General features: G+C 32.5%; 5 protein-coding genes across 5 annotated transcripts; all 5 read right to left on the reverse strand.

The window, feature by feature from the left end:
- Positions 1-2,212: 2,212 nt before the first annotated feature.
- LOC139886318 (probable carboxylesterase 12) lies at positions 2,213-3,258 on the reverse strand. The gene has a single exon (XM_071870085.1). It carries the CDS (start codon positions 3,256-3,258, stop codon positions 2,260-2,262), a length of 999 nt encoding a protein of 332 aa, XP_071726186.1. The 3' UTR covers positions 2,213-2,259.
- Positions 3,259-7,809: 4,551 nt separating this feature from the next.
- On the reverse strand, positions 7,810-13,197 carry LOC139886319 (uncharacterized). Its single transcript, XM_071870086.1, has 18 exons — positions 12,922-13,197; positions 12,235-12,408; positions 11,969-12,150; positions 11,748-11,853; positions 11,577-11,653; positions 11,310-11,397; positions 10,891-11,086; positions 10,669-10,795; positions 9,978-10,058; positions 9,777-9,878; positions 9,555-9,650; positions 9,388-9,462; positions 9,190-9,309; positions 8,942-9,070; positions 8,510-8,587; positions 8,309-8,395; positions 8,144-8,230; positions 7,810-8,051 (listed from the first exon to the last, which is right to left on the reverse strand). The coding sequence occupies exons 1-18, from the start codon at positions 12,977-12,979 to the stop codon at positions 8,001-8,003; spliced, it is 1,914 nt and encodes a 637-aa protein (XP_071726187.1). The 5' UTR covers positions 12,980-13,197; the 3' UTR covers positions 7,810-8,000.
- Positions 13,198-32,866: 19,669 nt separating this feature from the next.
- LOC139854922 (uncharacterized) lies at positions 32,867-33,601 on the reverse strand. The gene is made up of 2 exons (XM_071844196.1): positions 33,138-33,601; positions 32,867-32,873 (listed from the first exon to the last, which is right to left on the reverse strand). The coding sequence occupies exons 1-2, from the start codon at positions 33,599-33,601 to the stop codon at positions 32,867-32,869; spliced, it is 471 nt and encodes a 156-aa protein (XP_071700297.1).
- A 13,640-nt stretch (positions 33,602-47,241) lies between these two features.
- LOC139854931 (probable LRR receptor-like serine/threonine-protein kinase At1g67720) lies at positions 47,242-50,207 on the reverse strand. Its single transcript, XM_071844205.1, has 8 exons — positions 49,564-50,207; positions 48,914-49,377; positions 48,365-48,500; positions 47,951-48,022; positions 47,792-47,860; positions 47,619-47,690; positions 47,455-47,531; positions 47,242-47,352 (listed from the first exon to the last, which is right to left on the reverse strand). The coding sequence occupies exons 1-7, from the start codon at positions 50,205-50,207 to the stop codon at positions 47,456-47,458; spliced, it is 1,533 nt and encodes a 510-aa protein (XP_071700306.1). The 3' UTR covers positions 47,242-47,352; position 47,455.
- A 714-nt stretch (positions 50,208-50,921) lies between these two features.
- LOC139886320 (protein CYPRO4-like) lies at positions 50,922-53,534 on the reverse strand. Its single transcript, XM_071870087.1, has 2 exons — positions 51,795-53,534; positions 50,922-51,440 (listed from the first exon to the last, which is right to left on the reverse strand). Exons 1-2 carry the CDS (start codon positions 53,409-53,411, stop codon positions 51,144-51,146), a joined length of 1,914 nt encoding a protein of 637 aa, XP_071726188.1. The 5' UTR covers positions 53,412-53,534; the 3' UTR covers positions 50,922-51,143.
- Positions 53,535-72,089: the final 18,555 nt, after the last annotated feature.

The following is a 72,089-nucleotide window of genomic DNA, read 5'->3' on the forward strand; positions in this document are numbered from 1 at the left end:
GAAAATTCAAATTAAAATACGTCAAATTTGACCGATTTTACCGACTTTCTAAATTTCTCGAATTTTGAGAGTTTTTGACCTATTTTTTCCAACTTTGACCCGAATTTTGACCGTTGACTGTCATATTAGACGATTTTCTTCGAGACTGAACGGGCTAGTCACCAAACCGTTGCAACAGGCGTCGCAATGGCTCTAGACAGTGATTGGAAGAGTATAAGTTTGAGAATTGATATATCATTTTTATGCAAAATATTTGATTTGCGTAATTTCGTTTGAGAAAAAGAAACAATATGCCGATATGTATGAAGGTTGATCCGGTGATATGATTTAGTTTTAATTAGCGACATTTCCTATTTTAAATATGTATTCAATAGTTATTATATATTTTATTTATATTTATATTATGTTATATAAAAAATATATAATTATTTAATTAATTCGATTTTTCGGTTTAGAACTGTTTATTTATTTTTCAATCCAAAACCGATCCACAAACCACTCTATAATTTGGTTAGCACTAAAAATCCGAATAAAATCCAAAATAGCCAAATCCATTTCACCTACAATCTTTTGAATTGGCCAGTTTTTCGGGTTGAACTATTTAATGAACAAGCCCACTTAAAATCGTTAGGTTTTTCAATACAATTAAATGGATCTTTTTAAACTCATAGGGTATGTTTGGCAAAACTAGCTGGTAGCATTTAGCTTTTAGCTAGTAGTTTTTAGTTGATAGCCGGTAGCTTTTAAATTTATTTTAGTGTTTGACAGAATTGCTGAATCTGTTAAATAAAGAGTAAAAAACAATAAGTTATAACCTAAAAGCTAAAAACTAAATGCTATTTTTAATAGTTTTTAACTTTTTCTTTATCTAAAAGCTTTAAGCTCCTCTAATCAAACAGAGCTTTTTATTAAATAAGAGCTTTTTCATAGAAGTTAAAAGATTCATTAAGCTCTAATAAGCTCGTCATCAAACATAGCTATAATCTTAAAATTAGCTAATTACAATTTAAAATATTGATCTTAATGATATTCCGCCACGCTATATATATGAATGGATTATTATATATGAATTTCAAAATTTTGAGTCTTTTAAAAATTTTGGACTTATAATTTTGGACCCTATTCAATTGTACACTTTGCACATGACTCCGAGACATGTCTAAAGATAGTCTATGAGGTTATGATATTCACGAATTCTCAAGTTTAAAATTTATTAGTAGCTTATCTTGAAGTTATCAGAGAAAGAGTCAAAAAATAATTTTGGAACCAAACTTAAATATTAATTTTAAAATTTCTCATTTATAATTGGTTAAATTTAAGTGTACTTATAGACATTATTATCATCATCGTGTATATCTTTTATTTTTTTAGCGAAAAAACGATAACCATATATAATTAAAAGGGAAAAGTCATCAAAATGATGAAACCCCTAAAAAAAACAAAACACGTAAAAACTATCGAGCTTAACAACAAATAACCTTAAAAAGCTCACAACAATGCGCACAGCAAAACACGAAAACAAGACACACAAAACATCTTGACAATACAAACTCGACAAGGTCAAATAGAGAGCAACCAATCTAAAGACCAAACGCTAGATTAAAGATCATCTACTTCATGCATACGAATAACGAAAAGGATCAGAAGAAACACCACCTCATATATCCTTGAGAAACTCACCGAATTCGTTCATATCAATTATTTAGTCATTTCGTAGATGAATTAGTTAAGTTTCTAGTTTTTGGCGTAGGCATCGAGTCCCGTAACTAGGTGTTAAATATTTACGTTCCAAAAAACTATATATAGTGGAAAAATCTGTTTGTAACATCCACTTCAAAGCTTCACAGTATACATATCAAACTACACTTGTGTGTTATTATCTAGTAATTGTATATTGTATATCTATTATTTAATTTAATACTATATTAATTTAAAAAATTTGATTTCTTGCAGTAAAATGGAAAATTGTTTGTACGTCTACAACATTTACAGAGCAGTGCCCAAGTACGTAATTTGCAAAGCTTTATGGGTGATGATATGTACACAACCATGAAATTTTACAGTGTTGTACAGTACAATCATGAAAGTTGTGTACATAACAATTTTGAGTTGTGTACATATCACTTTCCTTTATTAAAATCTTGTCCACGTGAAATTTCAATTTCTTTTGTTAACACAAACTTATGAATGAATAGTAACTTTTGTCTCTCTTCAGTTTTTTTTCCGTAACCCGAGTTTTTCTACCAACTTTAGTTTATGTCAAGCTTTACTACGTATCGGATTTATAAAAGTACAAATTCTAGTGCGTAATATACAAGCAGTTGCACTTGAAGCATTAGACAAAAAGAAGACATGACCCTCCCTTTCACTCTCCATAACCTCTATTTTTCCTTTCCATCCACTTCTTTCCATCACTTTCTTGTAATTCAAACCCCTACTCCTCAATTTATCCTTCTCACCCACACATACAAGTATCTTACAGCACCCAAAACTCGATATCCGCGGGTCAAGCCCCGGATTAAACAACGGGTCATCTGACACAACTCCCGATGGATTCGCCAACTTCCACATCGCATCCATAAACTCTTTGTGCTGTCGATGTTTCTCATCTTGACCCTCACGTCCAATCGGGTCATTTCCTCCTAAAAATGGATGGATCAGGATCACACCCTTCAGTTTAATATCATTAACCGGGTCCATCCCGACCCGTATACCCATGTTGTGAGCTATATTAGCCCCTGCACTGTCTCCGGCAAAGAACACATTCTGAAGATCAGCGTGATCATTTAACCAAGACTCGGGACCATTTCCATTCCCATGGGTTGCCACCCACCTGATCGCTTCCCACGAGTCCTCGTATGGAATAGGGATGAGATGCTCAGGGGCTAACCTGTAGTTTACGGACACAGCAACCACGTGGCATTCTGCTGTGATTAAGCTAAGCATCCGGTGATAAACGATCGAGGCTGCGGATTCAACCAAAAAACCACCTCCATGATAGTAAATCAAAGTAGGGAGTTTGTAATTGGTGTGAACAGTATTTTTGGGAATGTAAACTCTAACAAAAACATTGGATTTAAGCGAGATAACGACGTCTTTTGATTGGACACCGGTTGATAAATCAGTTCCAGGAGGCTCGATTTGATTTCCGGTGAATCTTTCACATCGACCGTCTTTGTCTATTCGCAACCAACCATGAAAATGAACTGGAAAATCTGGGGAGGTTGACATGTATTTTGAGGGGATAACAGAAGCCATTTTTTATTTTTTTGTGCAAACTGAAGCTTACAAAACCCCATTTTTATCTTGTTTTTGTTATTGTTTTTATTAGCAGTTCTTTCTAGCCTTGCTTCCTTGACTTAACACATTCTAGCCAGCCCACAATAAATGTGATAAATAGATATTATATATATATATATATATATATATATATATATATATATATATATATATATATATATATATATATATATATATATATATATATACACTAGTGAAATGACCCGTGGAATCACGGATTTGTTTAAACGAACAGTTTAATGATATGTTTTAAGTATTAAGTGAAAGTAAATGCTAAAGTCATTTAGTTTAATAACACGTGGGACCCCAGAGTCCGACTAAGAAACTCGTCAGCTGAACATTTTAATCAAACACTTAAAATGCATATTAAACAATCTACATCCAATTATAAGAGATAATATTGGTTATCATTTTATTTTAAAATTGTAAATTAAAATATAAATTTAGAATTGGTTTCCTTCTACCTAGCTTTTATACCTTCTCGTACTCAATTCAAAATAATTAATTAAAATAATTCAAAATTATTTAAATTTAATAATTAAAATAATTATTAATAAGATTTAATAATAATAATAATTAATTAATAAGATTTAATTTTAATTTATAATTATTTAGATTAATGACATCACCCACCATGCTTAGATTTTTTCTTTTGTTTTTTGAATTTTTTTAACAAAAGAATTAGCCTAATAATGACATCATCATTGTAGGATTAAGTGAACGTAAATGCTAAAATTATTTACTTTAATGAGTCGTGAAACCACAGAGTCCGACTAAGAAACTCGTTAGCTCGTCAGCTGAACATTTTATCAAACACCTAAAATTCATATTAAACAATCCACATCCAATCATAAGAGATAATATTGGTTGTTATTTTATTTTAAAAGTGTAAATTAAAATATAATTTTAGAATTGGTTTTCTTATGACTAGCTTTTATACATTCTCGTACTCAATTCAAAATAATTGATTAAAATAATTCAAAATTATTTAATTTTAATAATTAAAATAATTATTAATAAGATTTAATAATAATAATAATTAATCAATAAGATTTAATCTTAATTCAAAATTATTTAAATTAATGACATCACCTACAATGCTTAGATTTTTTTTATTTTGTTTTTTGATTTTTTTTAATAAAAGAATTAGCCTAATAATCACATAATCATTATAGGATTTTAATAGAAACTATATATATATATATATATATATATATATATATATATATATATATATATATATATATATATATATATATATATATATATATATATGGTTAGGATACAAACTATATTAAAATACAAAGGGTAGGATATCATCTTAGCCGCATCACAATATCTCACTGATATCAATGGCATATTACCATATTACCTATTAGACAAAAGTGATGAATAGTATCAGGGGTATTTTCGTCATTTCGCCTTTTTCCTATAAACTTCCCCTTTGCCAAAAAAAACCCCCACACTTTGTTCAAACATTAAAACCGGCCCCCCAAATAGGGGGTAAAGTGCCAAATCAATATTTTTATAAAAAAATCTTAAATAACCTTCACCCAAATATTCAACAGGTCATATCTTCTCGTTCGCAACGAGTTAAATTTTTCTGGCATCATCGTTAAACTCGAAATAATTTTACGAACACAACGTCACTAACTATACGCAAAACGGATTCTTTTTTAAAAAAAGCTAAATATTTGGGGTACTTTTCATACACGTTGATTTTGCGTTAAATTTTTAAAAGTCGACAATTCCATAGCGAAACGCGGAGATGTACATATATTGTTAATTTAAAATAACATTTAAATCTATCACGGGTTATACCTTTTAGTTCGACTCGAGTTGCGCTTCAACGACATCATCGTTAGCCACGAAATACTTTTACAAACTAAACACAATAAAATGCATTGAAAACCGAATCTCCGGCGCACAGAGAGGGTTCGAAAACTAGTCTGTAATATTTGTTAATCTGGATGGCAGGGAGTTTATATTATATTCAGTAAATACATTTATTTTATTTAAATACATCCTAAATTAAAGGACAATAACCGTATTAATTTGCTCGTTCTATTCAACACCAAAGCCGGATTTTATCTTTAAATTATCCGTCTCCAACTACTTTAGCAAAATAAATTATTAAAAAGTTATTTTATTGAACAATCGATACACCATTTTTTTAATGTAAGTTATATAAGTTTTTGAAGATAAAAACAAGAAAATCCGATGAATTAAGTTTAACTCGTAGGTATTAAATTTTGTTGTTCAAACCTTCAAACAAAATTGTGCATAAATTTATTAATGGAGTACAATGCAGCATATAGGCGATTTAAAATACAATCTCTTTGTTGATACACTATAAATGTTGATACACCATCACTGATAATACAAAAATATAGTTGATACAAATAGTATTTGACTCTATTCATTATTGATACACTATAAATTAATGTTGATACACTAGCTACTGGCATATTGATACACTATGAATTTAGGAATGGCAATGGATCGGATATGGATCGGATTACTCCATATCCACATCCATATCCATTAACCAAAGTTCCATCCATATCCATATCCATATCCATATCCGTTAACCAAAGTTTCATCCATCCATATCCATATCCGATGGATTATTTGGGTTAATGGATATCCATTGGATACGTCATCTCTAATTTTTTTTTTTTTTTCAACTTAATTCTAGTTAAAGTCATCGCTTGTTATAAAATTACTTAAAAATAAGTCATACTGTATATACCTAAAAGCTCGATAACACTTAACTAACTAATATGTTATAACTTGTGTGTATATTTACATATATACGATATGATAACAATAAATAAACATCATACATATAAGAATATGATCACCTCTACTGGTACGTTGATCGAAATATCAATTAGCTTTGTAGAAAAAAATTCCAACGTTAAGACTTGGACGTATTGAAATTTAATGTAATAAAAAGTGAACGGAATATGTGTGTGTGTGTATATATATATATATATATATATATATATATATATATATAAAATGAAATATAATATATAATTGAGAGTAATTATAACGATATATCTATATTTATATATTATATGTATATAAATTTAAGCATTTAGGGTGAAATCGGGTTCATCCATGGATTACAAATTGTCATCCATATCCGATCCAAAAAACATCCATATCCATATCCATATCCAATATTCATCCATTTAGATCATCCATATCCGCTTTAAGCGGATCGGATCGAATGGATATCTATCGGATCGGATGATCATTGCCATCCCTAACTATGATTGATGATAAGTTAACATTGATACAACATACAACATTGATGATACACCAACATGATGATACACTATTGCATATGTTTTTCTTATTATTTTTTGGCAAAAAATGAAAACTTTAAAACAACATTTTTTTCTCAAAAAGATAAAAAGTAAAGGAAGATAAAAATAGAAAAACAAGATACACTATTGCGTACGTTTATATGTTGATACATTGTTATTGTGTAACATTGATACACCAATAAACACCACCAATATTAGACACGTTGGAGGACTATCAAAAACAAGCTTGATGAGAGATGAGTTTGAAGCGATTCTTGAATTCACTATTAGTTTGATAGTTTCCATCCTCTCCTCGTATGATACAATGCATTTCACGGACAGAACGATCTAGTTTGACATAGCATGGCGATCCAATTGCAATTGAAATAATTGACGATCTCGTTCGTTTTATAATTGAGTACAAACTAGAAAAATGAGCCCGCGCGATGCCGCGGGGCCTTTGGGTTGCGTATTTATAGTTAACGGAGCGTGTTATAGGTGTGTATATGTATTGAATATAGTCCGAGGTATTGAACGTTTTTTTTTTAGTGTCCGTTTCGCGTATAGTTAGTCCCGTTGTGTTCGTAGGATTTTTGTGAGTTGAACGGTGGGCTCGGAAAAATTTAACCCGCATCGAGCGAAAAGATAGGGCCCGTTAAAAATTCGGGTGGAGTTATTTTTTTTTATTTTAATAAAATTGTATATTTACACTTTTTACCCCCAAGGAAAAGTAAGTTTGAGGGGTCATTGTGTAAATTGAGGCAAAAATGAGGGACCGGATGCAGTGTGAACGCAAACGCAAAACTACATTCTAAATATATTGAAACTACAAGAACTTGGGTGGCCAAGAACTTGGGTGGCTATTAGTATATGTAGGTAATGAATTATTCTCCTACGGATATTCATATTAATATTGATATTTCAAATTCAGAAAAAATAACATTCCTATATGATAGGAAGAAGTTGAACTGATTCACTAATGGAGTACATGGACGATGATTTTAGTATACAATTTATAAATTCACATTAATTTCCTATTTACTATATTAGCCTTTATGCTAAAAATACTTCATTCATTTAAAATGGACACATGTCAAGATTTAGTGGCTTCCTACCTTAATGCATTATAAGACTCTACGTAGATGAACCAATGCCTATATATATATATATATATATATATATATATATATATATATTAATTAGATTAAATTTACTACAGTATATTTATTATATGTAAAAACTAAAATAAATATGTAGACATCGAATATGGTTTGCTGACATGTTATCCTCACCGAGATTGCTTGACATCATTTGCAAATTATTTGAAGTGTACTGGTGCACAATTGATGATGGTTCTATCTTTATTGATTACTAATACTAGGCTTAAAGCTTAGCCGACTGCTGACTGAAACTCGGGTCGATACAAACAACCACCTGACAGTAAAAATTCATCATCCTGTAAGGTTTCTAAATTTATATATGATGTGAGATGAAAGTGAAAGCCGTTTTGATTTGTTTGCATATACCTTGCCAACGCTTTTACCAGAATGGAGATATTCAACTGCATCAGCAACAGACTGAACGCCCACAAAGCTTTTAGGTTCTACAGCAACCTGATATTTTGAGAAAGAAAATTGATATATCAAGAACTATAAAAACGAACGACTACAAATTCATTACGTAAAAATTACCTTTAGCTTTCCCACTGAAAAGAGATGAACCAGATTATCGAGATGTTGTTGCCATAAATGAGCATATTGTGGGAGAAAAAATCCAGCCTGCAACAGCCACAAATTATCACGAATAACTTGAAGAAGTGTACTACTTTAGCCCAATGATAATTAATTAAAACATTTTCTTATTTGTATCACAAAGTATAAGATAAATCATACCACAGTTTGGCTTTTTGCTAGGAGTTTCTCGCATAGGCCGGTATAGTTTCGTGGTTTCCATCCATCATCTCCCTGATACTGAAATAACAAAATATAAAATTTAAGGTGACAGGAATAAATATATAAAAGCAGTTTTACTACTATTTATAACTTACAAATTCTTGTACTCTTTTTCCGAATACATATTGTGAATCTTGAAACAGATTCCAATTACTTTTTCTATAAAATGTATTAACTACATCAAATTATGTAAGTTGGACCACAAAATGAAAAGATGGTAGTGCCGTAGTGCTAAAACTTCAACGGGATCCATATCAATTTTGGATTTGATAACAACTGTAACCAGCCCCCCGCCCCCCACCCATTTCAATTTCAATGGATCATTTAAAAGATGGTGAAAAGCAGAAAGATAGTTGAACAAAGATAGCTTACCTGTGAGATCATTCCAATCACAACCATTCGTCCATAAACCGCTAACGCGTTGAAACATAAATCAAACATGTCGCCACCAACAGATTCATAAACGATATCAACGCCTTTCGGGAATTCCTTCTTAAGAACCTGCTCGTTTTGTAGTTTACAAAACATCATTGTTATGTGTATGTATGTATTAAAGATTGATTCAATCTACTAAAATAACAAGCACTTGTAAATTAAAATTTAAAAAGAGTCAAATATACATTTTTTATAGTTTCCTGTTTATAGTCGATGACTCGATCAACTCCCAAATCTCGTAGCAGCATAGCCTTATCTTTACCTCCACAAGTTGCAACCACTTTGTTTCCAGCTAATTTTGCAAGCTACCAAAAAACATACAAAGCATTTAAAATAAGATATTATTTGATTACACAAAAAAAGGTTTTAAAAACTTAAAGTACCTGAACTGCAAATTGCCCAGTTCCTCCTGCAGCAGCAGTCACAAGAACGGTCTTTCCAGATTCCATTTGTGCTGCCTAAAAGTATTTTACATAAAGAATTCACATTACGTATAAAGTTGCATAGCATATTATAATGAAGATTGACATATTTAGACGATAAAAAATACTTTTTCTAGAGAGATTGATGCTGTAAGTCCAGAAGTAAGCATGGCAACAACTTCAGGGTCTGGTCTTGCAACAGGTAGAATGTGTTTTGAGGGTACCTAAAATAAAATGTACATAACAAAGTCACTGATCATTATAATAATAAATATTATATGTAATAAATGCTAAATAAATATTAAAACTGATAAATAAGAATAAGATTAAGATGATTCCAGGTGATATACCATGACAAATTCAGCATAAGCTCCAAAGGTCATGATTGCTGCAGGAGTACCAACTTTTAGGTTTTTAACCCCATCACCAACTGCAGCAATTAATCCTACACCCTGTAATTTTTGTATAATATGTTCAAACACATGAAAAAAAAAAAAAAAAAAAAAATACAAACCAATATGATGAACGCATTATAGTGTTAACATTGATACCTCAAACCCAGCATTAAATGGCAACCGAGATCTGATTTCTTCTTTGCTTCCACTGAAATAACTACCAGAACTGAAATTTACCTGTCATGTTATCTACTCAAATTAGCAACACCGGTGTTGCAGAAATCGGCATTGCGTGTGAGTGGCATCCAATCAGATTTTAGGTAAAATCGGCCCAGAAAACCGGTCCCCAATTGGTCAACGGTGATTAATTGGTGAAGGTAGGATTAATCGGTCAACAATGGTTGGGGATTAATCGGTCAAAGACTATTTTATCGGACAAAGTAGGGATTAACGGTCAAAATCAAACTTGGTCGACATCCGATTAATCCCGAATTAGACCGATTAATCCATTCAAGCTATCAACTGATTAGGTCCCGATTAGCAACTTTTTCAACCTTGAGCAACATCACAACAATGACTGTATAATCGCGGGAGAATTAAATCCCTGTCTGTTTTAAAAACTTAACATAAATATTTTGTGGGTTCCATTATATTATTTGTAGTTAAATTTAGATTGCAACGTGATTTAGATACTTGATGCCCTAAAAAATATAGTGAATAATATAAGAAGCATGAATCCTTTGGTAGCTAAATAAATGAAAGCTTTGAAGCTACCAAATTATCAAATATATGGCATGAGCGAAATTAAAATAGTAGCAACTCAGTCAGTCATTAATAACAAGCTTACATCACTTGCATTGACACCGGCATATATGATCTTCAAGAGGACATGACCAGATTCAATCGGTAATTTTAGCGGTGCACGAATAATACTTGTAGCACTCCTAAAATCGTGGCTCAGGGTGTGAACAATTCTGCATAACGAGTATAACATAAATAAAAAAGCTACAATTAAAAAAACTAATAATACTGAATTACTGAGCATGATAACATTAATAGAGGGACTCACACTTTCTCAAAGCTCCGAGGGATCTGAACAGCAGTAGTAATAGGGACCGTTGATGAAATTCTTTTCCTCATTTTCGAAGACGGTAACAAATACTTTGCTTCTTCAGCTGGAGTCGGCCAATATTCCAAACCTCTTCGATTAGTAATCCATAAACACGCTCCCGCTTTACTCTCGTCGGTTATAAGCTCAAACGCACCTGTTTCATTGGTTAACTCCTAAGTTACAACCTCAAGCAACTATTTTTCGTAGTAGAAAAGGGATGACCTAAAATAAAGAATTTGAAACTTTCATAGATACATATTTGTTTATTTCTTTTCTTTTTGATTAAGATTAAGAAGTAGGTTCCCTAAACATGAAATTGGGCCAAAGTTGATTAGTTTTATGCGTGTATTCTCTTCCGAAATAGTAAAACAGCATACCTTGTATCAAAGTATCCATAGGAATATAACCTCCCATTATATCAATCAATCGTGGAGGTATTTTTTCACCCATATCGGTTCGAATAAACTGCATACACGTTTATAAGGACATTAGAACAAGAAGAAGGGTGTACTTTGCAGGTATTTGATAGAAACAACATCACGATATACGGTTTTAACTCATGTAATGTAACATACATAAAATAGTGTTTTCAAGATTATGTTTTCTTTATTATGAACACTAGCTCATAAGGATTTGGTTCTCACCTCAGGGCAAAGCGCGTTTACACGAATACCTTTGCGCTTGTAGGGAGTAAGCGATCTGGTAAACATAGCCACACCCCCTTTCATATGAAGTCCAAACGAAACATTAGAGAAAATACGAAAAGTAGGTCATATAGGCAGAATTGTAATAGTTACTGAAAAAAAGAAAAAAACCTTTGGAGGCAGAATAGATAGGGTCACTGATCATTGGGTATAGTCCTGCTGACGAACTCAAATTAATGATCACACCAGGTTTATTTGCAGACTCCATTATCTTGATCTACATATAATCAGTTAAAAACCAACTTAAAATTTGAAATTTGATAACATTGCAAGCATTGATCACTTTAGTTTATTCATTTAGCATGGTAAAAAGAAGTTAATTTCAAGCATACCGCCCTATGGGTGCAATCGATAACTGCAACAAGATTCACGTTAATCGCATGCCTCCACGAGCGTGAACCATCGGTTTGGTCCTTAAAGAATGGCACAGAAGTTGCAATACCGGCACAGTTGATACAAATATCCAAACCCCCGTAAACCTCCACATGCTTTTCAAATGCAGCAGCCACTTCTCCTGTTTCATTAAACAAATTTATATAAACAACTACCTGGTAAGACATATGCTTGATTATTTCATTACAGAGAAAAAAAAACTCACCTTTATTACTTGCATCACATTTTACAAAGATAGCAGATGGAACTTTTAATCCGGATTGAGACTTGATATTTTGTTTTTGTAAAAGTGCTGCAACTTCCTTTCCCCTCTCTTCAGAAAAATCAACAACCGTAACATATATACCCTTTTGCGCAAGAGCTATACAAAGAGCTTTACCTGCACAATATATACACAAAATACATTACAATTGACAACAAAAACATCAAGATTCACATAGGATGATTACACACAAATATAACACAAAAAGCTATTATCTTTGTAACATTCTGATCAATCTTTTCTGGAAAATAAGTAGGGTTTTTAGCCACAGTTGACTGGTGTATTAGTATCCTTGACCTCAAAAGTCCAACTGTATTTTTTATCTTTCTTGGAGAACAGAATAAGATATGAAAAGATTAAAAAAATTCTAAGCACATACTTATAACCCTTTGAATTCCACTTATTGAACATCCAATAAACTTAAAATCAAAGATAATACAGAGATACAATATTTCTCTTGGCCTTTGTAAATCACTCAAAATACACTTGGGTTTAAAAAAAGCTTTCAACTTCATTGCACAATTGAATAAATTCTTGAAATCAAATTCAACCCAATTAAACAAATATCCGATCCAACTTGAAGGAACAAAAAACATAAAAAAGTATAGTAATTGAAGAAATATTATATACCAATTCCAGAAGCACCACCAGTAACAAAAGCTGAGAGGCCAGACTTTAGTTCCATCATCTTAGATTGAATTGAATGATGTTTTTTCTTCCTTCCTTTTGTTGTTGGGTCTTATCTTTATAATCGTTTAATTTATTACAACCTTATTACAAGAATCGAACAGATATATATGTATGTATGGAAAAGATTGTTATCTTGTTTAGTAGTAGTAATAGTAATATTTGCAGAGTATATTCTCAGTGACCGTCCGTCGTACAGGATATAAGAGTATAACAAATACTAGTAATAATAAATAAATCAAAATCAAATCTTTTGCCGGCCAGAAATCGCAACTTATTGTTGACCTTCAAAGTTGCAATTGCAAATATTCTAAGGTATCGGACCCACAACCTTTCACATGTTATAATCTCACTACCTTTGCCTTTTACAAAAATCACGAATACTATTACGGACTATAAATTATTTAATATCAATTATTAATTATTAATATTAATATTAATATTAATATTAATATTAATATTAATATTAATCTATAGTTTCTATTAAAATGCTAAAATAATGATGTCATAATTAAGTAAATTCCTTTGTTAAGAAAAAATCAAAAATAAAAAGAAAAAAAATCTAGGTTACTTAGATGATGTCATTAATCCTAAATATTTTATAATTAAAAAAATTTTATTTATAGTAACTAACTTGATGATATCATTAAAATAATTAATTATTTTAAATAAAATTATTAACATGTTAATTGTATAATATATAAATCATTATGTACAACTTTATGATAAAATACCCGCATGACCATATGTACAATATTTGAAGTAATATGTACAACCTTATGGTAAAACACTACCATGACCATATGTACAATATTTGAAACATATATATACAACTTTATGATAAAACATCTTATTAACACATGTACAAACTTTGAAGCATATTGTACAGTCTTCATATAATAATTGTATTTTAGTTTTTTTTTTAAAATAAAATTAAAGAGACATTTGTTATTATGAATAATTTGTTATATTTCAGTAGGCTTATAACTACCTTTAGTGGCCTGGTTCAATATATTCAAATTGAAAGAACCAATAAAAGAGAGATGTGTTGTAGAAGATATAGGAGAGAAAGAGGTTGAAGAGAGGTGTGATGTATTTAATGTATATGTGTGTTTTTGTAACTTACATTATGCACATATATATAGTACAAATTTTACTATTCATATTTGACTAATTACCATCCATATTTAACTATTAAATTTACAACACTCTCCCTTGGATGGTAATTTTTTTTAAAGAGCAATTAATACTGCCTCGTTAAAAACCTTGCTAAAGAAAACCCAGTGGGATAAAACTTTAGCTAAGGGAAAAAGAGTGCAGCATAGAGTTGACTCCCCCTCAAGTAGACAACGCTGAGTCGTCACATCTTTTGAACTTGCCTCATGCCAATATTGTGAACGTATGTTTTGAAAACAGCGATTGACAGTGCTTTGGTATAAAGATCAGCAGAGTTGTTGATTGAACGTATCTCATTTTAATCTGGTTGTCTTTTACGAGATCTTTAGTATATGAGAAGAATCTGAGGTTTTCATCTGAAACTGTATCATCTAAATCTTTTATGTACAAGTTTGACCCTTGTGATTTGTCTACAGTCTCCTTCATGGTTTGCTCAAACTGTTGTTTCAATTCCTATTCCCTTTCAGTCTTTTTCTGAGCCTTACCAATATATCATTCTTTTCCATCAAACTTATGACCGTTAAGACCGTTTATAGCTTTAGCGCCTCGTCGGCATTTATGTTTTGTTCTGTCATTTTTGATACTCTTCTTTCATTTGTACTATGTAAGTTGTATTATCTTCATAGATAGTTGTTGGGTTTTTATAGCGTTCTAGTCCACAAGAATCAATAATGATTTGTATCATTGATCTTAACTAAAATCATTCCCGAGTAGCTTCATGTAATGCAATCACTTCGGCATGATTTGATGATGTTGCAACAAGTGTTTGTTTTGAGAACTTCATGATATTGCGGTGCCTCCATTTAGGAATACATATCCAGTTTGAGATTTAGCTTTATGTAGATCAGATAAATAATCTGCATCTGTATAACCAAACAAATCTTGTTTCGAGTTGTTAGAATAAAATAATTATAAATCAGTAGTTCCCCGAAGGTATCAAACTATTTGTTTGATCTCATTCCAATGTCTTTTGGTAGGGGCTGAGCTGAACCTTGTCAACAAATTAACTGCAAAAGAAATGTCAGATCTTGTATAATTTGTAAGATACATAAGAGCCCCAATTGCACTAAAATATGGAACTTCTGAACCAAGAAGATCTTCATGATCTTCTAGAGGATGAAATGAATTAGTATCAATATTAAGATCTAACAACCATATGAGTACTTAATGGTTTTTGTCTTGTCCATATTAAAATATTTTAAAATCTTTTTGGTATAAGTTGTTTGATGTATACGTAAGTCATTAGTTATATGCTCAATATGTAAATCAACGTAATACTTGATTTTTTTTTTTTTATTTTAAAATCTTTCTTTAGAAGTTGAATGGCTTCATAGATTTCTTTATTTAAGATAATTGATATAAACAGCTATGATCACATATCTGAACATTGTTTTTATAAAACACACGTGCAAATAAGTTTATATGTATACCCTTTTCTTATCAAGTAGTAATTTAATCGATTATACCACATACGTCCCGATTGTATAAACCCATTTAGAAATCTTTGTGATTTAATGGAATATATTCCCTTGAGTTTTGCATTAGATGCTTATGATACCTTAACCCTTCAGGTATATTCATATATATATCACTATTAAGTGATCCATAGAGATAAGTAGTAACAACATCCATGAGATGCATTTAAATAACTACCAGGTTGATTAAGTATCTAATAAGTAATTATATTCATTATAGAAGGATAAGTTTTTCTCCTAATTCATTTTTGGTCTTTGTGGGAAATCTTGAGTTACAAGTCTAGTTTTGCCTTGTAACTTCATTTGCACATTTCTTTTCGGATAAAAATTCATTTGTATCCCATTGTTTCACATCTTTAAAAGTGATAACGATTGATCCAAAAACTTTTCTTTTATTGAGCGATTCTAATTCAGCTCGTATTGCTCCTTTCCGTTGAGTTCAATCACGTCTATTTTGATATTCAATGACAGATTTTGGTTCCAGATCATCTTTATTCATGATGTCATTGTAACATTATATGAAAAATATCTCATCAAGATTTTTCATTTCATTTCAGTTTCATAATATTGCATAATTTATTGCAATTTATGTATTTACATTTATCAATATCCTCTGCAGAAGGAGTATTGATTTGTGGTTCTTGTTGAACACTTTCTTTTACCTCATTATCAGCTGATTTTCTTTTTCGAGAATTTTTATCTTTGGAACCAATTGGTCTCCCACGTTTCTGCCGTAGCAAAGACTCATGAGTGACATTATTGCCAGCTTTTGTAATTTCAATTCTAGCTGAAGCATTTACTGCTGGTATATATGATTTAGTCACTTATTTTTTGTATCTTTAAATGCATAAAGTAATTAATTTGCAAGTTCTTGCATATGCATTATATTTGAACTTTCTTTTCGCATTCTTTTGTGCGATGATCAATATTCCTTAATTGATGTTCACACCATGAAACATTATTTTATTTATATTTCATTTGTCCCCCTAATATAGGGAACAATGTTTCATTAAAGTGACAATCGACAAAACTTGCTGTAAAAACATCACCCGTCATGGGTTCAATATATCTTATGATTGAAGATGTTTCATATCTAACATATATTTCAATCCTTCTTTGAGGAACCATTTGTTGTGGTTGTTCAATTAAAAATACACTGCACAACCAAATGTTCTAAGATGGAAAATATTTGGTCTTCACCAAAATTAAGTTGGTAATGGAGAATATTTATAACTTGCACTTGATTTAATGCGAATTAATGTCACATCATGTAAATTTACATGTCCCCATATAAATATTGAGAGTTTTGTACTCATTTCTAATTGTCTAGTTATTAGCTGTAAGCGTTTATCTATTGATTCAGCTAAACCAATTTTGTGTATGCACATGAGCAACTGGATGTTCAACAACAATCCTTGTAGACATATAATAATCATTAAAAGCTTGAGATGTTAACTCACCAGCATTATCAAGTCTCATCCTTTTAATGGTGTAATCAGAATAATGTGTTCTTAATTTAATAATTTGTGCAAGAAACTTTGCAAATGCCATATTATGGCTTGATAACACACAAACATGAGACCATGCGTTAGATGCGTCTATTAGAAAAATGGTCCACGTGATGGATGAATTGGTCCATATATATACCCTTGAATTCTTTCAAGAAACATTGGTGATTATTTCTCAATGTGCTTTTCATTAATCGCCATATGTGATTTTCATTAATCACCATATGTGCTTTTCGTTAATCACTATATGTGCTTTTCATTAATCACTATATGTGCTTTTCATTAATCACCATATGTGATTTTCATTAATCACCATATGTGCTTTTCATCATATATCATTTTCACCATATGCGCTTTTAATCATACGTGCTGCGCTTTTCGTCATATGCACTTTTCATTATATGCGCTTTTAATTATATGTGATGCGCTTTTCATCATATGCGCTTTTCATCATATGCGCTGCGCTTTTCATCATATGCGCTTTTTATCATATGCGCTTTTAATCCTATGCGCTTTTCGGTGCTACATAGATATTTCTCATTTTCGATTATCACTGACTGATAATCATATCCATTATGATATATATCAGAGAAACTTAACAAATTTCTCTTTGATTTGGGAGAAAACAAGACATTGTTTACCAAAAAATTCGTACCATTTGGTAATATGAAATTTTGCCTTTTTCGTTTCTTATATCAAGTTTGCAAGAGCTGATATAGTATTTATAATTCCTTCATTTGATTTAAATCAATGAAATATTTCTTAGATTTGATCATAGTGTGTATGTTACTACTATCTGCAATACATAGGTCTTTACCATTTAATTGATATTGTATTTCTGCAGGATTCATACTAAAACTTCAAATAAGATAAGCAAATAATGAGTTATATTTCAGCAAGATAATCAAATTATATTACCTGCAAACAAGTTATAATCTGAAGTACATAAAAGATAACACTTAATAAAACATATGCGTTATGGTCTAAAACCATTTATTTATGAGTGATACATAAAAAAAACTAGGCATCTTAGAAAATTCAAACCATTCAAGTCTCAAGGTAGCTCAGGTTAATTTAATCAAGATTTGTCAACAGATTCACTCTCGTTTTCTTTTCTTTTGGGACTTATTTGTAGAGCTAAACAAGATGTTCATGTATTCAAGAAATACTAGACTGATGATCCACGTTACCAGATCATTAATAAGAATCTCCGGAATTCTTATAAGAGCGTCTACTAATATCTTTAATTTTATTCTTTCATGGATCACCGTTATTATTATTATTATTTTTTTTTTGATAATTAATATCGTATCTATCTTTGAGTATTTTTCATAATACACTTGGATTTTCGATCATATAATATGTAGATTCTAAGGACTCGTCAATATGTTTGCTAAGAAAAATACTTACTATTGTTTTCTCTTGTTCGGAATAATTGTTATTTTCATTCAGGGTTTCTAAAATACCGTTTGATTCGAGATGTTTTTCTACATTCATAACCCATGTTAAGTAGTTGTTCCCACTTGTTCTAAATGAGTAAATTTAAGCCTTTTCAAATTCGACATTTTCTATTATCAAAAAGATGAATAACATAAATCATAATCATAATCAACTTCTATTCATAGACAAATAATAAAATAAAATTAGAATCATTTTAAATTCATAAGTAGCAAACAACAGAATAATGGTATGATTACAAATAATAAAACCACAAGGGCAGGATATAATATAGGTTCACCCGGTGGTATATTAGCAACAATGATGATAGTTAATATGACCAATACAATAGAAAAAATCATCCTTGTGTGAATAATTTTTACAAAAACTTTTTGAGAGTAGTAATCTGAAAAATGAAGATTGATTTGTGAAAATGTGAAAACGGAGATGTTTATTTTATATTTGAAAAATATAGTTGTTGTAACGTCGTCAGTTGACGTTAACAACCGTTATGTATATATGACCGTTGTAACGTCGTTAGTTGACGTTAACGAATAAAGTCAATATATCAAAACGCGTATGAGTAATATAAAGGACAAGATTTTTTTTTTCTTATTTTAACTTTTAAGATTTACTTTTAATAAAAATACAAACTACTTTTTCTTATTTTAACTTTTAAGATTTACTTTTAATAAAAATACAAACTACTTTTTCTTATTTTAACTTTTAAGATTTACTTTTAATAAAAATACAAACTACTTTTCTTATTTTAATAAAAATACAAACTACTTTTTCTTATTTTAACTTTTAAGATTTACTTTTAATAAAAATACAAACTACTTTTTCTTATTTTAACTTTTAAGATTTACTTTTAATAAAAATACAAACTACTTTTTCTTATTTTAACTTTTAAGATTTACTTTTAATAAAAATACAAACTATTTTTCTTATTTTAACTTTTAAGATTTACTTTTAATAAAAATACAAATTATTTTTTCTTATTTTAACTTTTAAGATTTACTTTTAAGAATAAACATTAGTATGCATGAAATAAATAATGATTAATTGCATAAGTAATCATAAATGTTAGATAACATATAAAGACCCCATCGTATTCGTATTGATCGGAATTAATCTCGACCCATGGTACCGTGTTGTCAAATGACGTGTTGCGTACATAAAGTACCGTGTTGTCAAATGACGTGTTGCGTACAATCATGAGGTCTTATTAACATAAATATAAATGTTAGTGAAGTTAATAAGAGTTAGATTACAGAAAATATAATTCAGGCGGTATAACCGACCATATATAACTTAAATAACATAAATATAAATGTTAGTGAAGTTAATGAAAGTTAGATTACAGAAATATAATTCAGGCGGTATAACCGACCATATATAACTTAAATAACATAAATATAAATGTTAGTGAAGTTAATAAAAGTTAGATTACAGAAATATAATTCATGCGGTATAACCGACCATATATAACTTAAATAACATAAATATAAATGTTAGTGAAGTTAATAAAAGTTAGATAATTTCTTACCTTGATTAGTGACGTGTGCTTGCTTAGATAAACCTTGATTATACGGAGCACTTCGTGCTGATAACGTATTATATTTCAGTAGGCTTATAACTACCTTTAGTGGCCTGGTTCAATATATTCAAATTGAAAGAACCAATAAAAGAGAGATGTGTTGTAGAAGATATAGGAGAGAAAGAGGTTGAAGAGAGGTGTGATGTATTTAATATATATGTGTGTTTTTGTAACTTACATTATGCACATATATATAGTACAAATTTTACTATCCATATTTGACTAATTACCATCCATATTTAACTACTAAATTTACAACATAATTATTATTATAAATATAAATACTCAATTTTAGAGCAAACTTTATTATTATTATATTATTATCATTTAAAACTGGGTCATCTTTACGGGATTAATTACGTTACATATGTATGCGAAATACATGTCCCAATAAAATGTTGTAATGTAGCTTTTGTGGCAAAAATAATAATAATTGTGATGAAAATTGGAACAAGGTGGTGTGAGAATAAATGTAGTTCATTTATACTGACCAAGTTTCTTAGTCGGAATTTATGGTTCCACGGGTTATTAAACTAAATGACTTTAGCATTTACATTCACTTAATACCTAAAACATATCATTAAACTGTTTCGTTTAAACAAACCCGTGATTTCACGGGTCATTTCACTAGTATATCATATATCATTAATTCATTATAATTATATAATGAAGACTTTAATTATGTTAATTGTACCTAAAGTTTACCTTTAACTTCACTTTGAGTCCTAAAGTATATTTTTCACGCTAATCCTTAATGTTTTTATTTAATTTCAGATTCGTTCATATAACTAATTGGTGTTAAGTCATTATCGTTAGTTTGAATCACAAGAGGACAAATTTTTCACTGTGTGTTAAACAATAATAAACCTAATTGGTGCCTAATGCATACACAAACCACTTCTGCTAGTAACATACTGAAATATTTCATTAAACATCCATTGATGGAACAAACTAATGGAACATTACATTTAAACATCTTGTTTTACAAAAAATCTAAAATTGGACCAGTACAAAACCTAAACATACAACAATTAAAATAAACTACGGACGTCTTGTTTTACGTTGCTCAATCTTGAGGGAATTCAAGTACGTTCTTCGACTCCAAAAATGATTATCACGGGTGGGTCATACCATTATACAAACATGCAATTGGACCAGTATACATAAATACTAACATTAATTCAAGCCTAATTTGTATTTACAATAAAATTGCAAACCGAATATAAAATCAAAACACTATACGTACCTAAATTAGACAACTATAGAATCTACGTCCAGAGTTTTTCGAAGTCCATGATGTGTGAAATACAGCTCGTGTGCCATACCAACAGTTAACCATTTCGTAAATCAATCTAGAATAGGGATGAAGATGAATTGGAATTTGAGGATTAAGGTTTGCGATTGAAAATTAGAATGTGAATCGGGTTATAAAGATGAAATGAATGGAACATGTATGTTATAATAGACGGGAAATCACAAAGACAATTATACTCTTGTATGTAATGCACATGACACAAACTAACGCTAATGACTTAACGCCAGTTAGCTTTAAGGACGAATACGAAACCAAATAAAATCATTAGGAGTTAGCACTAAAAATAAACTTTAGAACCCATAGAAAAATGAATGGTAAACTTCAGGGACAATTCGCGTAATTAAGTCTTATATCAATTTAAACCTTCATCAGTACCTTTATGCCCTGTATAATAGCTTTATGTATTAGTTGGCTATTAATGTTACCATGCAAGTTATCTAATAAAAAAGAAAGAAAGAAAGAAACGATACAAATAATACTCAAATAATAACAATAAAAGTAATATCCAACTTAACTAACTAACTTAACAGTTTAGTAGTAGGAAATTAAATAAAGTTTCGTCATCTTCGAAAACTAAATAAAGAGAAATGCGATTATAACGTCAACTCACGATTTCTTTTATACCATGCTACTTATCGTCAGTACGGAGATATGTATCGGACAAGTCCGAAACACAGTCATCTTCTTAATACAAGAAGTCCGTATGTTCGAAGGGAACCTTTACTTTCAAAAAGTCTAAAAGGTCCTGTAAACCAACGTCGCGAACGTCAATTTCTTCGAACGAAGCTTTCGAACTACGCGTATAATCGTAACTTTCATTCCATAACGAAATTCACTTCCGTAATACACGTCAAATGAGGCAATGATCGGCAGAAGGGTGAACATTTTGTGTCTTTTGTATTTGTTTGATAGTAATTTATCTGGCTCTGTCTTGTGTATCCGTTTGAAAGTAATTTAACAGGTTAAATAGATAATTTGGTGGGAAATTTGGGAGGAAAAAACTTTGGTGAAAAAACTTGGCGGGTAAATAATACGACAGGTTATAACGGCGAACCAAGTCGCCGCAAACAAATTTCAATGTTTGACCAAATCTTAATAAAAAGAAAGGCGAAAAGAAAATTTTTGGATTCTGGGACCCAAATATTTGCGGCGATGTCAAAAAAGAGTCGCCGCACATGTGTTGTGGACCCACGTGGACCCAAAAGCGAGTCAAAGAAATGGAAAATTTTGTCGTTTGGTGGCGTATTTGCGACGAGATTCCGTCGCGACAAAAGGGAATCGTCGCCCGTCCTGTTTTTTCTTTTTGTTTAAACGCATTATATGTGGTATGCTTCACTCTTTGTGTCGTACATGCATCAACACTTTTACTATGTTATTTTCATGACTTCAATAACTTTTTATAATATTATGTTTGCTACGAGAAAATGATTCATGTATGTTGGTACAGCAGAACTAAATTTTCACGCATCTACCTGCTGATGGATCGTGCGTAGTTCAGGTCCATGTATCCCAAAGTACGTTCCATATGTATCTGTCAGTAACATAAATTTTTGTATGTAGTATGTATTGGTGGTTTTATTGAATTTGATCTCGTTTTGACATTGAGGCGAAGTGATCATATGATAGTATGTCAGATATATAAATATATCTTTTTGCAGTAACTGATTACAACGATATATCCAACCCACTCAAACAAGAATCCATAATTTATAAAATACCCAATTTAAAAAGTCTAAACTCATGTCATTGTGAATGAATTATGATTATGATGCTTTCGCTTCTTCCTCTCTTATTGGTTCTTTAAAATTGTTTGATCTATGGTTTTACAACTTTTATACAGCCATGAAGTGTTTGTATTTTATATCAATGCAAGGAGCGACCTATTGGTTCTGGGCCCGTATCCTTGAAAAAATAGGTACATGTTCAAATTCTGGGGGAGTTTTCAATTCTCCAAAGTTGTGTCTCTGGTATCATTCACTCTTTGCAGGCTAAGCAGTTAACCTAAAACATCCCGAGTACGCTTTGCGCGATGGATGCGAGGAGTTTCTTCCTAACGGGTGTGTGGGTGGCAAATGAGAGAATTCAATGTCAAAATTGTCGTCCTACAAAAAATCAATGCAAGGAGCGAAAGTTGAATTTGGAAAAGGCATACAAAATGATTAATTATATACCTACATCTAAAAGGCAAAGGCTAAATGAATAGTACTATTCCTTTTTCAACTTTTCGCAAACTTAACCCCCAACTTTTATTAAAATACAAATCGCACCCCACTTTACACTCTTATTAAAATACAAATCGCACCCCCACTTTATACGTATATTTTTTCCCAAATTTCACAAACTTAACCCCCTAACTTTTATTAAAATACAAATCGAACCCCCACTTTACTAAATTTTTTTTTTTACTAATACTCAATTTTCACAAACTTAACCCCCTAACTTTTATTAAAATAGAAATCGAACTCCCACTTTATACGTATATTTTTTTTAAATTTCACAAACTTAACCCCCTAACTTTTATTAAAATACAAATCGAACCCCCACTTTACTAACTTTTTTTTTAAATAAAACCCGAACGCTAAAAGAGGCAACTTTCACAAAAGGAACAACCCTTCAATGTTAGATGTCGAAAAAAATTCTTTTTTACAAAATAGATCAAGACTTTTTTTTAACTCGCATTCAAAACGGAGCCCCCGGCGCGAAGCGATGGCTCCACATCTAGTTAATATCAATTAAGCAACTCTATGTTATTTGGAGTGTATGTAAGAAACTGTTGTCTTATGCCTAATCTCTTATTACATGTGTCACTGCAAAACCCATGTCTGAAGCTGCTTCATATTTTCTGTTAAGTGCAACACTGTTTTGGTTGTATAACAACAAGAAAGGATTCATTGGATTGCCTATATATTACTTCCATTTAAACAGTTTATGTGCTGATTTACAATTTTAGGATAATTAATTTTCAGCCAATTTAAAATATGTTGTGTTGACAGGTTGTATATATCAACTTTGCTCTTTCTACCTAAATTTACTGGTGTACTTATTACCATCAAGCTAAGTTATAACAATACAGTTGTATTCAAGATTTTATTTAGTACTATCTATGTATTGTCAGTACATTATCTCTCGTCGATCACAAGGCAACAGCTGGCTAACTAACTTCCTGAATACTTGGTCTACAAACATCACATATGAGATCCTATTTTATAGTCAATTAGCTTTTGCATACAGTGTAAACTATCTATATATATTGTACGCATGTATCATATGAAATTAATCTAATACAAAGCGTTTAAACTCTTCATATGGTATCTAGAGCCCTTACGGCTTAAATTCGCCAAACCACACAATACGATCCAATCACTAAACTAAGTCGACGATGAGTTCCTCAAGCTCTTCAACTGACATCATACAGCTACAAGCTCCGACACATCTACCAACAAAACTCACCCAATTCAATTTTGCGGTGTGGCGAAGACAATTATTTTCAACTCTGATAGGCTATGACCTTCTTGGCTTTATTGACGGATCTACGGCAACACCTCCTGAACAGGAGAACAACAAAGTGAATCCAGCCTACACAATCTGGTTTAGGCAAGACCAAATAATCTTGAATGCCATCTTAGGCAGTTGCTCGGCCAACATTTAGACTCATATTTCGTCTGTCAATACAGCAAAAGAGGCATGGGATAGGCTTACTGTCCTTTATGCTAACAAATCCAGAACTCGCGTCCTTTCTCTCAAACAACGTTTGATTGAAAACACGGCTGAGGACAAAACCGTCTCCACATATTTACAAGAGATGAGGAGCATTGCTGATGATTTAGCTCTTGCTGGCAGCAAAATGGATGATGACGATTTGGTTCTCCACATTCTTCACCGTCTAGGTAATGATTTCAAGGAAATCTGTGCAGCGGTTCGTGCCCGAGAAAAAGCGATTTCTTTTGATGAACTACATGACATGTTGGTGGACTTTGAGATGCAACAAAAAAAGGCTACTCCTATAACTCCTGTTGTGATTCCAACAGCCAATTATACACAACGGGGTTATCGCCAATCATCTAACAAAAACATCCCTTCACGTGGTGGATATTCACAACCCATATACAACTCCACCCCTACCACCACATCTGTGCAGTCATCTTGTAACAACCCTGGTTTTTCCATCCTAAATTAATAATGTTTATTATTAATACTTGTGATTAAACGAATGTATGTTATTACATTTACTTGTTGCCATGATTAACCGTACGTGACCTTTGAATGCCCGAAACGTCTTTGTGACACACGAAACTTTCACGAATAATATTTTTTGATATTATTTACATTCATGATTAAGTTTTATTAATCATTTTAATTAACTAAAGTTATTAGTTAATTACTTGGGCTTTAATTGGATTTACTTGGGAATTACTTGAACTTGGTCTTGATTAATGTATGGACTCATGATTATGGGCTTATAAGCCCACCCTACTTCTTAAATGGATCACTTAACCCATTCTTTCATGTAAGTAGCATCATTAAGTTACAACTAGATAGTTTAATACTTGAAGAATCTAGTTACCACCTTATCCCCATGTAAGCTCTCTTATTATCCAACTTTTAAGACTTTAACTTGTATAAACTAGTAGACAATTGCCCTCCCCCTTATCCCTTGAGTGACCAACGGCCATGAGGCCATTTGTGGAGTATTTGGTTTCTTTTTTTTGTATTACTTCATTACTAAGTTCACTTCACTCTCACTTACACACTTACTTGCATTTTTATCTCTCAACTTTCTCTTTTTTTTTTCTCTAATTCTTGTAAGCAACTTGAGACTCTTTCTTCTCTTCTTCCTTTTTCTTAAAACTGTAGCACAACACTTCATAATCATCATCATTCTTTGTTGTTTGATACTTGTTCATGTTGCTAATTAATTACTTGTTAGTTGTTGTTACTTACTTACTAGCTTTCAAGAAGCAAACTTATTAGTTTGATTCTTCATCTAACTTGTTCTTACAAGGCATACAAGAACATAAAGTTTCTAGCTTATGTTCTTCATTTATTGTTTCAAAAGTTTGTAAGTTCATGTGTTGTGAAAACATACTTGTAGTTCTTGAAGTAAACTTAAAGTTTACTTTGCTTAAAGATCAAACTTTGGTTGAATCTTTAAAAGTATGAACAACCATGAACCTTTTACTTGTTTATTTAGTTTATCACTTCATTCTTGCACTTTAATTTCATGTAATTAGTTTAAATGGTCAAGCACTACAAGTTAGTCTTGATCTCATTAATCTTGAACTAAAAGTTAACTTGAAAGTTCAAGAACATATAAATAAGTTTTCTTTAAATATAACTTTGTATACTTATGCTTGATCTAGACTTTTGGGTCTTGGATCTTCAAGATCTAACTAAGAACTATGTTCTACATCTTAAGATCTTGATTTATAAGTTTATTTTCAAGTTTGTAACTTATTATTAGTCTTAAAGTTCATGTATGTGTTAGATCTAAGACTTTGATGTAACTTTGGTTCATCAAAACACTTGCAACACTTAAGTGAGTTGTGCTTCATGTCTTAGACTTGCACTTGGGTTATGATGGTCAAACCTTGGTGAAAATGATGTAAACACATCAACGAGTTGTACACTTGAAGCTATATGCATCAAGGATGAGAACCATGATGAACATCAAGCACCAAGACCGCCGGAACTCACTTTTAACTTCCTATTTTCTGTTTACAGCCCTCTGTCCTACTGTTTCTGTAATAGACCAGTAGACCTGGGCTACTGAGACCTTGATTTTCAAATAGATCTTTTCGAGTAGATAACTTTTCATATAAGACTCGTCTTAATCTGAGTTACGGTTTAGAATCTATGGCCCTCCGAGCGTCACTATGTCCATTTATTTTTCTGTTTTCTGTTTATAGTTTCTGTTTTTCTGGTTTCTGTAACAGACCATTACACCTGGGCTACTGTAACCTTTATTTTCAGATATCTCAGTTCGTGTAGATAACTTTTCATGTAGGACTCGTCTTAATCCGAGTTACGGTTTAGGATTTATGGCCCTCCGATCGTCACTATGTCCTTTTAACGTTGTGCAGAAATTTCTGACCTACTCGCACTTAGACCGTCGCCACGGTCAAACGAAGACGAGTTTGATTCTGTAAATTTTACCACACTTATAGAACTTGTATACGGAGCCATGGCCACTGGTCTCACCTTATTTCAGTAGGTGTAGAGGCCGTGGTGACTGACCGAACTCATCCTTTGTTTTAAACTACTTTCATGAACGAAACTTACTTTACGCCTTTTGTTCGATGATGATTGATGGCGACCTTTAAGACCTTATTTACATACTTTTAAACCTATTAAGACGATTTACTGACTTAGTACTATTTGACTTAGGTTGAGGACTTTCGGACCGATTACTTGCACACCTTTTCCGAACCAACTTTAAGACTGCATTATCATTGTGAGTTATAGCATTCCCTTTTTACTTTAACTTATTTTGGGAACTGAGAATACATGCGAATTTTATGTTTTACATACTAGGCACGAGTACTTAAACTTATATATGTGTGGGTTATACAACGGCATAAACATTCCCTTTAGCTCGGTAACGTGTAATCATTGGTTTTTGAACCGTGAACGCGAATCTTAGATATGGATCCATAGGGTTTGACATCCCCACTCGGGCTAGTCGCGCTAGCAGTCAATGAGTGTTTAATACTTCGTAAACATACGCACTCGCCAAGTGTACTTTCAGGGGGTATTATTTTATTAAACGTTAAGTTAGTTACCGAGTGCCCACGGTTGAGCATATACTTAAACATACTGATTTGGATTACTGTTTTGAAACGCTCTTTGTAGCACTGAAATCTCGTGGCCTACCTTACATACTGTTATACTTAAACTATAGCTCACCAACCTTTGTGTTGACATTTTTAAGCATGTTTTTTTTCTTAGGTGCTTAAGGTTGCTTTCGCTATTATACTAGTCTTGCTGTAGACACCCGCTGCTTTAGAGATGTCACTGCATGAATGCTTACTTTTGCATTCAAACTTTAGTTCTTTTGAATTATGACTTGTAACGACCATTGTGGTCACATACACTTATTATTTGCTTCTACTTAGTGAAGCATGCTTTTGGATTGTAAAACATTCGATGTTGGTTTAGACATCACTTTATTATTGAATGCAAACTCTTACCTTGTAATGATCCTGTTGTTGATGATTCGTACACGATGGTTTTGCACGGGGCATCACACATCTACAGCTCCAGGAAGAGACAACAGCTACTGCAAATTTTGTCGTCGCAAGGGTCATTCTACTAAGGACTGCCGCTCTCTTGCACGATTTTTAAGAGAAAATGAAATCACTCCTGTTGCTCATTTTACTACCGCTTCATCTTCATCGACTCCTTCATGGATACTCGATACAGGAGCATCTCACCATGTCACCTCGCATACTTCCAATCTTCAATCGTTCTCTGATTATGGGGGACCTGAGGAAATAATACTCGGTGACGGCTCAGGTTTGCAAATAACTCACTGTGGAAATACTACTCTTAAAACACCAGCTTGTATTTTTAAATTAAATGATATATTCTGCGTACCCACTGCACGTACCAATCTTATATCTGTTGCACGTTTTTGTCGCACTAACAATGTCTCTTTGGAATTTTTTCCGTGGCACTTCTTGGTGAAGGACTTGAGCATGGGGGCACATCTACTACAGGGAGCCTGCCAAAATGATCTATATTATCTTCCTCAATCGAGCCAACCACAAATAAACTCAGTGACAGTGAATAATATATGGCACAATCGGCTCGGCCATCCGTCATCTCGTATTTTATCTTATGTTTTAAGGAATTCCAAACTGTCATCTGTTGCAAATTTTAATTTCAATTGTGATTCTTGTCTTTGTAATAAAAGTAGAAAGTTACCATTTGGAGAATCATCTGTTGTTAGTACTCGCCCGCTTGAATATGTGTTTTCAGATGTATGGGGTCCTACGGATCTATCCCATGATCAATTTCGTTACTACGTCACTTTTATTGATCATTTTACCAAGTATATTTGGCTATATCCAATGCGCAAAAAGTCAGACTTATTAACTATATTTCCACAGTTCAAAGTACTTGTTGAAAAATCATGTCAACAACCTTTAACATCGTTATACTCAGACAATGGTGGAGAGTATATTGGGTTGGCTTCGTTCTTAAGCTCAAATGGCATATCTCACTATACGACACCACCTCATACCCCCGAGCATAACGGGTTTGCTGAGAGACGACATCATACTCTCATGAATATTGCTCTTGCACTCTTACAACAAGCAAGCATGCCATTAACTTTCTGGACGTATGCGGTCTCCACTGCTGCCTATCTTATAAATAGGTTGCCTACACCAATTCTCGAGAACAAATCACCTCTTGAAGCCTTGTTTAATCGTCAACCAAATTACACTCGTCTCAAGGTTTTTGGGTGTTTATGTTACCCGTGGCTACGTCCTTACACCACATCAAAACTGCAACCAAACTCCACAGCTTGTGTGTTTCTCGGATACTCTTTATCTCAATCTGCTTACAAATGTTATGACCCGAGTGCTCATAAATTGTACATCTCACGTCATGTTCGCTTTTGTGAAGATACCTTTCCACTACAACAATCAAAGGTTGATTACTCTCACTTTCCAGGTCTTCGTTCTAAACGGCTAGCCACGGTTATTCCCTTATCCAACCCACCTGATACAGTCTCTACACCTCCTACATCATCCACTAACACTACACCTATACTACCCACACCACCACCTCTCTCCACACCTTCGACATCCAACCCTCCCTCACCTATTGCACCATCTTTAGACACACCCAATGTACCACTTCAAGACCCTCCGTCACCTATTGCACCATCTTTAGACACACCTAATATACCACTTCAAGACCCTCCATCACCTATCTCACCCCAATCTCCAGCTCCAGATTACCCACCATCCCCTCAAGCTCCACCACCACCTTTTCCTCGCCATCCAGACAACGCAAACCTAACTCTAAATATTTCAACTCACAGTTTGTAAACCACGTTACAGCCCACCCATTGCCATCTACTATCAAGCCTACCTGTGTGTCTCAAGCCTTAAAGCACAAAGAATGGCGTGACGCTATGTCTAGTGAATTTAATGCCCTTTTGCACAATCATACATGGGAACTGGTTCCTAAAGAAAATCAGAATATCTTTGGTAACAAGTGGATCTTTCGTGTTAAACGTAACCCGGATGGGTCCATCCAAAAATATAAGGCCCGACTCGTTGCAAAAGGTTTCCATCAACGTCCCGGTATAGACTACAACGAGACCTTTAGTCCGGTTACCAAACCAGTCACTATTAGAGTGCTCATGTGTCTTGCGTTATCAAAAGGATGGCCACTTAGACAACTCGACATAAACAATGCATTTCTGAATGGAAGTCTCACCGAGGATGTTTACATGTCTCAACCTACTGGATTTTTTCATCCCCAATATCCCTCACACGTTTGTAAGCTCCGCAAAGCGTTGTATGGGCTTAAGCAAGCTCCACGGGCGTGGTACGTTGAACTCAAAAATTTCTTACTATCAACTGGATTCAAAGGTTCTATTGCTGATAATTCCCTTTTCATCTTTCGATCACAAGCTACTGTGGTGTACTTTGTTGTCTACGTGGATGACATTATTATCACGGGAAATGACTCAGCATTTATCACTCAGTTTGTCCAGAAATTACATGATCAATTTGCGCTTAAGGATCTTGGTGACTTACATAATTTTCTGGGTGTTGAAGTCATTTCCACCACCAATGGTCTTTTTCTATCGCAACAAAAGCACATACACGACATACTTCTCAGCTGTGATATGGCTGCTGCAAAAACGGTCACCACGCCAATGAGTAGTTCATATGTTCTTACTCTTAACGAACACAACAATTTAACTGATGCACCCGAATTTCGTAAGCTTATTGGGAAATTACAATATATGGCAATGACTCGTCCTGATGTCTCCTTTGCTGTTAACAAATTGTCTCAGTACATGCACAATCCGTCGACATCACATTGGAAGGCACTCAAGAGACTCTTGCGCTATCTAAAAGGTACTATTTCTCATGGTTTGTACCTGAACAGAGGTCACGATTTAACATTAACAGCCTTTAGTGACTCGGATTGGGGCGGGACAAAAGAAAATGGTTGTTCTACCACTGGTTATATTCTTTATCTTGGAGGTAATGTGGTCTCCTGGAAATCTACACGACAAAAATCTATCTCACGATCCTCCACCGAGGCCGAGTACAAAGCAATTGCAAATGCTACCGCGGAACTGTTTTGGATGCGAAATCTCTTAACCGAGCTGGGCATTCGGGCCACTTCTCCTCCTATTCTATATTGTGATAATGTCGGCGCAACTTACCTATGTGCTAACCCGGTGTTTCATAGTCGCATGAAACATATTGCACTCGATTACCACTTTGTTCGTGAGAAAATACAAGATGGGACGCTTCGTGTTCAGCATATCAGCTCAAATGATTAGCTAGCTGACGCCTTAACCAAGCCTCTCTCGCGAATCTCATTCATCAGATTACGGTCCAAGATCGGAGTCACTGACGGTACCTCCATCTTGCGGGGGCATGTCAGTACATTATCTCTCGTCGATCACAAGGCAACAGCTGGCTAACTAACTTCCTGAATACTTGGTCTACAAACATCACATATGAGATCCTATTTTATAGTCAATTAGCTTTTGTATACAGTGTAAACTATCTATATATATTGTACGCATGTATCATATGAAATTAATCTAATACAAACCGTTTAAACTCTTCATATGTATAATTAAATGCCTATTTACTTTCATAAATTATTGTAAAATAGAAAATTCTGGCTTCCTTGCAACTTCACTGACGTTGAAGCAAACAACAATTTTAAAGGATCAAAATCATAAAATCTACATTGGCATTGAGATTGAGATCTGAACAAGATCCAACTTTTTTCTCATTAAAAAAACTTCATACATGTGAAGTACAACAAGATTTCTTATAATATAAGCGAAGATAATAAAAATTAATATTAGATCCAAAGACCACAAAAGCAGATAAACAGATTAGCCTTTCTAACATAAAACAAATGACATGCCAATCTAAATTCTGTACAAAGACCATTTTTCGATAGTCGAAAATCTTACAACTAAAATGATATCATATGATCAAACTATTTGTACAGAACACATATTGAAAAGCATATTATTACACACAAATCTGAATATCTATCTTTAACCAATTTCATAAACCTAAACTCTCCAAAATAATATCATAAACTTGGACATGAAAATGAAAACTAAGATTAAAGATCCACCCTTCATTGTAACTGTTGGTCATCATTTCCTGCAAAAACAGTAGTTTAATTAATATGTTGTCACAACAGTAATTCACTTCTTATGGATCCAAGTTCTTTGGAATCCAAATAAAGACTGTTAGAAAAAATATTACTAATATTTATCCATAATCAAATTGTAGTGCATGCCATAGACATTACCAATTGTTGTGCAGTGTATATATATATATATATATATATATATATATATATATATATATATATATATATATATATATATATATATATATATAATATAATGTATGGTAACTAACCTGAGATATTGGTTTCCTTCATCAATGGTCTCCAAACCACTATTATTCTTATGATCAACTTTCTTTGCAACCAAACAAGCACTATGATTTACACTTTGACTTTGGTTTTGACTTTTTCCAAACCTCCACCACCCTGAACTTTTTGGCAAGAAAATGTCATCATCATCATCATCATCATCATTAAGAAGCTCATCTCTGAGTGTCATAGTCTTCTCCTTCAATGGCAGAATCTTGGATTTGAAAAAGAGTTCATCAGCAGAATTTGAAGCAAAACAAGGAACTGCAAAATTGAATTCAGAAGACGCAGGAGCTTCTCTATATGTATTGAGTTTCAAATTATTTGTTGCAGCTGCTTGTTGGGTATCAACAAAATCATTTGAGAATGAGATTCTTGGACCCAAGAAACCACCTTGTTGTTGATGTTGTTGTTGATCATTAGTGATTTGCATGTTTAAGCATGCCATTTTTGTTTTAATATTTTAAACAAAGAAACGGTGCTTATTGTTTCCTTTAAACTCTCTACTAAGTAGCTGCAACTCACATGTTTGTGCTCCTATTTATACACATAGATGCTTCTCTGTTTTTTTTTTTTTTTTTTTTTTTTTGGCACTGCTCTTTTATATGTCATATATTTTTTTAATCAAAAGAAAATGATTGATATAAAATGTGACTCTATGAATTGATATATATGTAACTTAACTATTTAAGTAGTTATTTCTAAGCATTATTAAATAAAATTTTTACAAAATAAGTAAATACAATTTATTAATTGATACTGTTAGCATTAATTCAGGAAATGTATTTACAATTTAAGAGTTCTTGAGTACTATATAATCTCAACCAAACAAGATCATCATGTATCAAAGTTCATTTGTTCATTTCCTTGTTTCGTTTGTTTTTTGGTCTAGTTGGGGTGCTTGGGCTCCTCGTTTGTTTGTCTTGTTTTAGGTTGAGCTTGAATTTTTTCCCTTTGCTTGTTCGTTTTAGCCTTCTTCGTTTCGTTGAATGCTTCTTGCATGGTATTAAAGTTTCTAGTTTTTTGGGGGAAAATGTGTCAAAGTTCAAATAACTCTTAAGGAGACTAATATAGTGAATTATATTTATATCTCAACAAGCATTACCATTTATTTCATGTTAATTAATGATAACCCTTAGAGTTGTCATTAGCATTTTCCTTTATTTAGGAAAATGCTAATGACAACCCTTAGAGTTATCTTTAAGAAAATTTTTAATGCAAAAATAGTTGTACATTTACAAGTTAGTGGGTAGCTTTTTTCATGAAAAAGGTGGTTATTTGGATTGTACAACCAAAACATACATGTAAAGGTTCTTTAATGACAACCCTTAGGGTTGTCATTAGCATTTTCCTTCATTTCATTTAGGAAAATGCTAATGATAACCCTTAGGGTTATATTTAAGAAAATTTTTAATGCAAAAATAGTTGTACATTTACAAGTTAGACCACTCCCAACCATGACGCCGTCATGGGCACCTCCTCAGCGCCACATCAGCTTTCTCTCTCCTCCTTTCTCACCACTTCCTCCCATAACACTCCCATAACACACCATTGCCAACCATGACATACTCTCTCCTCATTACATACCCCACAAAATTAATTAAATAAATTAAGGTACAAATTTATTTGCTTATGTACAACTAATTATTGCACATATACATGAAGAAAGAGAAAGAATCCGTCCTGGGAGATGCTTGGGGAAGAAATGAATGAGGACGAAGTGGTTGAGGGTGGATGAGGGCTTGTGAGGGCGGGGACAATGCCAATGGAGCCCTCGAGGAAATGGGTTGAAGACATGGGTGAGGGCGTACCATTGGGAGTGGTCTTAGTGGGTAGTTTTTTTCATGAAAAAAGGTGGTTATTTGGATTGTACAACCAAAACATACATGTAAAGGTTCTTTAATTTAGGGTTGTCATTAGCATTTTTCCTTCATTTAGGAAAATGCTAATGACAACCCTTATGATTCTAATGAAGGAAAATGCTAATGACAACCCTAAGGGTTGTCATTAAGAAAATTTTTAAAGCAAAAATAATTGTACATTTACAAGTTAGTGGGTAGTTTTTTTCATGAAAAAAGGTGGTTATTTGAATTGTACAATCAAAACATACATGTAAAGATTCTTTAATGACAACCCTTAGGGTTGTCTTGTCATTAGCATTTTACTTTGATTTAATATATCCAAACTATATCACTCTACAAAAGTAGTCTTACAGATGAGGTGGAAGGTGAGTTAAATAAACATATCTTTAATTATATATCATACAAGCTATAAATGAATCTTATAATGATTTTCTAACATATGTCCTTTCCTAGGGCACATGTTAATGTTAATTTATCAACTCCATTTGGTATAAAGTATAGTGTTCCTATTTAAAATGGTAGAAGAAAAGATTATTTTTATTGTGGATTGTTATAATTCAGTAGGCTTATAACTACCTTTAATGGTTATAAGAACAAAGAGAGAAAAAGAGAGAAGAGAGAAGAAATATTGATATTGATATTTCAAGAGAAATGGTACACCTTAAATGGTTACCATACATGTCTATTTATAGTATAAAATATTACTATGCAAGAAATATAATAATAATAAAATTAACATCCAATCTAGATATTTTATAACACAATCTAGATATTTTATAACACTCCCCCTTGGATGACAATTTTATTAGAGAATAACTAGTACTGCCTCGTTAAAAACCTTGCTAAAGAAAACCCATTGGGATAAAACTTTAGCTAAGGGAAAAAGAGTGCAGCATAGAGTTGACTCCCCCTCAAGTAGGCAACGCCTGAGTTGTTACATCTTCTGAACATGCCTCATGCCAATATTATGAACGTGTGTTCTGAAAATAGCAGTTGGTAGTGCTTTGGTATAAAGATCATCAGAGTTTGTTGATTGAACGTATCTCATTTTAATCTGGTTGTCTTTTACGAGATCTTGAGTATATGAGAAGAATCTGAGGTTTTCATCTGAAACTGTATCATCTAAATCTTTTATGTACAAGTTTAGCCCCTGTGATTTGTCTACATTCTCCTTCATGGTTTGCTCAAACCCTTGTTTCAATTCCTATTCCCTTGTAGTCTTTTCTGAGCCTTACCAACATACCATTCTTTTCCATCAAACTTATGACCGTCCTCATCAACATTTATATTTTGTTCTGTCACTTTTGATACTCTTCTTTCATTTGTATTATGCAAGCTGCATTATCTTCATATATAGTTATTGGTGAAGATAGTTGTTAGTCTTTTATAGCGTTCTAGTCCACAAGAATCAATAATGATTTGTGTCATTGATCTCAACCAAACACATTTTCGAGTAGTTTCATATAATGCAATCACTTCGTCATGATTTGATAATGTTGCAACAAGTGTTTGTTTTAAGAACGCCATGATTTTGTGGTACCTCCATTTAGGAATACATATTGAGTTTGAGATTTATTTTTATGAGGATTTGATGAATGACCTGCATATACATAATCAACTAAATCTTGTTTTGAAGCGTTAGAATAAAATAATTTTAAATAAGCAGTTTCTCAAGGGTATCAAAATATGCGTTTGATCCCGCCCCATTGTCATTTGAGCTGAATCTTGCCAACAAATTAACTGCAAGAGAAATGTCAGGTCTTGTACAATCTATAAGATACATAAGAACCTCAATTATACTAAAATATGGAACTTCCGATCTGTTAAGATTTTCATGATCTTCGCAGGGATGAAATAGATCAGTGTCAATATTGAGTGATCTAACAACAATGAGTTTGTCTTTTAAAAAAATGTTTTAAAATCTTTTCGGTATAAGTTGTTTGATGTACAAGTAAACCATTAGGCATATGCTCAATTTGCAATCCAAGGTAATACTTGGTTTTTTCAAGATCTTTCATTTCAAAATAATTCTTTAGAAGTTGAATGATTTCATAGATCTCTTTATTTGTTCATATGATGTTAAGAACATTGACATAAACAACTACGATCACATATCCGAACATTGTTTTTATAAAACATACATGCAAAATAAGTTTATATGTATACCCTTTTTTTTTTATCAAGTAGTCATTTAATCAGTTATACCACATACGTCCCAATTGTATAGACCCATATAAAAATCTTTGTGATTTAATAGAATACATTCCCTTAGATTTTGCATTAGATGCTTATGATACCTTAAACCCTTCAGGTATATTCATGTATATCACTATCAAGTGATCCATACAGATAAGTAGTTACAACATCCATGAGATGCATTTAAGTAACTACCAGGTTGATTAAGTATCTAATAAGTAATTGTATCCATTACAGGAGGATAAGTTTTCCTCATAATTCATTTTCGGTCTTTGTGGGAAATTTTGAGTTACAAGTCTAGTTTTGCCTTGTAACTTCATTTGCACATTTCTTTTTCGGATAAAAATTCATTTGTATCCCATACGTTTCACATCTTTAAAAGTGATAACGATTAATTCGAAAACTTTTTTTTATTGAGCGATTCTAATTCAGCTCGTATTTCTCCTTTCCATTGAGCTCAATCATGTCTATTTTGATATTCAGTGACAGATTTTGGTTCTAGATCATCATCTTTATTCATGATGTCATTGTAATATTATATGAAAATATCTCATCAAGATTTTTCATTTCATTTCGGTTCCATAATATTGCATAATTTATCGCAATTTATGTATTTACATTTATCAATATCCTCTGCAGAAGGAATATTAATTTGTGGTTCTTCTTGAACACTTTCTTTTACCTCATTATCAGCTAATTTTCTTTTTCGGGGATTTTTATCTTCGGAACCAATTGATCTTCCACGTTTGATGCGTGGCAAAGACTCAACAGTGACATTATTGCCAGCTTTTGGAATTTCAGTTCGAGCTGGAGCATTTATCGCTGGTATATATGATTTAGTCACCTTTTTTTATATCTGTAAATGCATAAAGTAATTAATTTGCAAGTTCTTGCATATGCATTATTTTTGAACTTTCGTTTCACATTCTTTTGTGTGAGTTCAATATACCTTAATTGATGTTCACATCATGAAACATCATTTTCTTTATTTTTTTATTTCTCCCCCTAATCTAGGGAACAATGTTTTATTAAAATGATAATCAGCAAAACGTGCTGTAAAAATATCACCCATCATGAGTTTAGTATATCTTATGATTGAAGATGTTTTATATCCAAAATATATTACCATCTTTCTTTGAAAAAACCATTTTATCGTGTTGTGGTGATATAATTGGAACATACACTGCACAACCAATGTTCTAAGGTGGAAAATATTTGGCTTTTGGCCAAAATCAAGTAGTAAGTTAAATATTTATGACTTCCACATGGTATAATGCGAATTAATGTCGCAGCATGTAAATTTACATGTCCACATATAAATATTGAGAGTTTTGTACTCATTATCAATTGTCTAGTTATTAGCTGCAAGCGTTTATCTATTGATTTAGCTAAACCAATTTTGTGTATGCACATGAGCAACTGGATGTTCAACAACAATCCCTGTAGATATATAATGATCATTAAATGCTTGAGATGTTAACTCACCAGCATTATCAAGTCTCATCCTTTTTAATGGTGTAATCAGAATAATGTGTTCTCAATTTAATAATTTGTGCAAGAAACTTTGCAAATGCCATATTATGGCTTGATAACATACAAATATGAGACCATCCGCTAGATGCGTCTATTAGAACCATGAAATATCAAAATGGTTCACATGATGGATGAATTGGTTCATATATCTTTACCTTAAATTCTTTCAAGAAACATTTGTGATTCTTTTTCACAATATACTTTTCATTAATCATCATATGTGCTTTTTCATTAATCACCATATGCGCTTTTGATCATATATATTTTTCACCATATACGCTTTTAATCATATGCGCTGTGTTTTTTCACCATATGCGCTTTTGATCATATGCGCTGTGCTTTTCATCATATTCGCTTTTAATCATATGTGCTTTTATAATATGCGCTTTTTATGTGAATAGTAAATTAATTAATTTCGTTTTACTATTCATATGAATTAATTTCGATTTTCTATTTTGTTAATTGAGTAATATATATATACATCATATACTTGTGACTCCGAAGGCTCAAATGAATTTGACCATATAGTTATATGTTGTACCTTGCATATTAATTTTCAGTAGAAGCTATGTACATAAAAATTATGTCATGATTGAGGACGTGACTGTCAAAAACTGCTTAATGTAGCAAGTTGGTTGAAATAGACATTTATAACGGTAGTGTGAATTGTCTTGTTAGCAAAGATTGCAACTTAACTATAGTTTTTCACGCGAATGATTAGCCTAAAAAACCTGTGAGTATAACGTACGAATGATAACACACAAAAAAAAAAAATGTAACATTAATACTTTCGTACGAAATATGTGAGTATATAGGTTTCCTTCTTACAGCCAAACTCAAGATGTGAAGCAATTAACTACGGAGTATTAGAAAATGCATTGTTGCAAACTTGCAAACGATACTGTTTTCAATACACTAATATAGGTGGGAATATGTGGGATCACTGAGTTTCTTTAATCATAAAAAGAGTCTTTAGAAATGGTAATATACTTTTGAGTTTGTTACTTGCAAACAAATATCCAACTTTTGAGCTTATACTTCGTCTAATACGATGCACAAAATATGTTGGTGATTTTAGCATGATCCAACGTCATTTTAGTTGATTTGTACTTGTCACAATTAGGGATAGCACCCGCGGGTCGTGGATGCGGATTCATTGGATCCATCACCCGTACCCGCGGATTTTTTTTTTTAAATCAAATAACTGGAAATTTGGAATTTTTTTTTTTTTTAAGAAACATCCAATTGAACCCTTGTTCGTTGAAACAATTTGACTATCTTTTTAACTCCCCATTATTAAACGGGTCATTTTGATGCACACTCTTTTAAAAATAATTTATTTTTTAAGTTTTATTATTCAACCTCCTTTTTTCAACGGTCACGTTTTTAACAAAACATTTGACAAGTTTGGGAAAAAAAAGTTTTTTTTTTTACTTTGCTTTCCCCCTTTCTGTAAAACTCATTTAAACACTTTCTTTGTTTTTTTTTAAAAAAAACTTCCCTTTTTTTACGTTACCCGTAAATTATAAATATATAAAAAACTTTTTGTTTAAAAAAAACTTTCTAGTTTTTAAAAGGCCACTTGACTAAATTTTTTTAATTCTTTCACAACACCCGATATCGTGATCGTGACCTTTCACCAAAGCAAGAGGTATTCTTGATAAACTAAACACTGACTCGTGTTTGGAATTGTCGGCCACAAAAAAATTCATTTGATGAAAGTATATTTTTTTTTAATTATAGAAGGAGACCACTTCATTTTCAATACTTCATTTTTGACAAAAAGCTACTCCATTTTACCATTCTTTTTTTTTTCTTATTTTAACTTTTAAAATTTACTTTTAATAAAAATACAAACTACTTTTGTATTTTAACTTTTAAGATTTACTTTTAATAAAAATACAAACTACTTTTTTTATTTTAACTTTTAAGATTTACTTTTTAATAAAAATACAAACTACTTTTTTTTATTTTAACTTTTAAAATTTACTTTTAATAAAAATACAAACTATTTTTTGTATTTTAACTTTTAAGATTTACTTTTAATAAAAATACAAACTGCTTTTTGTATTTTAACTTTTAAGATTTACATTTAATAAAAGTACAAACTACTTTTTCTTATTTTAACTTTTAAGATTTACTTTTAATAAAAATACAAACTACTTTTTGTATTTTAACTTTTAAGATTTACTTTTAATAAAAGTACAAACTACTTTTTCTTATTTTAACTTTTAAGATTTACTTTTAATAAAAATACAAACTACTTTTTGTATTTTAACTTTTAAGATTTAATTTTAATAAAATAAAAACTACTTTTTTTTATTTTAACTTTTAAGATTTACTTTTAATAAAAAAATACAAACTACTTTTTCTTATTTTAACTTTTAAGATTTACTTTTAATAAAAATACAAACTACTTTTTTTTATTTTAACTTTTAAGATTTACTTTTAATAAAAATACAAACTACTTTTTTTATTTTAACTTTTAAGATTATAAATTTAAGAATAAACATTAGTATGCATGAAATAAATAATGATTAATTGCATAAGTAATCATAAATGTTAGATAACATATAAAGACCTCATCATATTCGTATTGATCGGAATTAATCTCGACCCATGGTACCGTGTTGTCAAATGACGTGTTGCGTACATAAAGTACCGTGTTGTCAAATGACGTGTTGCGTACAATCATGAGGTCTTATTAACATAAATATAAATGTTAGTGAAGTTAATAAGAGTTAGATTACAGAAAATATAATTTAGGCGGTATAACCGGCCATATATAACTTAAATAACATAAATATAAATGTTAGTGAAGTTAATAAAAGTTAGTAAACATAAATGATAGTTAGGCGACAGTGTCGACCATATATAATTTAGGTGGCAGAGCCAACCATATAATAAGAACAATATAAATGCACTAAGAACTTAATAAAAATTAGTAGTTCAAAATGTTAGTAGTTCAAAGTTTGATATATTCGAGTCTGAAAATTATTAATAATTTCATACCTTGATCAGTGACTCGTGATCGTTTGAGATATCCTTTGATTACACTAAGCTCTTCGTGCTGATAACGTGTTATAATTCAGTAGGCTTATAACTACCTTTAATGGTTATAAGAACAAAGAGAGAAAAAGAGAGAAGAGAGAAGAAATATTGATATTGATATTTCAAGAGAAATGGTACACCTTAAATGGTTACCATACATGTCTATTTATAGTATAAAATATTACTATGCAAGAAATATAATAATAATAAAATTAACATTCAATCTAGAAATTGTAACATTAATTATTGTTAAAGAAAGGTGATCGGTTTCATTTTATATTTCATACAATACAATAATAAAATAAATGCTCAAGTATTAATATTTGACAAGTATAAGTTCAAAAATAAAATTACAAGATTTACCGGCAAATGATTTTCAGTTTTTCACTTAATTTGTAGGTAGAAGATAGTTTAAATATGAAAGAGAAAATAAAGTAGTAGGGATCGAAGTAGTAGTTATTATAAAATTGAAGTGGTAGTGGATGAGCTGTAGATCGGTAGATGTTTTGACCATGCAATTAGTGGGTCAATGGTCAAACCTAACCATATCGCTACCCCTCTTGTCATTTTCTCATCAATTATTTTTCTCAACTTCCACCTTTTACTAGTTTTATTTCTGCTTGTTCATCTACCTTAACACCAGTTATTCGCTTTACTCCAATTTAAGTGGAATAAAATAATGAGTAAAATAGTCAACTTTAATTTAATCTTTACCTTATGAGCGAGTAATTAGGTTAAAGTGGAAAACTGGAAATGTTGTACGGAGTATTAGAATTTAGATTCAAAATTCTTCAAACAGTGGAAATGGTTTTATCTTGCTAGCCATTTGTAATGCATGTCATAAAACCAAAATGGGTTTTCTAGTATTTTTTTTTCTTCTCAATTAGTCTTAACGGGATTCTCATGATCATCTTTTCTTCGAAGTCGAGCAAGGTTTGGCTGGAGGTTAGAGGTTGGAGTATTTTTTTCGAATGGCGTGATAAAGTGGCGCGATATAGTGATAAAGTGGCACGATATAATTAATTGATTATGCTCCATAGTGCATAGGCGTACAGCTCGGGTGGTTATTATGAAGTTTTTTTTGCTGCAAAGGTGTATTTCATCTGGCAAGAAAGGAACACTCGTTTGTTTAAAAAATCGACTTGTACACCAGGTCAACTAGTTAAGGTCATTTATGCTACCGTCAGGCTAAAGCTAATGGCATTGGAGTTTAAGGAGACGTATCATGTTTGCTCGATCAGAGCTCAATGGAGAATTAATTAAATGCTAGTAGTTATATTGGTGTTTGGTAGTCTTGTGGTTTGTCGGTTTTATGGTACATGTACCTTGGATGATGTCTTGGTTTCGTTTTGAGTTGTGAGGTGTTATGCTCTCAACAAGATTGATATATCATTGTAATTGTATTGATTATTAATATTAATATTAATATATTCATCGGGTGAAAATTTTTTACCCAAAATAATTATGTGAAATTACGTAGGAGGAGAACAAAGGTATAGTTAATAACTTAATATCTAGTTTGTTTAGATAAATGATTATCGTGTTTTTCATGTCATCATGTGCTTCCATCATGACATTAATCGAGACATCAATCTCATTGAAACATGGTTTCAATAGTAAGTTGGACTCAAGTACACTCAATCATCATCATGTTTCATTCCATCAACTATTCAAACCTGCTTTTATTTCTCCGCATATATAAAAGTAGGAGGAGTTCACTATTCAAACCTACTTTTATTTCTCCGCATATATAAAAGTAGGAGGAGTTCATAGTCCCATTTGACCCAAAATTTTGGATGAAAAAAAAAAAAAAATTACTGATATCATCATGTTACTATTACTACTATTCATTCATGCTGCTGATATACTTATATTATTTATAATTATAATTATAATTTATAATGGCTTCAAGCATAAATACACATGCAAAATATTACTCTATAATAAAGCACTCACCTCTTCACATGGTCTTTATTTCGCTACCTTTATGACATCTACTTTTTGACTATATTTATCCTAATCACATAGATGATTACATATGTCTACGTACAATATAACTTGTGAATATAAAATTTTAATGATCAAAATAGCACCACGTACGCTTATAAAAATGATAAAATTCACAATGAATTATAAGTAACAATATTTCAATTTACTCAAACTCAAAACAAAATAGAAGTATTAGTATGTCACTGAGAAGTAAAACGTTTAATTTTGTTTAGTAAATTTTTCAGGTTCATTTTTTATCGGTTTGGCCTGTAGTATTACATTACATGTATTGTAGAAATAGATTAAAAAGATAAATAATTACAAATTTAAAAATTAAATCAATAATATAGATATATGCACTGATGCACACATGGCTTGGTTAAATATTCAGTTTTTTTTTTTTTTTTTTTTTCTTTTTTTCATATAGGAATCGTTGAATAGAATGTTAGCAAAAGTGCATCCCGGTCTCCTCTCCGGTCTACAAACTTGGTTTTTTAATTATTATCAAGGTTGCAAAAAACGTTAGACGAGGTCGAGACGGTCGGGTGCTAAAAAGGTCAAGACGTTCGAGACGGGGTCGAGACGGACGTTGACCAAAGTTGACTTTTAAATATATAAATATATAAATATATAAATGTATATATGTGTACATATTTTAAAGGCAAAAACTTCAATTGACTAATTTGTATTCATAATCGCTATCACCGTTAATATAATACAGAAAATTCAAACTAAAATACGACAAATTTGACCGATTTTACCGAATTTCTGGCTTTTCCGAATTTTGGGAGATTTTGACCTTATTGTTTTCAACTTTGACCCGAATTTTGACCGTTGACTGTCATATTAGACAGTTTTCTTCAAGAAGGGACGGGCTAGTTACCAAACCGTCGAAACGGGAGTCGAGACGGCTCGAGACGGGGTGTTTTGCAACAGTGATTATTATTGATGAAAACCGGGTTCTTTATTTATCTTTTTGCTACTTATTAATTATTAACCCTTATACACTAAAAGACATGGCTAAATGTGTAGTTTCAATTGATTCGGATTGTAGTTTTGGATTTGCGTTTACACTACAATCGGTCCCTAAAATTCGGCTCAATTTACACAACAACCCCTCAATTTTACACTTTTCAGAGATAGAAAGTGTAAACATATAATTTTATTAAAATAAAATAAACTAATTCCCCCGAATTTATAACGAGCCCTATCTTCTCGCTCGGTGCGAGTTAAATTTTTTCAAGACCACCGTTCAACTCGAAAAAGTCTCACGAACCCAACGGGACTAACTATACGCGAAACGGACACTTTTTAAAAAACGCTTAACACAACGACAGCCCATATCTTTCTGTTCGCCGCAAGTTAAATTTTTCTGATAGCACCGTTACACTCGAAAAAAATTTATGAACAAAACGAAACTAACTACGTTCGAAACGGGCACTTTTTAAAAAATGCTTAAGACAACGAAATCTAAAATTGCGCTTAATACATGAGCCGTTTTCCCCTCTGTAAATACACAACGCTACGTTAAATATGAATATACAGGCCGAAAGCCTCCGCCGCATCGCGCGGGCCTGATCCGGACTAGTTACTTAACCATTAGAAGATGATATAAAATTTAATAGATATAGATATTAATTTAAACCTGTCAAACAAGACCCAAAGCTTTAGAAATGGGTCCATTGGATTTACTTGAAGACCCAAATGGGTCCAAACACATAATATCAAAAATTACTTCAAGACCTAAATGAGTCCAAAATCACAAAATAGAAAATCACTTGAAGACCCAAATGGGTCCAAATAGGTTTACATCAAAAGATTCGATTTCGACATGCGATTTCGAGACGCGTTTTTGGACGTCCGGTTTCGACCCACGTTTTCGACCCCCGTTTTCGACGCGTGCTTTGGACGCCCGGTTTCGACCCGTTTTTTCGACGCTCGATTTCGAGGTGCTTTTTCGAGGCACTTTTTCTAGGCGCGTTTTCAACGCCCGGTTTCGACCTGCCGTCTTCGACCCGCCCTTTTCGACGCCCGGATTCAGCTAGCGTTATCGGCGCGCGTTTTCAGCGCGCGTTTTCGACACGCGTTTTTGGCGCCCAGTTTCATCGCGCGTTTTTCGACGCGCGTTTTCGACCCGCGTTTTCGGGCTGCATTTTCGGCGCGTGTTTTCAACGCCCCGTTTCGACTCGCGTTTTTGACACCTGTTTTCGAGGCGCGATTTCGATGTCCGGTTTCGACGCCTGGTTTCGACCCGCGTCTACGCCCGGATTCGGCGCACGTTTTGCGCGCGTTTTCGACACGCGTTTTCGGCGCCCATTTAGACACCCGGTTTTGTCGCGCTTTTTCGACGCCCGGTTTCGAGGCGCTTTTTCAACGCCTGATTTTGAGGCGCGTTTTCGACCCGCGTTTTTCAGCGCGAGTTTTCGTCCCGCGTTTTTCAGCGCGCGTGTTCAGCGCATGTTTTCGACGGCCGGTTTTGACCCGCGTTTTCGACGCCCAGTTTCGAGGCGCGTTTTCGACGCCCCGTTTCAACCCGCCGTTTTCGACGCGCGTTATCAACTTCCAGTTTCGACATGCCTTTTCGGTGTACGTATTCGGCGCCCGGTTTCGATGAGTTTTAGAGGTGCTTTTTCGACGCGCGTTTTCGTCGAATGTTTTTTGTGCACGTTTTTACGCATGTTTTTGACCCGGATTTTCGATGCGTCTTTTTTGGGGCGCGTGTTCGGAAGAGATACATCAAAAAAATACAAATAAGAACAATTTTGCTAGCCCGACCCAACCGACACGGGTCTCGACCCAACCCATTCGACCCATTTTAATTTTGACCCATTTCGACCCATAACCCATTTCGACCCAAACCCATTTGATCTTTGATCCAACTCGACTCATCTCGACCCGTTTGCCAGGTATAGATATTATACAGTATTATTGATTTACAATAATATGTACAATTTTGCAGATACACAAAGAAATTGCATCGAGACATTTTGTATTTAATCTCATCTCTCCTGCAATATGTTATGTTAATTTAATTCTTCACTAATAAAACAAATATTAGTATAATATAAAAAATGGTAATTCTTCACTAATTATTAATATGAAATAGGAGAGATTAATTGGATAAGTATGGTGCATTGCATGTTCATTTACATGTTCTTGTCAAAGTTACCTTTTTTTTCTATATAGAGGCATATGCACCCCATGTTCAAATGGGGTGTTTACTTAATTTAGAGCAGAATAATGTCTCAAGATCTAAACTTTTGGAATTAAATATATAGTGATTGAGTATTTATCGGATTCAAGTTATGGGATCTGAAGCATATTATGTCAAAAGCTGTCTACTTTCAATATAATACATCTAATTCTTACAGGTCAGATAAACATCTTTGTATTTTTGTGTATAATTGAAGAGTAACTCTTAAACTTTTGTATCGTATATTGAATACGAAATTGAAATGTTTGTGTACTTGGATTGTTGATTATATTTGATTCTTCCCACTGCACTCATCCCCTATAATCCAAATTGTGTCTCCTTAGCAAGTTTGCCAACATTTTATGCCCTTAAGTTCTGAACAAGTACCATATGATGAATCAATAAACCAATAAAAGTATGGCATTTTACTCAAACGGGATGTTGTTTTAAAGGTTTACAGAAACATAAGTTTGTTACCTTACTGTATAACTATGCCTTTTCTATCAGTTAGGCTTTGGGGAGGTCCTCCACTCAGTTTGTTCATGTTTAGAAATCTGTAACATTATAAAACTATTTGTATAAATCAAGAAAATGCTTGTTTAGACACTAATAAAGCGTTCAAAAATAGCAAAACAACTTACACTTCACGAAGGTTAGGAAGGGTGGCTAGTGAATCTGGGAATGGCCCTTCAAACTCATTTTCGTCGAGGTGTCTTGTTCACATGTTACCACGAAATGGAACATATAAGAATACTTAAAAATCAAAATTAATAATTAAAGAAATCAATGGAAATTATAATAATGTGGAACATACAGGATTTCCAAAACCTTCAATGAACTCAAATCAGGGATGGGACCCGTGAGCTTATTCATACTTAGGCGACTGCAAGTGTAAACGTTTGTGAAAATATTTACTTTTTATCTGTTTATACACTGAAAATGGTTATATTGTATGATCAATGAGGCTACTTACAGTTCTTTCAGAGCAGTCAATCTGGCAATATCTTTAGGTAATGTCCCTGTTAGTGAGAGCCCCGACAGGTTCCTATAATAACACACAAAAAGAATCAGCACCTGTATAAATGGTTCATAGACTATATGATCACAGATATACAGAATTGTTAACATTTTACACATATTAGGCCACAGATTACCAAGTACATTTTGGTTGCTTGTATAACTTGTATACAGAACTGTTAACATTCAAAAATTTTAAATTCTAGAGCTTTTGGTTGTTCTTTTTTAAGCAGTGTATCTTGAAATTATATCAATAGAACCATACTATTTGAATTGGATTGAAGAACATACATCCAAAATGCATATAATGTATGTCATGAGTACTCATAACACATACTTAAAATAGCTTAAAGATTATTTTCGGACTTACAAACTCACAACTCGAATTTGATTCCCTTCAGAACAGCTGATTCCTGACCACGGATGATCTTTAGGCATACATGGATCTCCACTCCAATCACCCGGTGGGTTTTTTATACTTTGCTTCAATCTTTGCAATGCAATTGCTACATCGCAACAGATTTACGTTACAGATATGTAAATTATAAAAGTTATGCTATTTTTTTTTTTTTTTTTTTGAACAACGGTTAGGGAGTCAGTGACGAGGCCCATCAGAAGTGGAGCCACACACCCGATCATATCCGTGACACGTGTCGTGAAGAAACGACGGGACCCACACCCAGAAGGTAATGCGGCCAACAGGGAAAACCCCGTGAGGTTCGAACGCAAGACGTTACGTAACCTCAATATACCACTGAGTTAGACTCACAAGTAGTATAATTTTTGTCCATGAGGGAACTCGAACTCATAACCTCAAGGTTAATGAGCCTCCTTGATACGGGGGGTAGGCAAGAAGCCCTTTGGTGCTAAATAACAAGTAATAAATATAGCTAAACAGGGATTAAAATCACCATGGTACCATCTCTGCCGAGAGTTGTTCCGGCAAGAGGCAAAACTTGATATATCTCTCCGGCATTAATCATGGGACCCACTGGCATGTCACTTCTCGGAGTCAGCGTGATCTCTGTGACACCAGACAACGACCATTCGGTCCCGTAAACTGTCACACCTTTTGTCGTGACATTAAGATCCTGATAGAAAGTTTCACCGCCGATGAAAACTGTGAATACTCGCCAACTATAAGCACTTGTACTCCGACTGTCCTGAAAGTACAACGCAACATAGTAGCGGTTGCTAGGCAGAGGAAATGGCGGCCACTGTATCGTTAGATTCTTGCCTCTGCTCGCTGTTGCTCCAGATAGGAACACCTTTGCTGGCGGCCGGTTCCAATATTCTGACGACGTTACGTTTGTGTGTGACTGTACAGTAGGGTTTTCGTCAATAAATGGCTGCCAATATCGATTGTAAGGATCATCTGGAAAACTAGTTCACGTCATATATATATTCTTCTGTCAGAACTTAATCGATCTAACGCTCCACTCGAACATGTTAGAATTTTGTAACAAGCTAAATATTTGTAAAAGGCAACTTTCTATATAGCCTGATGCATAACTTTTCACATATTCAATAGATAAAAAAGAGCATAGGTTTGATGAATCTGTTTCATACCGTACAATAGCTCCATCAGAGGAGGCAAAGTTACTGCGAGCAATCGTAACCAATCCGAACTTGGTGAAATCGGTGGAATTATACAATGATGGATCGAGATTCATCACCTCTAAGGACGAAATAAAAGGACTGGATGGGGATTTCGTGTGTTGATTGATCGCCAAACACATGCTAAGCGTTTTAGATACTGCAGTGACAATGATCTCATAATAGGAGCTTAGTCCGTTTTTGTAATCATCTGTTGTGTTAACCATACTCCATATTGTTCCACCAATGATTTGATCAAATATGGGTGGGTCAACACCACCATCAAATCCACCGTAGAAGTAGGTGGTGCGAATGAGGAATTTGCCGCCCTTGATTACGGGTAACTCATAGCAGTGTTTGCCTGGACCATAGGGGAAGTAACGAAGGGTTGTGAGTACGGGTAATAAATCTGTTTGTTTTAAGGTTGTTACGTTTCCGGTGAGGGTGTAACCTTCATCTTTTAGGTACGTTATGCCGTCCTGTTGAATGTCGATTTTGGAACCGCAATTGATGAGGTAACCGTGAAGGGAAGGTGACGATGTTGAAGGTTGACCGGTGATTATGGAGAAGAAATGAATGGTAAGAAGGCACAGGAGGAGGAAGATGGGAATGGACATGGTGGTGAAATTTGATTTCATGCATTGTTGGTGTCCATGGGTTAAAATTGTCGGACTATTAATATTTATCTTGCATAAAAATAGATGTTTTGCCTTTCTTTAGTGGTCAAAAATATACATGTCAATATACTCTTCAAATTGCAAGATTTATTTGAGGGTGGATGTACATTAAGAACCATTTACAATGTTATAACTGTCGGCAACAATTACGTACATAAATAAATAGCTTGATACATTATTTATTATTTAGTTAATTAAACAGAAACAAAATCATAATCTTATTCTAGATCTGTCTAATGGGCAATATCCAAAAGCCAACGGTCCATAGAAGAGTATACTTCATTAATAGAAACCTGTTTTAAAAGTACCAAATACTATTCAACTGCTATAAAATTTGATGAAAGCTAGTGTCATGACGTAAAATTTCTCATCCTATTGCTTCATCTCTCCACATTAGTTTATTACACTATATTAGTTTCAAGTGTTTCAATGGCGTATGTGGGGAATGCTCTAAACCAAAAGCTTAAGATGGTTTGATTTGTTAAATCTTAGGTAAGCAGACCAAACCAAATTTACCATCGTCCAACAGACAAGACGATGTTGGACAGTAGTATTCGTTCACCAAGTACTTGGGTCTTGGGTGTATCTGCACCAAGTGGGTAAGCATGGGTTTAGCACTAAAAACTATTAACCAAGTCAAACTGAACACCATAAAACCGAAGAAAACATATGTCAATTTATACGAAAACAACCCAAAATACTTATCTTCAACTGCACAAAGTCACAAACAAAGCCTGATTGAATGACTCACTCATTGAGAAGTCAATATCTAAAAAACTAGAGAAGGATATACACAAAACATACCACTTTACATGTCTTTCAGTAAACAATAGTCACCTAGGCAAACGAATATCACGTAGAGAAGGGGAACAGTAACTATCGTCGTTTTCCTTTGCTATCTGACATGCTGAATGAGGTTACTTTCATTGGAGTAGCCACCACCAAAGGTGCTTCAGGGGAGTCACTAACAGCAGCATACTTATCATGCATGAACCGACTTTCAATGATGGATTCATCCTTTGTCATAAGCTTGTAGCAGTAACAGCTCTTGAGGCCTTGCTGGTTCCTGTAACATTCATGTGCGCTGTTCTTCACCTGCTGGAAGTCCCAAATTACACTGAACTTGCCTACTGTTGCCACCAAGTGACGCTCTTGTTTCCCACTTTCAGTCACCTGAGACAACACATATATAATGATAATTTCCAAAACAACATATTCTTGAAAAGGCACATGACTACGGTTCTTACTTACACATCAACCTTATTCTATTTTTGCACATCACATGAACTCTTAATTATGTCCTATGTACAAGGTACGTTATAGGGAAGCAGTCATTAACAGAGCAAACTTAAGTAGCCTTTATAGCCCATAATATAGGAACAATGTATGTCAAATTGGCTATAAACAAAAGTCATGTCGAGTTATGTGAGTTGGATCACACCTTGTAACCTAAAACAGTTGTATATGAACTTCAACAAAGAACCAAAACTACTTTTGTTAATACAAACAAGTTATAAAGAAACTTACCCATGAAAATCGGCCACTGTGGAACTTATTTTGCTTCCCAGCAGTATGAGAATCCACAGGAGTCAACTTCAGCAATCTTGGTGCTGGAATTTTACTGCCCATTCGCCCAATAAACCCTGTTTTCGTCTTCCCATCTTTATCAGTAAACAGAGTACAGATCAAAATCAAGTAGGTATCAGTGGTACCCAATATCCACTTTCCATCATATGTCACGTCCACATGAGTAATAGACGAACCAAGCCCAGGAAACGCAGTCTTTGCCTGCCTCATAGATGTTATGGAGTACAACCGAATCTTTCCATCTAACGAACCAACCACAATAGAACCATCACCAGTCGTAGCAAAGCACTGGAAATTGGTCCCCCTAGAGAACTGATGCCCTTTGGTCCAATGTAAAACCGGAGAATTACTCTGAACCATCCCTCTTCTATCTCTCATATCCCATTGAGACAACCTATTATCATCCAACCCCAAAAAGGTAGATTCAGAAGGATCCAGCTGAGACCCCTTAGTATCATTCGTAATATCCCTCATACTGATATCAGTTCCATCCTTTTCAAATTTCCATTCCGTCACAATCTTTCCCGTCTCTATATCCAGTTGGTTTACACCAGTCGAATGAGGTTTACCTTCCTTTAAAGGACTCATAAGCAGCATATTAGTCTCACCTCTCATCAACAAAGCCTTTTGAGGCGTTAAACTCGAATATCCACTACTTGAACCACCACCAATCCCACTCTTATTGCCATTATTAAACTTAACATAAACCCCTTTCCCATGGATCCCATGACTAAAATTCTTCACAACCTGCACACCTGTATCGTTAACCAAAAAACTATTATCCAACGCACCTAACGCCAAACTCTGTATCCCACCATCAGAAGCAGCTTCTTCAAACTCCTCCAACAAATCATTAGCCCTATCCCTAACCCTAACTGGTGTCTTCCACACCTCATCATCCTCCTCCTCCCACATCGTATCATCCGCAACCTCAGGTTTAGCCCAACCAATAAAATCCTTACCATAAACCTTCAACTTATTCTCATCACTAGCCTTCAAACCATGCACATTTTCAAAAAGACAGTTTTGAAACTTAGTAACAAACTCACGGTAATCCTCATCTTTCATAAACCTCATCGCCCATACTCCACTATCCACAAAATCAACACGACGCTGATCACCAAACATTTTCAATTGCATATCAATAGAAACCCTAGCCTTAATCTTACTTCCTACTTTCAATACCCAAAATCCTACACTATCATCATCATCATCTTCATCTAATTCATCATCATTTTCATCAAATTTAACAAAATTATAAGTAGTAACTTTATCAGAAACAATCCACTTAGCTTTAGGAGTGTTACCGCCAATATGAAGGTACAGCTTAACCGCGTTCTTCAAATTAGGGTTTTGTTGCACGGAAGAGTATTTCAGTTTTAACGATTTGAGCTTTCTATCGACATTATCAAGGTCAACTGAATCAGCCGGAATCGTTGATTTATGATCTTGTTGTGCGTCTTCATAATCATCATCTGATTCTGATTGTTCGTTTCTGTCTTCGTAATCATCAGAATCAGAAAGATCAAGTCCTTCACGACTGTGTGAACCACCCATGATTACTGATGAAATTTATCACAAGTTAGTTTTCAGTTAACCGGAAATTGATTTGATAAATGATTTGATTTGATTGTTTGCTGAAATTGAGGATATATTCTGCAAGCAGTGTGGGGTTTGGGGCTGATCGGGTGTTTTATGAGTTTTACTAAAATCTGACGCGTACACGTGTCATGGTTACTTATGAGCAAAGAAAAGTGTAGGCGACGTGGTACAATTTTTGTAAATTCGAAAAAGACGCTAGTGTTGCAGCGGTGACATGGATTTTAATATGAATCGGGTAAATATTTATTCAAAATTATTTAATCTATTTTTAGAGGGAGTTGATCCTCCTACACAGTGTGGATTTCAGAATTAAAATTTAAAGGGGTCCTAATTTTTTTTCTCAGTACTAATTATATTTAGATGTTATTTCAATGGTAATTTACCTTCAATAAACTACAAATTCGAATAATATATGAGGTTCGAGTAGTTAAATTTAATGACGTCTTGTAAAATTTAAAAGAAAAACTATAAATCTGAAAGATATATGGGGTCCTGCATTTAAATTTAGTGGTGTCCTATACAATTTAAATGATATATTCTATTAAAAAAATTTAAACTAGTGGTGTACCGTGACCTTATAGATTTATATATAAAGTCGCCCCTGGTCACACATCATTTTTTTTATCAATGTATACTTTTGTTTCATAAACTTACAGAGTTGCTATATTAATTTAGGTGAGTTCAACTTATAATATTAGTGTAAATATAATTAAAGATAAAATAAATAATTAGATGTATATAGATTAAAAGGTGATGTATGAGAATAACTTTCCTTATTTTTAAATGGAGTAATATTCATAGTATATTGTATATATATTCAATTAGAAAATCCACCAAAGCTACTATTCAATTAGGACCAATATGTAATAACAATCACTTTCAAGGGCAAAAAACTTGGGTTGTCTTTGTCTTCTTTTAAAACTACTTTTTTAAGGGTTTAATATTATGTTTTGTGAGTTGAAAACAAAAGCACTAATAGCTTACTGGCTAACTTTCCGAATTATACATTAACTAGCTTTTAAGAGCTCGTGCGTTGCACGGCGACTCTTAATCAAACAATCTGAAAACATATACGATATTTCAATTAACGGTATGATAAAGAGAGTATCACAAGTATGCCATTTTTATTAGAACACCAAATTGTACGTTGATATCCATGAAAAACAAATGATGTGATTAGCCTCTGACACATTTGATCATTCCTATCGAACCGTGTGACCCATTTAAATAAATATGAAGTCTTAAAATATTTAAATGGAATGTGTGTAATAGAATATACAGAAGTAATAGAACTATAATAATGCTATATAACTCGTAAATGAATATTTACTTTCGTTGTTAAAAAAAATCCTAAGGGTGGCAATTTGGGCGAACTGAGAAATGTAATAAAAATAATAGAGCCACTACATAAATGTTATTTGTAAATCGGCAAAAACATGTGTTACAGTCATACCTACGAAGTAGAACCAATAAAAAGAGTAAGAAGTAACAAAATTAAGCCCTGCAAGAAGCGACCATAAGCATCTGTATTTTTGAGAAAATACATGAGAAAAACACCGTCCGTTGCACAAGTTGGTAAAAAATCATGCAAAAACGTAAGTCGTGATTATCTAATAAAACAATGTGGATAATTTAATCAACGCAAGTACCAATACCAATTTAAAAAAACCTTAGTAAAGACAATATTTGTTAATCCTTAATCCTAGATCACATGTTTATTCATTCCGGTCTAAGGTCCATCCAGCAAGACAATCAGTAATAATTATGGGAGTTATGGTACCTCAAATCTCACTTTTAGTACATATAATAAGGGGTTAGGAGTTATAGTATGAGCAACTGTAAAATGTAAAACATTGAAAATGAATGAGATATTTAACTTGTTGAAAAGTATTCATTTATTCAGCCAAATTGATAATGGCTCCAATTAATCACATCACTATATACATGAATAACATTAGCAAGAAACTAACATGAAAGTACCTCCATGAGAGCAAAACCAAATATATCCTAATTGGACAAAACTTGGATCTTTTGTCTTAAAGGCTCCAAACGATTTGAAGCCTTTAGTATCAATTTCCAGCTGCAAAGTAAATAATTGTTTGGAGTCTACAACAAATCAGGTCAATCCATGCTTCCTTGTCAGCGTTTAGTGGTAGTGATGGAGATGATATTGAAACGCCAGGTCCATCCAAGCTTTCTGGTCTGCGTTTACGGAATAACATTATTAGTTTTCATTTTTATGACAAATGGAATAGTTAGTCGAGTTTGATAACGGGTCAAAACAGACATTTATTAAAAATTGGGTCGGGTTGATTCTAAGCAGAAGACGTGTCAATTTTTTTTTTTAAAAATGGCGTGCATAATGTGCTCATGAAAACTATTAAGTTTCTTATTGTAGTGTAATTTTGTTTAAATAATATAAAGAGATTATATGACTTTATAATGTAAATCTGGGGGGCTCTGGGAGACTTACTGAGTTTGTTTGACTCATTTGACTTCTATTTCTTTACAACCATTATTTCCATTTTATACTTTTGACCCGTTAAAAATAAGAAACAGACACATCTATCCAATTAACTTCTGACTCTTTAACCATGTACATGCTAAGTTGATCCATAACTGTAGTAAGCAAGAAACTGTAGTAGATATAGGTGAAAATGTAGGACCTTTCACATAATTCCAACTTAAGTACATAAATGTTAAAATGCAGTTACAAATGTATAGACCCCGTGTGTTTAGACGACAGTTTCAAAAAAGAAAAGGTTTATCTCAACTTAAGTATTCCACGTAATTCCGAATACCAATCAATAGTAAAATAAATGGTACTTGTTTTAATAGGACTTTAAATTTAAATTGTACATCTTATGTTATATAGGTAGATTAGATTAACATAATACCTTTAACCTTGACGTCTCATAGTCTTCGGGGCTTTAATTACCAAGTCTACGGGTCTTCAAGTCTTCCAATCCACCCATCTTAACATCTTCAACACCACTAATCTTAATATTGAGTTTCATTGTTCTCAACAATCTTGCTCTCTTGCTGAATTTCTGTCCAAATATAAACTTATATACGATAAGAATAGGAATTCACTACAACGGTATACAGGGTATACCATTACCATATAAGAACGCAACAATACACGTATATTTTTTATATACATTGTATATGAAAAGATGAGTCACTGATGGTGCTAAATTCAAAGCTAGCATAATGATGCTCATGACATTTATCTTAGTAAGATTATTAACGTGATTCACAACATCTCTTAAATTAATAGGTGGGTTGAACTTGTAAGTAGTGCTTCATAAAATAAACACCTACATAAATTTAGATAATATTTGTTATATATGACAATGACAATAATTATTAAACTAAAAAAATGGACTAAACTATTACCATGTCAACCTCCATTGACATGTATTAAAATGACCAATTTGACAATTACCCAATCCTTTTATCTTGATAGTTCTACTGGTTTGAATGGTGTACCTTCTCTAAGCAATGTCGGGTATCATTGTAATCAAGAACAGAGAGCCAGTGCAGCTGTAATGGCAATCCATGACATATTTAATCCCAACAGAAAAGAAATCACATACGACCCACATAAAATTCAATACAATACTTGTTGTTGTTGTACAATATGTCACTTGTATAGCAGTTTTACAGAGCATCACATATGAATCAAACCTTTAGCCACTCGTTCTTTACCCATGAGTGTTTAGGCAAGTTCAACAGTAAATTACTTCTTGCTTCAAGGAAAGTCGGATAAAATTCAACTGATCAAATGTTTAACTTGTTGCTTCAAGGAAAGTCGTATATGACCTCTCTTAAATCACTTTATTTAGATCTTTTTGTTATTCTAATTATATACTCGTATATGTTTTTTCTCACCAATTATTCAGAAACGGTAAAACAAAAACCATTTCAGGTAAACCCAAGCTGACCCACCCATTTCAACATGCTCATAAGCACCCATCTTAACTTGTTACCAACCCACATATTCTCCCACCTCTATATATCTAAGAAATTAAAGATGAAAGAAGTTGGTCACAAAAAAAAAAAAAAAAAAAATTCAATTGTACCTTTTCACTGATGATCAAATGCGAGGTTATAAGTGGTTGCCTTTGTGCTTGGACTTGATTCCTTTCCTACCACAATCCAATCCTTGATACCGTTACTGAAAATCAAACACATGTAATGATGTTAATAGACTTATTCATTTACAGATGATGATACGTATTTTATTACTTAAGCGGTCTTTTGAAAAGCACATGTAATTATGTAAATCATATTACAATGACATAAATGCAAAACTCTAATGCTTACAAAATATGAAAAATTCAAAAATGGTCACATTTCTAAAATACCTACCGGTTCAGCAGCAAAAATGGTTGTGAATCCATCAGCTATCCGACCAGAAAGCAATGCAGTAGAAGCATCCAAAAATTCAACACTAATATAAATTTAAAATAAAAGTAACAAAATGGAGACTATTGTTATTTATAGAAAGCAAGTATAAAGCTAATATATAATAATGTACCACAGTGATAATCCAAAATATCAGTCATAGTAACCAAAAGATAAATAAAAACACATTTAATGTCATCAAATAACATACATATCTATCTCAAGCTATTGAACTTTTCAATATAAATGCAACTATAATCTATACATATAATCCCTTAACTCCGCCTGAAATAGTAACAAACAATAAGTTCCTAATTCAAATATGTTCTAAGAACGATATCTAATTGTCAATATTAAATAAGATAAAAGGCTATATTAGAAAGAACATACCCTGTCCGGTCGAAATGAGGAAATGGTGTTGTTCATGACCGTCCTTTTTTCAAACAACAAAGCCAGGCATCAGTTGATGAGGCTAATACTCACAGAGTATAGGTCCAGATTAAGTGATACCACCTGTCAGTAAAAACGGAATGCTTATATCACCCTTGTTTTGTTCACAACTTCAAATGGATCGAAGAAGTCCTATGAATATCTTTAGGTAGTAGTTGTCCAAGTGTTTGAACTCAATTAGGTAGCATCAAAGGTAAAGCAATTGTCAGTAGTATAATGGTTTGTTGTTGGTTCAAGAATCAAAATCCGACGTTAAAATTTTAGTAAATAAATATAGGAAAATAAACAAAAATGTTTCGAATAATGACCTACAAAATTTTGGGTCCGTTTATCATATAAACCAAATTTTAGGTCCCTAATGTATTCTCAATAATAACGATGCCTTCAATACAAAAAGGTGAAAAAAACAATAAAAAAGAAGAAGAAGAAGCACCTGATGAGGTCCTGTTTCTTTCATAATCCAAATGACTTGCCATCATTTTGATTCGATATTGCATATGTTACAATCAACCAATAAGTGTACTCCGAAATTTCGATAATACCAAAAGGAAAAGAGTAATGATATATATACTAAAAGGAAGGCTAACACAAAGATAACTAACAAATGTTCACATAATAACTTACTGAACGACCAAAATATATAAGACATGACCCGATCACCAAGAAGGCCTATAGTTCAGCTACCCTAAAATCACAAAAACATCAAAAGTTTGTATTAGACAGACCCGATCACCTCTTTATCTCTATCAGGGGTTGGAAAAATCCATCAATCATTTTAGTTAACCATGGAATAAGCCCTGTTCGACCCACTCTAAAATAGTGAATTTCAACTTTAAACCCAAACCCATTATGACACATTTTACCCAACCCGCCCATGTTTCCAACTTTCATTTACGTGAGCAGATTGAGATATAAGAATAAAATATATAAAAATGCTTTTAATGGGTGTATAACATGAATACATTATATCAAATAACAGTTCACACTATGAATACAATTTTTTTAAAAGCATATAACATGGAGATAACATAGTTTAATAAAAGCAGAGATAACTAACTGTTATCGAGTAGCAGCCCATCAACGTCTCTATAGCAAATAAAAAAGAAGATTTGGACATAAAAATTGGTCTCTTGACAAATGCATATTTGGTTGATTTTTTTTTTAAAAAGATATTATATTCAATAAGAAATTACAGGGGATGATTAAAGTTGTAAGTTTTTTGAAAACTATAGGGGCTGAATGAATTTGAGAAATTATGCATTCCTAATACTAAAATTTATTTAAAACATATACAAAATTACCCTATGGTTACCAAAAATTTAAGTTATTGTTTATAGTGATTTTGCGCATCCATAATGGCAAGCTGGTATCTTGCGCATCCATAAGCATTTGGTTCGAAACAATGCTTCTCTTCTTTCTTTACCAACTGAAACTGAATTTTGCTTTCTCTTTTGTGCAGCTGTACTCCCAACTACAATACTAAATTAACAGTTCCAGCATTAGACCGAACTACATATGCCATATTTGAAAAAATATCTCATTGGGACATTTCACCAAACAGCTTGTCTACATATAAATTCCTTATTTCCTATTTCAGTCAATTGAAAGAATAGATGAAAGAATACTAATCAATTACCTTTATAATCAAGGATCGATCATTATTTGGACCCTAATTTAGAACCCTAATTGAGGATTTCAAGGATGAACTGACCGGAGAAGTGTCCGGCGAAGCGTCCAGCGAGTTCTATTAATCAGGATATATTGTATAAAATTTATACCGTTATGTAGATAAAATCCTAACGGATTAAATAGGGGTACCGGCGTCATCTATTCAGGCAGCATGAAGCCATGGTCGCCGATTTGAAGGATGGCGTTTTTTCAATTTTGAGGAGAGAGGAAAAGGGTTGGTTTGTTCTGCGTATTTTGTGAAAACTGCTGTTAATGACGGATTTTAGACGGACAAGTGTAATTTTATTGTAATTAACTGAAATAATCATGATTAATTGGAGAATTAACACGTAGCCAGTAATTATCAGAGTCGTTAGCAGAGTGACAAGTCAGCAGTACCCTACACGCTTCGTAAATTGTAGAGAAGAGAAGATGGGTCAAGGGCTTGAAACCCGGCTCCCCACTCCCTTTTTTCCCTTTTATTCTTTTTTACTTTTTACCCATTATTCCCTCATCTTATTAAATTTTCCATAATACACCCCCTTAACGTTTTTTTTCCTAATTCAGTCCTCTCACTACCATTATATTATTTTTAAATTCTTTTTTCAATCTAACTTTTCTTGCAATTTGTACATGACTTCATTTATTTTTTCTTTACCACTTTTTTTTAAATATTTTTTATAAAAATCTATTACTTTAGCTCACCTTTTTCTCAACAATATTCTTTTCTACTCCTCCACTTTACCACTCTAATAACAAGAATATTCACATTATGCTGATTTTAACTATTTTAGTTATTTATTTGAAACAAACTTTTTTTTTGATTTTTTTATGGTTATTAACATTCAAGTATCTAATCTAAAAGATAGGTTGTGTACAACGAAATCCTTTTTTCAATCTAACCTTTCTTATAATTTGTACATGAATTCATTTATATTTTCTTTACCACTTTTTTAAATATTTTTTAAGATCTTTTACTTTGCCTCATCTTTTTCTTTTCAATTTTCTTTTCTACTCACACACTTTACTACTCTAATAACAAGAATATTCAAATTATGTTGATTTTAACTATTTTAGTTATTTATTTGAAACATACTTTCTCTTGACTTTTTTAATGGTTATTAACGTTTAAGTATTTGATTTAAAAGATAAGTTGTGTACAACGAAAAACTGGTTAATTATGTTATCTATATACTTAAAATAATGGGTTTGCCGCCGCAATGCGCGGCTAACCCAGAAAACTTGTTATTATTCAATATGTTATCAATTATAAATATAGAATGAATTAAGTGTGTTAATAAATATCAATTATCAATTAAATATTTAAGAAAAGTTAGTAATATTTTTTAGAGATTATTTATTGAGAGACCAAGCAAGTTTAACGTTTTGTGTTTCTAGATCACCCGCGTCTGAAAACGATTTTGTAGGACATACAAATTTATCTTTCCGTATTTATAGACTACTCATATTTGAAATAGATTTTTTAGGTGTGACAACCCGAAAATTTTTGACCAAATGTAAACTTAGTCTTTATATGATTCCGACACGATAAGCAAAGTCTGTAATGTTGAGTCTCGAAAATTTTGGAACTATGTTCATATATTCAATTACCCTTTTGACTATGCTCGACGATTCACGAATATTTATGTATATAAAGATATGTATATATAATATATAGTTATATTAACTGAAAATGTTAACAAAGTATTAGATGTATAATACTTTACATGAACAAATTGTTTCAATATATGTTTAATATATTTATCGAAGGAATTAAAAGATAATATCAAATGATTGATTTATCTGATACATTGTGATATGATTACGAGTCTCTGTGAGGTCCACGTTGATTTAAGAAATCTTTCCTTTTTGACTGTATATGAATTAAATATACAAATAACCTGCAACGTGGATATATATATATATATATATATTAAGGTTCGAAATTATTTTTGTAAACGATAGTAACACCCGTTTATTTTTCCATTTGATAAATAAATATTATATACAAATTTATATTTTTCTAAACAAAAATATATATTTTACAATGTGATAATGTATAGAATTAAATTAGATATAAAACGTTTCGATATTATTAAATATATTTTAATAAACAACGAGGAGTTAATTTATAGAAGCAAATGACCAAATTACTCAAATGTATAAGTTATATTTCGGGTAATATAGTCTATTGATGATTAAGTCTAATTATTAATAAAGGTACACGTCGCGAAACGTAAAGTGCTAGTTTTCTAAACGTACGAATGGATGTTCGAAACAACCGAAAATGGGACATAAGTCGAGCGTCAACGTACAAGTTATCGGAATTAAAATTACAAGTTAACTAGGCACGAGAATATAATATAATATATAATTAATTAATATAAATTATATAAATTATATATTTATTTAATTATGTCGACAAACAAAACAAGGTGAGCTGGAAAAAGAAGGCCATGCGATCGCATGGCCAATGGCCTTCAAACCCATGCGATCGCATAGGGTGGCTGGCCAGGAGAGGTCTATAAAGCTCAAAGAATTTTGGCTCGATTACACACACATATTCACATCTATCTATCTCCGTATTATTATTATTATTTATATTATAATTATTATTTATATTATTATTATTATTAAGATTAATATTATTAATATTAATCTTATTATTATTATTAATAGAATTATTATTATTAAGTATTTTACATAAAATACTACGACAAGGTCATGAGCATGTTATTTTCAAAACGGGTCTTCGAGCGGGATAGAGCTAAGGAAATTATGGGTTATAGCTATGGAGGTTATGGGTAATGTTTGTGAGTATTATTCGCAAGTCAAACCTAGTGTTTATCATCTCCGTTGCGTCTACGTACTTTCCTGCAATATTGAATCACAATATTGATACGTGAGCATTCATATCTTATCTTTTAAATATTAATAGTGTATCCATGTCTAGTGCTTGAGTATATATGTTTATGCATGCTTGTATGCTAAATTTCGTCGTTAGATAGTTTTACGATGAATCACGAATTTAATACATATACTACTGATATAAGGTATATGATATGCATGTTATTGAAAAGTTGGCGAAAAATTAATAACTTTTGATTTAGAGAACGCGTGATTTCGATGAACGGATTAAAAGATATGGTCAACTGAATTATGATTAACGTTAGTTGAAATTGCTTTTGTATCTGCAATTAATATTTAAACAACTTGTTCAAAAGATTGATAATTTGGATTTTTAAATATTACCAGCCGAGTAAATAAATCCTTATATAAGGCACGTCTCGTTTGTTGAACAATTCTCAAAATTGACTATTTTTATCATATTTTAAAGCTTTATAAAAACTATAGTCTACTCTTACAAGTATTGGGAAACTATGTGAAATGTTAAAATATTTTCGATTTCCATGATCATTCAACTATAGTATAGATTTTAAAAGTCACTATTGAGTCAGGTTGACTTTTTGAGATGACTTTTGTTAACTTTTACATGTCTGTCTCGAGCATTAGGATTGTGATACACTATGACCTGACCTAGCTTGTTAGACATTTATTGACCAATATATGTTCTCTAGGTTGAGATCTACAGTTATTTGACATTCCAAGTTTCGGTCACATTTCGGTGAACGACTTTATGTGCTGCTAAGATGAGTTTATAGATACCTTTTTAATTACTTTTGCAATCTATATTTTTGGGCTGAGAATACATGCACTTTATTATAAACACAATGGATACAATTACATACTTAAATTCTACACTGAGTTTGAACCGAAAATCTCTTAACTTTGGTAACCAGTAGCTGCTGGTTATAAGAACTGGTGGGCGCGAATAGTTGTATATGGATCCATAGGGCTTGACATCCCCGTCTGTTCCAGGTATAGAAACTCTAGCCTGAACTATAAAGTGGACGTATGCTATTTGAGTTTAGTACACGTTGGTTTGCGTGTATTGTACATGTTGGTTGCATGTATGTTAAAACAGGGGTACTTATTATAACATTAAAAGTTAGTTACCAGGGTGCTCAATTTCGTAGAATATTTTGATAAACGTTTCTGGATGAAACAACTGAAATCTTGTGATCCACCTTTATATACAGATTATGTGCAACATTAAAACTATGAACTCACCAACCTTTGTGTTGACACTTGAAAGCATGTTTATTCTCAGGTTCCTAGAAGTCTTCCGCTGTTTGCTTATATGTGATACAAGCTATGTGCATGGAGTCATACATGCTTTATTCGAGAAAATGTTGCATTCACAAAATCATCACCATGTATCTTATTTTGACTGCATTATTAACGGATGTAGTATTGTAAACTATTAACTACGGTGATTTTCTATATGTAGAAATCATCAAACGTCAAAAACCTTGGAATTTGATATTCAATTATGGTGTGCCTTTTCAAAAGAATGCAATGTTTACAAAACGTATCATGTAGAGGTCAGTATCTCACTGTGAAATCGATTAATGATGTATTCGTCTAAATAGATTTGGACGGATCATCACAGTTGGTATCAGAGCTTGAGGTCATAGGGAACCAGAATTTGCATTAGTGTGTTTAACTGGTAATTGTTAGGATGCATTAGTGAGTCTGGACTATGACCGTATCTGTTTTTATCGAGTTTTGCTTATCATTTCTTGTCAGAAATTACATGTCTATCATCTTAAGTCTAAACGCGTCTTACTGCATTGATTACATAGATAGTGTATAGACAAAATTCATATCTTGGCATATCTATTACAGTAAACTTTGCCTGACATCTTCCGTAAAATCCTCCGTAACTTATGGGATTCTGGTATTATAAATACATATGTAAACTATGTATTGAGGAATACTAAATTAGTCCTATAATCTATTTCATTCCAAAAATCTTTTCCCTACTCTGTACGAGATGGATCCTTCAACTAGTTCAAGTTCATCGGATTCCGATATGGAGTTTCACTCAAGCTCCGAAAGTAGTGTGACCGGAATGGATCAACCAATTAGCCATCATCTATTCTTGATGAATTGGGGATGGGTTCGTAGCTTACTTAATCATTGGAGACAAGAAGATGGCGATTCCTTCCATCCACCACATTGCCCTCTTGGCGAAGAACCTGAAGCACTTACCGGTGAACCTGTCCGAAACACCATTTTCTCTCTCATTTCCAGAGTGTCTCGTCACGATTATATATTATCTCAAATCCTAGACCTTATTCATCCGCTCATTCGAACCAACAATTATCCCGGTGTAATAGAAGAAGTCAACGAGCTTCGCGCTCGAGTAGTGGCTTTGGAGAATATGGTGCAAAAGTTACAAGCACCAGCAGCATCACCGATATCAACAGTACCACCGAAAACAACACCAACAGTACCATTACCACCACCAACAACAACCGCATCGCAAACCTCAACTTCACAATCTGTTCCACGAGCATCAACGTCATACGCACCGTAGTTACCAAGAAGTACCAGCAATAATAACCGATGAAGTAATGCTTCATAACTTCAGTAGAGAAACATTCTGAGGCGATTATGTAATCTCTAAAGTCTTAGAGATTATTTATTCCAGCCGTAACCGTAAATCAGATGAGTGGACCGAACCGATAGAAGGAAGAGTAGAAATCCTGACTGGAATGGTTTACGATTTACAAGCTAGACTTGTTTTACCAGCAGAATCAACAATACCGTCAGTATCACCAACACCGGCAAAACATGTAGCACTACAAGTTCCGCCAATTCCATAATCACCAACATCATCAAAAATCAACAACGCGTATATTGTATCAACAAGCTATGAAGTATTAACTCATTTCCCCTGAAGAAATTATATGTATATTTAATATATATGAATTTTGAAATCAAAATAAATCTTTTCGTATTAAGCTATTACGTGTGAATCTTAACTGGTAGGTACTACTCGGTTAGTTCATATTACTAATATGCAATGATGTACATCCTTCATTAACGACATAACCATCGTTAACTATAATCTCTGTTTCAAATTCAATGAATTCCTTTTCATAATAAACTAAGTGTATTATTCAATTACACGTTTGATTTTACACTTTCATTTTCGATGTATTCGAAACTTTGTAGAAAACATCATTCGTACCTTCCGAAGTTAGCAAGAGTTCCATGAACACCAACATGATTCACTGAATAATGAAGTATTGATTACATTAGTGAAATATACTCCTCGAAGATTATGAAATCTTTAATGTTTTAGAGATTATTCATTTCTAATCCAGCCGAAAATCAAATGAGCTTAATATGATATTAACTCATTAAATTAGTATTACATCCGAAGAAAATATACATATATATTTTCATAAAGACTGTAGTAAAATTCTTCTGTACAAAATATTAGTTGTGAAATTTTTAACGGGTAGGTAATACCCAGGAAATATATAAGTTCACAATTAATATGTTACACTGTACATTTTTCAATTTTGATTCAATAATCATTAACTATACTCACTACATTCACAGCGATATATATTTTTCCATAAAATCATAACAACCATTTTCATACAAAATCGATTACACATTCTGATTTTTGACAGATCAGAATCCGAGCCAAGATTTAATAGAAGATATCACTATTAGATTTTCACATCTTACAAAACCATACTTTGAATTCAAAACCGTGTTAGATCCTTTGACATTATTATTACCGAAAATAACTTTGCAATTCTTTTTCAAAGTAGCCAGTTTTGCCACACCTCCAGCAAATCAACTTCGATTTTTCATTCGAATAAGCCTCATTATAACCTTGATATATAAGTTTGCCCTTCGTCATCGTTACCGGGGAACCGTTTATATGACACCACATTAGCAGTAAACTTACCAGCAACATCATTGATCTTTAACTTTCCGAAAAATCATTATATTCATTGAAACCCGATCATGTACTCATCTGCATCTTGTAACGGTAATTGTCATACCAAAAAGCTTCAATCATTATTCTCAAATTTCCCAGCAATTCTACTCCAACAGTTATAAATGTACATATAACGTCTATCTCCTAGACTTACACGCTTCGAATGTGAAGTTTCTGAAAAACACCCAAAAGTGCGAACTAGTTCTCCGAATTTTGGAAAAATGCTGATGAAGCAGCAAAATCTGAAAACGACCTTAACAGTCAAAAGTTTGATGATAAAGAATAATGTGTTGGCAAAGCTCAGAAGAATAGAAGGTTTGGAACTGGAAAACGGATTGAGCAAACCATGAAGGAGGCTGTGGACAAATCACAAGGACTAAACCTACCTTCAAAGAATCCAAATGATTCAGTATCTGCCGTAGTCATTAACGAATACCTTGTTCCTGACTCTAAACTCTTACGTACAAATCTTCTTCATCATCCTTGATATTAGAAATTCTAAGATATCATCGTATCTTCATTATAAATATCCTCGATATTCCTGAAGATAATTTCGTAACTATTCTTATCTGAAATCATTTATCTCTTCGCGATATCAATATTACATTAGAAAGGAAACTGTTTTAGTTTCTAAATTCTGAAAAATTCAAATTTAAAATATGAATGTTTTTGAAGTAGTGTTGGGAACTGATAATGCTAAATACGAACATATATTTCATAGCATTATCCCTCAAGAAAGACAAGCTTTTAGTTGCAATTGTTCTATTTACAATTAATATTAGTTTAAATAATAAAAGGTGAAGACAAAAGACAGATTCGACGAATTGAAGACGCAAACGACCAAAAATCTCAAAAGTACAAAGTACAATCAAAGTGGTTCAAATTATTGATGAGAAACGTCTCAAAATTACAAGAATACAAGACGTAAAACGCAAAATACAAGATATTAAATTATACGCAAGGACGTTCGAAAATCCGGAACCCGGGACCAAAGTCAACTTTCAACGCGCAACGCAACGGAGCGAAAATTACAAGTCAACTATGTACATAAATATAATATAATATATAAATAATTCTTAAAAATTATATATATATTATATATATTTATAAAACCGTCGAAGAAGAAACAAACTTGTGTGAGCTGGAAAAGCAGGCCATGCGATCGCATGGCCTGGAAGTGCAATTTCCATGCGATCGCATGGGTCACTTTTTCTTGCCACACCCCTATAAAAAGTAGTTTGGTAATCGAACAATAACACATCTTTTTCTCTTCTCATCTCTCAAACGTATATATATATATATATATATATATATATATATATATATATATATATATATATATATATATATATATATTAATTTTAATTTTAATAATAAGGGTATGTTAGCGAATGTTGTAAGGGTGTAAGTCGAAATTCTGTCTGTGTAACGCTACGCTATTTTTAATCATTGTAAGTTATGTTCAACCTTTTTAAATTAATGTCTCGTAGCTAAGTTATTATTATGCTTATTTAAGCCGAAGTAATCGTAATGTTGGGCTAAATATTAAAATGGAGTAATTGGGCTTTGTACCATAATTGGGGTTTGGACAAAAGAACGACACTTGTGGAAATTAGACTATGGGCTATTAATGGGCTTTATATTTGTTTAATTAAATGATAGTTTATTAATTTAATATAAAGATTTACAATTGGACGTACCTATAAATAACCACATACACTCGATCGGACACGATGGGCGGGATATTTATAAGTACTAATAATCGTTCATTTAACCGGACACGGGAATGGATTAATAGTCAATGGACTTATTAAAACAGGGTTGAATTATATACAAGGACACTTTGGTGTAATTATAGTTTAAGTCCCCAATTAGTTGGAATATTTGACTTCGGATATAAGGATAATTTGACGAGGACACTCGCACTTTATATTTATGACTGATAGACTGTTATGGACAAAAACCAGACGGACATATTGAATAATCCAGGATAAAGGACAATTAACCCATGAGAATAAACTAAAATCAACACGTCAAACATCATGATTATGGAAGTTTAAATAAGCATAATTCCTTTATTTCATATTTAATTGCACTTTTAATTATCGCATTTTAATTTATTGTCATTTTAATTATCGTACTTTTTAATTATCGCAATTTTATTTATTGTCATTTTATTTATCGCACTTTAATTTATCACACTTTAATTATTGTTATTTACTTTACGCTTTAAATTAAGTCTTTTATATATTTTACATTAGGTTTTAACTGCGACTTAAGTTTTTAAATCGACAAACCGGTCATTAAACGGTAAAAACCCCCTTTTATAATAATAATATTACTTATATATATATTTATATTTTTACAAATATAGTTTTAAAAAAATATAGCGTTAAACTTGGCTAGTTCCCTGTGGACGAACCGGACTTACTAAAAACTACACTACTGTACGATTAGGTACACTGCCTATGTGACGATCGCTCCAAATTCATATGGACGAACACGTCATTCATTGATTTTATTGCGAGGTATTTGACCTCTATATGATACATTTTGTAAACATTGCATTCTCTTGAAAAGGCATACCATAAATGAATATTTAATTCCAAGGTTTTCGACATCTGATGATTTCTACATATAGACAATCACCGTAAATAATAGTTTACAATAATACTTCCGTTGACAATGCAGTCAAAATGGATATATGATGATGGTTTTGTGAATGCAACGTTTTCTTGAATAAAGCATGCAAGACTCCATGCACATAGCTTGTATCACATATAAGCAAACAACGAAAGACTTCTAGGGAACCTGAGAATAAACATGCTAACAAGTGTCAACACAAAGGTTGGTGAGTTCATAGTTTTAGTGTTTCGCATAATCTATATATAAAAGTGGATCACAAGATTTTAGTTGTTTCATCCAGAAACGTTTATCAAAATATTCTACAAGATTGAGCACCCTGGTAACCAAGCCTTAACGTCTATAATAAGTACCCCTGTTTTAACATACATGCAACCAACATGTACAATACACGCAAACCAACGTGTACTAAACTCAAATAGCATACGTCTGTTAAAATGCTAGTGCTCTAGCTCGGACGGGGATATCAAGCCCTATGGATCCATATACTACTACTCGCACCCACCAGTTCTTATAACCGGCAGTAACTAGTTACCAAAGCTAAGGGATTTTCGGTTCAAACTCAGTATAGAATTTAGTATGTACTTGTGTCCATTGTTTAAAATAAATTGCATGTATTCTCAGCCCAAAAATATATATTGCAAAAGCAATTAAAAAGAGAGCAAATGAAACTCACCTTAGCAGCACATAAAGTTGTTCATCGTAATGTGACCGAAACTCGGAAATCAAATAATCGTAGATTTCAACCTAGAGAACATATGTTGGTCAATAAATGTCTATCAAGCTAGGTCAGGTCATAGTGTATCACAATCCTAATGCTCGAGATCGACATACAAAAGTTATCCAAAGTCGTTTCAAAAAGTCAATTTTGACAGTTGCTTAACCAAACGAGACGTGTTTTATATAAGGATTCATTTACTCGGCTGGTAATATTCAAAAATCCAGTTTATCAACCTTACAAACAAGTTGTTTAAATATTAATTGCAGATTCAAAAGCAATTCCAATTATCGTCAATTATAATTCAGTTGACCATATCTTTTGATTCGTTCTTCGAAACTATTCGATATCTAAATGAAAAGTTATTGATTTTTCGCTAGCTTTCCAAAAACATGTATATCATATATGTATTTAATTCATGATTCATTATAAACTATTTAGCGATGAAATTTAGTATACAAGCATGTATAAATATATATACTCGAGCACTAGACATGGATACACAATTAATATATAAAAGATAAAATATAAGTGCTTACGTATCAATATTGAGATTCAATATTGTAGAAAAGTACGTAGATGCAACGGAGATGATAAACACTAGGTTTGATTCATATATATACCCCCGAACATTACCCATAACCTCCTTGGCAATAACCCATAATTTCCTTAGCTCTAGCTTGCTCGTAAACCATTTTTGAAATCGTTTAGACATAACCTCGTCGTAGTATTTTATGTATAATACTAATAATTATTATACTACTGATAATAATAATAATAATAAGATTAATAATAATATTAATCATAATAATAATAATAATAATAATAATAATAATAATAATAATAATAAATATAAATATAAGAGTGTGAGAGAGAGATGGATGAATGCATCAAAAATCAGAAACGATCGAGCTTTTATACATGTTTGCTGAATCTGATGCCCATGCGATCGCATGAGCTTTCAGTGCAAATGCCATGCGATCGCATGGCCTGTCTGGACAGCTCACTTTCGTTTGTTTTCTTGCTTGTCGACATATTATTTAATTATATATATAATATATTTAATTTATATAATTAATTATATATTATATTAAATTCACATGCATAGTTGACTTGTACTTTTTGTTCCGATAAGTCGTACATCATCACTCGACTTATGTCCCGGTTCCGGTTTTTCGAACGTCCTTTCGTACGCTGAGAAAACTTGTACATTACATTTCGCGACTCGTACCTTTGTCAAAATATAGTCTTAAATTGTCCATAAACTATACCACTCGAGATATAACTTATACTTTTGAGTGTTTTGGTCATTTACTTCTATAAATCATCTTCTCGTTATTTGTTAATATATATATATAATAACAATTCGTTTTATGACCAAGTTAATATTATATTTTATCGTATTGTTAAATATATATTTTCAATATTAATAAACACGTTTTAAAATACATATCGCAAGTTTATTAATATCTAATTCCAACAGTTAATATTCCTTATTATTGTATGTGTCCAAATTACGTTATTTAAACAAACACTTTAATATTTATTTCGAATATCATTAAAAATGAACGATTTCTTAAATCAACGTGGACCTCACAACAGAGACTCGTAATAATATTATAATCCTTAAGGGATTCAATAAATATCTTTTAATTCAATCGTTTTACATAATATTTTATCTCCGTAGTTAAATATATCGATCAGGTAATCAAACCAATAAATTTTAATTCACAGTATTATATACTCAACACTTTGTTACGTTTTCAAGTTATAGTATATGTATCTATTTACATATAATTGTTCACGAATCGTTGAGAACAATCGAAGGGTAATTGAATAGTTCAAAATTTTGAGATTCAACTTCATAGACTTTACT

This window comes from Rutidosis leptorrhynchoides, chromosome 1, assembly GCF_046630445.1.
Source record: "Rutidosis leptorrhynchoides isolate AG116_Rl617_1_P2 chromosome 1, CSIRO_AGI_Rlap_v1, whole genome shotgun sequence".
Taxonomy (NCBI): domain Eukaryota; kingdom Viridiplantae; phylum Streptophyta; class Magnoliopsida; order Asterales; family Asteraceae; genus Rutidosis; species Rutidosis leptorrhynchoides.

Excerpts from the sequence above, each read along its gene's own strand:
- LOC139886318 (XM_071870085.1), bottom strand. The coding sequence starts at position 3,258 with ATGGCTTCTGTTATCCCCTCAAAATACATGTCAACCTCCCCAGATTTT.
- LOC139886319 (XM_071870086.1), bottom strand. The coding sequence starts at position 12,979 with ATGATGGAACTAAAGTCTGGCCTCTCAGCTTTTGTTACTGGTGGTGCT. Across the intron at positions 10,059-10,668 it reads CCGGTGTCAATGCAAGTGAT|GTAAATTTCAGTTCTGGTAG; the intron begins GTAAGCTTGTTA and ends ATAACATGACAG. Across the intron at positions 8,396-8,509 it reads TAGCAAAAAGCCAAACTGTG|GCTGGATTTTTTCTCCCACA; the intron begins GTATGATTTATC and ends TGGCTGTTGCAG.
- LOC139854922 (XM_071844196.1), bottom strand. The coding sequence starts at position 33,601 with ATGGCATGCTTAAACATGCAAATCACTAATGATCAACAACAACATCAA.
- LOC139854931 (XM_071844205.1), bottom strand. The coding sequence starts at position 50,207 with ATGTCCATTCCCATCTTCCTCCTCCTGTGCCTTCTTACCATTCATTTC. Across the intron at positions 48,501-48,913 it reads AACAACTCTCGGCAGAGATG|CAATTGCATTGCAAAGATTG; the intron begins GTACCATGGTGA and ends GTTGCGATGTAG. Across the intron at positions 47,861-47,950 it reads TTGACTGCTCTGAAAGAACT|TCGCCTAAGTATGAATAAGC; the intron begins GTAAGTAGCCTC and ends TTACACTTGCAG.
- LOC139886320 (XM_071870087.1), bottom strand. The coding sequence starts at position 53,411 with ATGGGTGGTTCACACAGTCGTGAAGGACTTGATCTTTCTGATTCTGAT. Across the intron at positions 51,441-51,794 it reads ACAGTGGCCGATTTTCATGG|GTGACTGAAAGTGGGAAACA; the intron begins GTAAGTTTCTTT and ends GTGTTGTCTCAG.